The sequence below is a fragment of the Oryctolagus cuniculus genome, chromosome 11 (assembly GCF_051225735.1).
Source record: "Oryctolagus cuniculus isolate XC-2025 breed Fujian yellow rabbit chromosome 11, ASM5122573v1, whole genome shotgun sequence".
NCBI classification, from domain to species: Eukaryota; Metazoa; Chordata; class Mammalia; order Lagomorpha; family Leporidae; genus Oryctolagus; species Oryctolagus cuniculus.
Window position 1 is genome coordinate 21,203,981 of NC_142877.1, and position 68,776 is coordinate 21,272,756.

General features: G+C 62.0%; 1 protein-coding gene across 4 annotated transcripts; it reads right to left on the bottom strand.

Moving 5' to 3' along the window:
* Positions 1-4,212: 4,212 nt before the first annotated feature.
* On the bottom strand, positions 4,213-49,486 carry SRC (SRC proto-oncogene, non-receptor tyrosine kinase). 4 transcript variants are annotated; one of them, XM_070051855.2, is made up of 16 exons: positions 49,105-49,486; positions 38,857-38,968; positions 21,695-21,790; positions 20,822-21,075; positions 19,127-19,226; positions 18,941-18,958; positions 13,732-13,764; positions 12,970-13,068; positions 12,753-12,856; positions 11,237-11,386; positions 10,126-10,281; positions 8,369-8,548; positions 7,453-7,529; positions 6,681-6,834; positions 6,449-6,580; positions 4,213-6,186 (listed from the first exon to the last, which is right to left on the bottom strand). In XM_070051855.2, exons 4-16 carry the CDS (start codon positions 21,069-21,071, stop codon positions 5,978-5,980), a joined length of 1,662 nt encoding a protein of 553 aa, XP_069907956.1. In that variant the 5' UTR covers positions 21,072-21,075; positions 21,695-21,790; positions 38,857-38,968; positions 49,105-49,486; the 3' UTR covers positions 4,213-5,977. The 4 variants fall into 4 exon arrangements, with proteins under 4 accessions (XP_069907956.1, XP_069907955.1, XP_051701024.1 ...); XM_070051854.2 differs by lacking the exon at positions 38,857-38,968 and having other exon boundaries at positions 49,105-49,485; XM_051845064.3 differs by lacking the exons at positions 13,732-13,764; positions 38,857-38,968 and having other exon boundaries at positions 49,105-49,483.
* Between the last annotated feature and the right edge of the window lie 19,290 nt (positions 49,487-68,776).

Consider the following 68,776-nt stretch of genomic DNA (forward strand, 5'->3'; position numbering starts at 1 on the left):
TCAGGCTGTGCGTGTGCTATGCGGATCGTACTCCAGTTTTTCAAACTGAAAGAAATGCGTAAAAGAGGGGAAGAAAGACGATGGGGCTCGGGGACAGCGGACCCTGGGGAAGTCTGCGGGAAAGGGACGTCAAAGCCACCGGGCCAGGAGAGGACAGCTCCTGGGGTCACTCAGGGAGCGCAGGGGATCTGCTGGAGGGGAGTCGGAGCTGGGTGGGCCCAGCGGGAGTCAGGGGCAGTGGGACTCCAGGAAGAGGACCCAGTGATAACTCTCGGAGCAGATGGATGGGAGGACAGACAGGCTGTGTGCTCACCCTTGGCGTGAGCAGACCCTACAGAGAGCCTCAGAGACAAACGTGGGAAGAGACAGGGAGACACTCTGAGGGAGGCGGGGACAGAGACAGCAGTGGAAAAGAAGAGATCTCTCTCTCACACACGCACACACACACACACACTCGTGTGGTGCACACACCCTTCTAGGAACTTTCCACAGGTGTTGACCAAAAGAAAATATGAAGGCTATGACCCCAGAGGGAAGCCAAGGCCTGGGAGCAGTGGGGGGGGCACCCACAGACATCGGTCACACTCAGCGCTGCACACTCAGGGCCAGGGCAGGCTCAGCAGTGCATGGAGACAGGGCGACACAGGGGGTACCCACAGACAGCGGTCACACTCAGCGCTGCACACTCAGGGCCAGGGCAGGCTCAGCAGTGCATGGAGACAGGGCGACACAGGGGGCACCCACAGACAGCGGTCACACTCAGCGCTGCACACTCAGCGCCAGGGCAGGCTCAGCAGTACCTGGAGACAGGGCAACACAGGGGGCACCCACAGACAGCGGTCACACTCAGCGTTGCACACTCAGCGCCAGGGCAGGTTCAGCAGTGCATGGAGACAGGGCGACACAGGGGGCACCCACAGACAGCGGTCACACTCAGCGCTGCACACTCAGGGCCAGGGCAGGCTCAGCAGTGCTACAGACAGAAAAGAGGACAAGCACGCACACACACTGGCACGCACATGCATGAACACAGGGAGCTGACTGAATGGAAGGACAAACGCAAGGGACTCAGAATGAGCACAAAAGCAGGGGCCCGCGGCGGGCTACTCTGCCTGGCCTCTGTCTCCCCGCCACACACACACACACACGCCGGGCGGGAGCAGGCCTGGCAGGAGCAGCTGCTCCATGGTGAGTGTTTTAGGATGAGGCGTGGGAGGGAAAGCAAACAGTCCCTGCAGCCAACGGCAATGACCCTGAAAGTTGGAGTCTGCGGCAGGCGCTGCCCACCCCCTGCATTCAGCAAGCCCTGAGTGGGAGGGCAGGGCCAAGCACACGCCCCCCAGGACCCCACAAGCACGGAGCAGGGCGGGAGTGAGAGGATCAATGGGAGGTGGGGTCTTGGCAAAGCCTGCTGGAAGAGCGAGAACCACATGGGATGCACACATGCACACACACACGCACATACACACGCCTGTGCAGCCTGCTAAACTCCCGGGCAGAGGAACACACAGTTAGGCTACAACGGGGAGACACCGATGGAGAGGGAACGAACGAGAGAATGAGAAACACAGATGCAGAAACGGAGACAAAGACAGGCCGGGAAACAGAGAAACACAGAGAGCCGCCCGAGCCGGCCTGGGCGGCCGCAACAGAATAATCCACTCAGGTCTTACGAAAGGACAAGAGAATGAATGAATGAATGAATGAATGGAGATGTCCCGTGGGAGGGACCGGCAGCACAGCCCGCAGCAGGGACCCCAGGCTGCACACACAGCACCCAGCATCTCTCTCACGTACACGCGCACACACACACACGCACCCTAGGGCGGCAGAAGAGGAGGAAGGGGCAGGGTCTTTCTCCATCTTTCTCTGTCACTCTGCCTTTCAAATAAAAAAGAAAACTAAAAGATTTTTTTAAAAAAGAACAGGAGACAGGGAGGCAGAAAGAGAGATGAGGAGGGAGGCAGAGACTCACTCGCCAGTGCAGGAATCCAGCCACATGTGCACGGGGTCACAGACACACACACTCCACCCTGGGGGTGGGACAACCCGACAAACAGACCACAGCGGAAGAGAGGCACGCATAGGAAGACAGACAGATGGACACAGCCCCAGAACCCGTGAGACACCTTCCAAGGACTGGCAGGAGGAAGAGCCCCAGAGAGGGGAGAGCAAGAACTGGGATGGACCTGGCCAGCACACGGACAGACAGAGCTCGGCTCCTGCCCCTCCCTGCCCCGCCTCCACACCTGGCCTATCTCTGACTGTTTCAACTGTCCTCTCCATCTCATTTCTCTTGGCAAACCACAGCTCTTTGGAGCCTTGGAGAAGAAAATAGGCAAAGACACAGAGATTAGAGAAAATGAGGCAAGGGGGCTGCAGAATTTTACAAGGAAGGGGCAGGAAGAACGGACTTTCAACCGGTCCCTGGGCAGTGAGACAGCCACAGTGTGGGAGGCTCTGGGACGTATGTGTGGGGCAGAGGGCACACACAGCACACACGGGAAGTGCACAGCTGGAGAGGGGGTGAGAGGTCAGTGAGACCGTGGGGAAGGGGAGGCAGGGGAGTGGGGGCTCTCGCCTCAGATGCAGGCGTCGGACGGCACACGCGTGGGCCTGGCAGGGAACCTGTGAAGGAATGCACAGAGGCACGGCGCACGGCGACAGCCAACCAATGAGGTGCAGGGGTGCAGGTGCAGTCAGGCAGACGGGGGGGGGCGGGGGCACCTGTTATGGTTCTTGTTTGTTTTCTTATTTGTGTTCTTTATTTGTGCAGAATAAACGGAAAACCAGTGAAACCAGAAAGGGCAGGTTGCAGGCGGGGGTCCCAGGCGCTCTGTCCTCTGCCCTCCGTGCCAGTCTCCCGCACACGAAGCTGCGCGCAAGAGCAAAGCGGCCACAGGCCCAGGGTGGGCAAGTGGAAACGGGCCAAGGAGCCAGAGACCCAAGGAGGGGGAAAGGCAGTTGTCCCGCCCGCCTTCCCCGGCCAGACAGCACCACGTGGGCGCGGGCGGGCCAGTCCCTTGACCACGAGGGCCAGTGCCGCGCCCCACAGCCCCAGGGGTCCGCCAGGCTGCAGGGAGGGGAGGCGAGGCGCGGGCCTGGCGCAGTGGAGAGGGGGCAGGCGCCCAGTGAGACCCGCAGAAGCGGAGATTCACAGGCAGGGCTTAGGGCGGGAGACAGAAATTGTAGGGGCACCGACACACGACGGAGAGGACAAAGCGTCAGGTGAGCCACAGCCGGAACGCGGAGCGAAGCCCGCGCCGCGCAGGCGCACTGTCGATGGCTGAGGCGGCCACGCGGCGGAGCACTTTGTCCCCGCCAGTCACACTCACGGGCACGTGGGCTCGCCCCTGCCCGGGTGCGCGCCCAAGCTCGCGCAGGCCTGCGCGGGCACACACGCCACCCCTGTGTGCGTGGGTTGGTGTGCAGGCAGCACCCACAGCCGCAGCAGAGAGCCCTGTCCCCGCTGAGACCCAGGTCCGCACGTGCGGGACGCTCGCACGAACGCAGGCACACACAAGCAGGCTGCAGTTTTGATTGCACGCACAAACACGCGCGCCTGCCGACGCTGCTCCTGCGTGTCCACGCTGCTGGGGGCTCAGGGCATGGCCCTGACTGGACGCCGGGGCACGTGGCCTGCAGCAGCTTTTGAAGTACCTGTTTAATGAAGCTGTGCTCTGGCGGCCAGAGTGGGTGCGCAGCGCAGGTGTGCCGCACCAGGAAATGGGTACCTGCGCGTGGACGGCTGCAGATCTACAGCCCAGGCTCTGCTTCCTCCCTGGGGGAGGGGTGGGGAGGGTCTTTGGGTTTTTCTTGAATGCCCGGGCCTGCCTTGGCCTGCTCCTCCACTTCTCACCCTGCCCAGCATGCCGAGGAAACGCACAAACAGCTCACACACAACCCTATCTTGGGATCTCCGGCTGCTCGCCGCTAACCACGGGGGCCACTACACACGCGCTGGATGGGCTCCAGCCCCACTCCTGCGCAGTCCGCGCTGTGTCTCCAGTATCCCCAGGCACCTGAATCCTGGACTCACACTTTGGGAGTCCTGGGTCCCACCCGGAGGTGCCGACGGCATTCCACTGGGGTATCTCCAATCTGCTGGGGTCGCGCCCCCACCAGAAGCCCAGCTGCTACCAGGGACCCGGGACTGCAGTGTGTCGCCTCCTCCCGCCACAGCAAATGTTCAAGAAAGCTTGGGACAAACTCTGAGGTCTGTTTGTGTTTAATCAATCAGACAATATGCAAAGTATTTACAACCAATTCTGGGTTGCCCCCCAAGCCTGGGCTGTGGGATGCAGGACCCCCCAGGCCCTGCCCAGAGCTAGGGGTGGTCCCCCAGGCCCCTGCATAGTCTTCTGAAATCTACAAAACACTGGTTTAAAAAAAAAAAAAAAAAGGACAGTATTAGGACACCTTATACACAGGGCTTTGAGTGGGTGGGCGGGGTGGGTGGGTGTGTGAGACCGGGCGGGCGAGCAAGCCCAGATCTAACTGGGACGGACGGTAAAAACGAGAGGGAAAATGGAGACTTCGTGGGCAGGCACCGCGCGGCCGCCTCCTGCGCTGCGGGGCCGAGCTGGCTGGAGGTGACCCGCAGCGGAATGTTATTGCTATGACGGGGCCGCAGGTGAGGTGCAGGACGGGTCTGGGGGACGGAGCAGGGGCGTTTTTACATGTTAAATACGACACACACGGAGACACACACATACACACACACGCGGGCACATGGGCACACACACACACACACAGAGGGGCCCTCGGCTAGATGCCACAAACTGCCTGCCGCCTCTTTTACACATGGGCCCTGGGGAAGCCACCACGCACCCTAAGGCCGGACGGCAGCGCCGGGGCCAAAGCGTGGTCTCCTGCTGTCCCAGGGCTGGGCTCACCGTGGCTGCCCCGTCACAAGGCCACGGTAACCTGTGGGGCAGACTGCAGCCCAGAGAGGAAGCCGTCACACAGCCCAGGCAGGAGGCACCCAGGGCCACCCAGCAGGGTGCCAACCTGGGGGAGGGAACAGAGGCCGGACCCTGAAATGCCACAGGACAAGTAAGGGAAGGGGGCCTGGGAGTCCCTCGAGGCCGGAGGCTGCCAGCCTCTTGGCTCTGGTGTCGATTGCCTGCAGAGCCTGGGAGCTCACTCCCGTCCACAGCCGCAGGCTCCAAAGGTCAAAACCAGCCTCACTCAGACGGAAGCTGCCTCGCCACACCTGCGCCGTCCACGTTCCCCCCGCCCTGCCCCGACTCCCGTCTCCAGCGGCTTCGGGCCGCACCCTCGGCCCCTGGGCTGCCCTGCTGTGGTCATGTTGCCTGTCGGTTCCTGAGGAAGACAGAGGAGCACCAGGCGCCGATCCCACCTCAGCACAAACTGCTGCGGCCTTGGGCAAGTCCCAGCCCCGCTGGGGATGTGGTTTCCCCGTGGACAACACGGGGGGCAAGGAACTGCTGCTCTCCACGGGTCCCTGGGGTCTCAGAAGGGCGGGTCTCAGAGGGGAGGGCTCGGGCTGCCCAGCCTGGGAGAGCTGGCGGGCACAGACATGGCAGCCTCCACCCACAGCTGAACCAGAAACAGATGGCGACGGGCAGGGTGGCAGGTGGGCTCAGCCAGGGCCCTCGCTCCTCTTTGGAAAGGTTCTTTGGCCAGCTCTGGAGACAGACCTGGGGCTGCATGGGCCGTGGACAAGAAGCCAGACGCAAGGAGGAGGCTGCGGCCGAAAGGGGCACCTTGGGCCCCAGCCCTGCTGCTCGGCTCCTCTCGCAGAGGCCGGAAGAGTCAAGGGGTGAGTGCAGGCGGGAGGCCGGCGGCCTGGGCAGGTGCCAGGCAGCGCTGCCCGGCCCCGTGGGCTGCCTCAGGCCAGCAAAGAGCGAGCGAGGGGCCTCGTCCCGGGCAAGCCAGCCCCACAGAGAGGCTCAAGGGCGGGCAGGCGCAGCCCAGGAGCCAAGCTGAGCAGCCAGTCCGGTCCTGCCCGCTCCTATAGGTTCTCTCCAGGCTGGTACTGGGGCTCGGTGGACGTGAAGTAGTCCTCCAGGAAGGCCTGCAGGTACTCGAAGGTGGGCCGCTCCTCCGGCTCCTTCCGCCAGCACTGGCACATGAGGTCATGCAGGGACTCGGGGCACTCGGGCGGGCAGGGCATCCGGTAGCCCCGCTCCACCTGGTCCAGCACCTCGCGGTTCACCATCCCTGTGGGCAGGGCGGGCATGAGGGGCCGGGCTCCTGGGAGGGGAGCGGGAAGCGGGGAGGGGCGGAGGTGGGGGCAAGAGGGCTTCCTGCCTGGGACATGGGCGGGACCGTGGCCAAGTCCTGCCCTGAGGCTGACAGTCCTGACCATGGAGTCTAAGTAGAGATCTCAACCCCTTTGGCCTCCAGGTGGGGAAACTGAAGCCCAGGAAAGGATGTGGCTTGCCCAAGGCCACCAGGGCAGAGGGGTCCAGGGGCTTCTCACCGGGGTAGGGCACCCGTCCCTTTGTGGTGAGCTCCGTCAGCAGGATGCCAAAGGACCACACGTCTGACTTGATGGTGAACCGGCCATAGAGTGCAGCCTCCGGAGCTGTCCACTTGATGGGGAACTTGGCACCTGCAGGGCAGGGAGGAAGCTCAGGGAGGCCCCCTCGGGGTGCCCCGACCGCCCCGCAGGGCCCCCAGAGCAGGGAAGGACCCGGCCGGACCCTGCCCACCTTGCCGGGCCGTGTACTCGTTGTCTTCGATGAGCCGGGCCAGCCCGAAGTCAGCCACCTTGCACACCAGGTTCTCCCCCACCAGGATGTTGGCGGCTCGGAGGTCCCGGTGCACGTAGTTCATCCGCTCCACGTACGCCATGCCTGAGGCGATCTGCGGGCAGGCAGAAGGTCACAGGCACGTGTCCAGGGTGGGGGTCGCCCCCGGGGGGGGGATAGCCAGCCCTGCTCCCTGCCCTGCCTACTGCTTCAGGCAAGGGAAGTCAATTTACAGTAAATGCCCTTGGCACAAAAGGCAGGAGCCCCATTCAGCAGCAGGTGCAAGGGCAAAGGGCAAAGGGGAGGCGCAAGACAAGACACAGGCCAGGGAGCTGGGGTGACCGGGAAAGAGGCCCCCGCTGACCCCGACACAGATGACTGCCAAGTTCTGGTGGTTGAGTGGGTCCCCTCACCAGGGTCCCCCTGGTGGCTGCCGGGTCCCCTCAGCTCAGACTTCTCATCCATTGAATGGGAACAGCCAACCTCTTCCTCTCCCGAGTTTTGTAAGGATTATATGAAACAATGGTTGTTGACTAATGTTTGCTGAGTGACTGAATGACCTTAACAAAGAAGAAAACTGGAGCTTCCAAGTAGGGTCTTCCTATGCCAGTGGTATGGCAAGATCACCGAATGTGGGGGCAATTGAGGCGGGCTTCCCAGAGGGGGCACTCAAGAGGCTGGAACCAGCTGGGTGTTCAAGGGCCAAGGGTTTAGGGGCCAGGGGCCAACTCACCTGCGCAGCCATGTCCACCAGCTGCGGCAGCCGGAGGTACTTGCCCGTCTCTCCCTTGAGGAAGTCCAGCAAGCTCCCTGGTGGAGAGAGACCTGTTCCAGCCCCTGCCCTCTGCGCCCACAGGCGGCACACAGGGACCCCTAGGCCCCTCGCTGGCACGGCAGGCCCAAAGACGGGCAGCTTGGGAAGCAGCAGCGCACGGCTGTGCAAAGGGGACGCTCCAGGCCGGCCGTGGAAAAGGAAGGAGCGCAGGCTCCGCCGACCAGGAAGAATCTCACGTACAAAGTTGATGCAAACAGAATCAGTGTCCGTGACAGACAGACAGCAGGTCGGTGGCTGCTGGGTTTGCGGATGGCGGCATACCCTGACTGCAGCAGAGGCTACACGGAGGACCCCTTGGTTAAAACCCACTGAACTGGGGGCCGGCGCCGTGGCGTAGTGGACTAAGTCTCCGCCTGTGGCACCGGCATCCCACCTGGGCTCTCGTTCGAATCCCGGCTGCTTCTCTTCCAATCCAGCTCTCTGTTAATGGCCTCGGAGGGCAATAGAAGATGGCCCAAGTGCTTGGGCCCCTGCACCCGCATGGGAGACCCGGAAGAAGCTCCTGGCTCCTGCTTTGGCCTGGCCCAGCCCCGGCTGTTGTGGCCATTTCGGGAGTGAATCAGCGGATGGAAGACCTCTCTCTGTACCCTCCTCTCTCCCCTGCCTCTAACTTCCTCAGGAATGTCTGATCAAACCTCCGCCAAAGTGGGAGCTTTGAGAAACAGCTGGTTAACTGCAAAGTGGAGCCAGGAGCAAGCCAGGCATGGGGGCCCCCACGTGGCTCAGCCTGCAGGGCTGGGGGTGCCTCCGCCCTCTGGAAGCCACGCCCATGGGAAGGCCACTGGCTTGCGCTCCCCTCCGGGGTGGGACGCACCCTTGCTCATGTACTCTGTGACGATGTAGATGGGCTCCTCGGACACCACGGCGTACAGCTGCACCAGCTTCTCGTGCCGCAGCTTCTTCATGACCTGTGCCTCCTGCAGGAAGGCCTCCGGGGACATGGTGCCGGGCTTCAGGGTTTTGATGGCCACCCTGGTGGTGCCGTTCCAGGTCCCTGTGGGGGGAGGGGCACAGGCTGCCTCAGTGGAGGGCCCCCATTCCTACAGCACAGGGACCCTAGATCTGTCCGCCTGGGTGTCGATGTCAGCTGTGGCCTCCCTAGTTTTGTGACGAGCCCAGCAAAGGCTTGGGCCCAGAACCTCGGCATCCCCATCTGTAAAATGGGTACAATGATAGCACACTCCACACAGGGCTGTTCCGGGGATTAAATGAGTCTCTGCTTACATGTGCAAGAAACACTGGCTGTTATCAGCGCCTTGGTTATTAGGAACGTCCCTAAGAGCAGCTCCCTCTCCTGGGCGCCCATGCCTTCCGGGCAGGGCATCAACAGGGGGCGTGTCCTGGTGGAGGCCACTGAGGCCACGTGAGCAAGAGGTCCCCACCAGCCTGCCTTCCCCTGAAAGCCAGCCTGGCTGCAGCCGACTCCCAGCTCTGCCTCCCGCCAGCAGGGAGCCAGAGGGGGGCCCTCCGAGGCTCGTTGTCCTCATCTGGGCAACAGGGATCCTAGGGAGCCACAGGGTCGGTCAAGGATAGGGCCGGGCTCGTGTTATCGCCTTGTGGTTGTCTGAGGTTTTCACCGCGGGGACCCTGGGGGAAGCTGTGGTCTCCAGCACTGTGTCTGATCCGGTTCTTGTCCCGGCAGGGCTGGGCCTCTTCCTCCATGTCACAGGGCCTCTGAGGCCCTGGGGACACAGGCGTCCGAGGCTCTGTCTAGTGGCCTCATGCACCTACCAGAGCTGGCGGTGGGACACGAGGGCCAAGAACAAGACCTACAAGCACCAGAAGGCCTGGTGCTGTGGCCCCCACCCCTGTTTTGGGAGCCCCCCTCCCCCCGGGTCTGCCTCTCTAAGCCCACACCTCTCTTCCCAGACCGGACTAGGCCAAGCGCCGGCCTCCAGGTGCTGTCTCTGCGGTGCCTTCCCGGGAGCCCCCTCTGCTGGCCTCGGCCGCCCAGGCCATCTGAACAGGGAGCTAATGCTGTGCCCGCTGCCTGTCTCGCCCAGCGGCCTTGGGGCTCCTGTGCCAGCCGAGGCGGGGAGCTAGGCTGTGTGGGCTGCATGGTGCTCACCAACAGGAATGGCTTTGCCATTGCTCCCGGGCTAAACAGCAAATGGTACCGGGTCAGGCTCCCCAGCACCCCTCGGCGAGTGGGGCCTCCCTTCCTGTGACTCAGAGTTCACGCATCGTGAGGCTGGGCTGGGATCCTCCCACAGCCCTGCTGGGGTCGCCCAGCTTCTACAGCCCCATCTACAGTCAGGAAGACTGAGGCTCAGGGTGAGGCCACCCCGCCCAGACACATGGCAGACCCTGGAGGACCCTGGTGCCCAGCCCTGAGCCTCCCATGGCAAACAGGTGCCACTGCCATCAGCCGAGGCCACGTGCCCACGGGAGCTCCGAGCATGGCACCTGGGGGCTACCCCACTGCCACGTTTACAGCAGGCCGCACGGCTGAGGGAAGGAGGCCCAGGGTGCTGAGCTGCCACACAGGCCAGATGTCAGCCCGGCTCTCAGGGGCGCCCCCAGAGTACCCCCGAGGGCCACAGCTCCCCCGCAGGGCGGCGCGGGCCTTACCCATCCACACCTCGCCGAAGCAGCCCTGGCCCAGTTTGACCTCCAGCCGCAGCGACTCGCGGGGGATCTCCCAGGCGTCCTTGGCCAGGCCCTGAGTCTGCGGCTTGGACGTGGGGCACACGGTGGTGAGGCGGTGGCACAGGCCGTCGGCGTGCTCTGCAGATGGGGAGGGAGGTGGGGCTCAGGCAGGCCCAGGGTGTGTGGCCCTGTGCATCGTGAGACACAGGACGCCCTCGCAGCAGGAGTCGACAACTGTGTGTGTTTATCCCCCGACCCCACGCGGGCCCACGACGCCTGTGCACCTGCTCACTGAGTCATTCGTTCATTCACTCATTCATTCATGACATTGAAGGGGTGCCCGGGATCCAAAGGGAAGAAGCGCGGTGGCCCCTGCCCCCCAGGACCACGAGGGTGACAGGGAAAAGCTGTGCATGTGTTAGCAGTAGATCTGATGGAGTCCCGGAAGGCTTCCCAGGAGTGGTGGCTGGGCTTGGATCTGCAGGAGGGTGAGGGCTGAACTAGGGAACAGCACACCAAGCCGAGGGCACAGCCTGTGCAAAGGCCCTGGGGGAGGAGCAGCTGCGGGCTGGGAGAGCTGCAGAAAGGGCAGAGGGAGGCAGGAAGGCGCCAGGCTCATCCTGGCTTGGAGCGGGGGCCCTGGAGGGCTGAGAGCTATGGGGACAGGGTTCAGATGAGCCCCACAGGGGTGGCCAACCCCACTGGGCGTCAGGAGGCAGAGGAGGACCACAGCCACGTGCAAGCTCCCGATACTGTGGTTCCCCAGGCAGCTTCAGTCCCCCCAGATGTGGGCCCACACCATGGCACCCCCAGCAGCCCCCACCCCCAACACACACAGGAGACCCGTGAGCTCTGCTCCCCCACACACTTTGCTGGAATCCATCTAGCCCCCCTCCGCCTCTCCCAGTAACCAGTTCAGACCGGTCCTGGGGCTGCAGAGACCCAGCCCCTCCATCCCCTCCCCTCCAGGGCAGCCCCTTCCTCAAGGGCAGCCGCAGAAGGACATGGGAGACAGGGAAGAGTGAAGGGCGAAAGGGAGGGACAGAGGACAGCAGCCTCGAGGGCTGCCCGGAGGCGGCGGCTGTGCACTCACTGGAGTAGTAGGCCACGAGCTGCTGCAGGCTGCTGAACTGCGTGCGGGAGGTGATGTAGAAGCCGCCGCTGTCCAGCTTGCGAATCTTGTAGTGCTTCACGTTGAGGCCCTTGGCGTTGTCGAAGTCCGACACTGACAGGCAGTAGGCACCTGCAGGGGGGCGGGCCGAGGGGAGGCAGCACCGTGACCGCCATGCCCGCCGGACCTGCACCCCTCCCGCCCCAGGACCCCAGCACCAAGCACTGTGCTGGGGCCTGCCTGGCACTGGGCCCGGGGAGGCCAGCCCATGGCCCACCGCCGGGAAGACAGCCAGACCTTGACAAGCTGCTGGGCCTCAGTTTCCCTCTCTGCACTATGGGGGCATCCTCGGGGCTGTGGGGAAGTCAGGGAGACCACAGAGCAGAGGGCCTGGCACAGCGGGCACTCCGTGAAGGTTTTCTGGGAGTCTGGGAACAGCCCCCGCGGTTATGCGCCCCTCACTCCCAGGTTTGCCCTTGGGGGCACAGTCCATGCCCGGCCCCTTCTGCAGACAGGTCAGGCCCAGGCAGGAGACCACGTGTGGCCAGACGGTGGCCCTCCTGGTACCCAGCCTGGCTGGTAGCCCGTGCTACCCTTGCCCAGGAGACGCCTGGCCGGTGTCGGGGGCAGCACTGGGTCCTGGGGGCAGAGGCCTTCTCTGGGGCCTGGCAGGCAGTGCCCGGCCACCGAACTCCCAGGAATGCACTCAGGCAGGTAACACCCGCGGTGCCAACACAGCACGCGGCTACCCCCGGTCGCTCGGTGAGTCAGGACCGAGCCGGGCCTTGAACCGCCTCCTGAGTGTCTTGTGACTTTCTGCAGGTGGCCTGGGCCAAGGGCAGGCAGGAGCAGAGGCCTGAGGCTGCAGCTGGCAGTGACTGCCACAGGTGTGTGCACACACACATGCACATACACACAGGTGCACACACCTGCTGGCACACCCACGCCCAGCAGCCACACACTCCCCAGGCCCCCGAGCGTGAGGACGAACCCACAGTCCCAACCTCCACATGTGCACACACACATAGGCACACACCTGCACAGGGGTGCCCACGTGTACAAAGCCGTCTGAGGGCTCAAACGCCTGGATGCTCCGCCTCCCTCCTCCCCTCCCGAGGAGGGGCGGGGCCAGGACTGGCCAGGGAAGGCCAAGGCCGGCTCCCAGCACTCACTGCAGCCCCAGAGGCCCCTGGGGAAGGGGAGGAGAGGGCCCCCTGCATCCGCACCCATTCTGGGAACAAACCTGTGCTGTGACACTCGGACCTCACGACAACCTGGGCCCGTCCTCATCTGACGAAACTGAGGCCACGGAAGTCTCGTCTCTCCTCTTGCTGCACCCCGGCTCCCACCGCTGACTTAGACACGCGCCTGCCTGACTTCTGTCCTGCCGTTTCATCCTCTTCCTTCTCTACCCCCAAACTCCTATTCACTCTGCAACACCCAGCCCCAAGAACCCACAAAAGACTCAGCCTCTGCTGGCCAGCAGGAATGCTGCTACCTTTCGTGGTCTCACTCTCGCGCACCAGGAAGGTCCCCCTTGGGTTTTCTGCATTGAGCAGTAACCGCTCCGACTCCCGCCTGGTAATCTTGCCGAAGTACCACCTGGGGAGGGAGGGACGAGCAGTGAGCAGTCCAGTTTCCGCCAGCCCTGGGCCCCTCAACCTCGCCCAGCAGTCCAGGAGCAGTGGTGAGCAGACGCCCAGGAAGATACTCACTCCTCGGCCTGGATGGAGTCGGAGGGCGCCACGTAGTTGCTGGGGATGTAGCCGGTCTGTCCCGTGCTGAGCGAGTGGGCCAGCCACCAGTCTCCCTCCCTGCACAGGGGAGAGCACGGAGCCAAGGGAGCCGTCAGCAGCCAGCCCAGGGCCGCTGGCTTCCTGCAGTGAGCGAGGCTGGGACCAGGGGAGCTCTCGCATTGCCCCATGGAGCTGGCCTGCAGCCCCCCTCCCAGGCCAGAAGGCAGCCAGGGTCTCCGTGCACGGAGCAGAGGCCAGGCCTTTCAGAAGGGCGCTCCCGGTCCTCGGGGGCAGGCAACACTGGAATGGGAGAGAAGACTCCCGCCCAAGAGGAACGTCAGGTTCCACCCTCCGAGTCTCCCCCAGCCCTGAGGTTCAGAAGCCAGACGCCAGGAGCTGGGGAGACCTGGGTGGAGGCCAAGGGGCGCCCTTAGGGGCAACCCAGGCCCCAGCCTGCAGAGCAGAGCAGCGCTTGCCTGTCACAAACCATGGCTCACGTCTACAGGGTCCTCAGCCGCAAACTACAGGCCCCTCCTGCAGCCTACCCATCTGCCACGGGAAACTGAGGCCAGAGGGGGCAGCGACTTGCCCAAAGTCACACAGCGATCTCGTCAGAGGGGTCGAGGTGGTGCAGCCCACTGCCCAGGCCCCTTCTGTACTAACTGCCCCAGGAGGAGAGGAGGACGGGGACAGGGGCAGGAGGAGCCCTGGGACCTGGGGAGGGGGTAGGGGCGGAAGTACCTTTGCAGCCATCTGAATGTGAACCAGGTCTGGCTGGAGCGGGGGTCCAGAGACACAGAGGAGGGAGGAGAAAGCGAGAGCCCGACGGGAGAGAAGAGGCAGAGATGGGGGTGGTGAGCGGCAACGAGTGGCAGAGAGAGCGAGGGAGGGGGCAGAAGAGCCAGGCGGGGCTGGGGACAGAGACGGGGCAGCCACAGAGGCCTCGCATCCAAAGCAACCCACAGGGCGGGGCAGGGAGGTCGATGGGCAGGGCAGCCCAGGGACTAGGGTTCAGCCCCCATCCTATTCCCACTGTACAGATGGGAAGACTGAGGCCAGGGAAGCAAAGCACTCTGCTCAAGGTCACACAGCCAGCCCCCAAAGGAGGAGGACCCCTCCCTACTGGGTGAGGAAGGACCTGACAGTCTGCTGAGCTCTCATCAGTACAAGGCTGTCTTGGACGTCACCTTGGCCCTGAATGACGCCGGCAGGATGCGCCCACCGCCGCCGCCACACAGAAATACAGAGGCCCCTCGCCTGCAGTCACACGGTCTCCACTCGAACCAGGACCCTTACTCCCAGCTTCTCTGAGCTGCCCCTGGCCATACTCTTCCGCCCGTGTTAAAGATGCAGAAGTTGTGGCCAATGCAGTGGGGGAGGGATAGGGCATTTGATGCACTAGTAAAGATACCACTTTGGGATGTCCACATCTCGTATCAAAGTGCCCAGGTTCAAGTCCCAGCTCCACTTCCGAGTCCTGCTTCCTGATAATGCACCATTGTGGGTGGCAGCAGCTGATGGCTCAGGTGGCCGGGCCCCTGCTACCCACAGGCGAGACCCAGATGGAGCTCCCGGCCCCCCGCTACCCACAGGCGAGACCTGGATGGAGCTCCCGGCCCCCCGCTACCCACGGGCGAGACCCGGATGGAGCTTCCGGCCCCCCGCTACCCACGGGCGAGACCTGGATGGAGCTCCCGGCCCCCCCGCTACCCACAGGCGAGACCCGGATGGAGCTCCCGGCCCCCCGCTACCCACAGGCGAGACCCGGATGGAGCTCCCGGCCCCCCGCTACCCACGGGCGAGACCCGGATGGAGCTCCCGGCCCCCCGCTACCCACAGGCGAGACCCGGATGGAGCTCCTGGCCCCCCGCTACCCACGGGCGAGACCCGGATGGAGCTCCCAGCCCCTGGCTTCGGCTCAGCCCAGTTCTAGCTGTTGTGGGCATTTGGGGAATGAACTAGCAGATGGAAGATTTCTGTCTCTACCTTTCAAACAAATAAAAATGATAAAATTTTTTAGAAAGACAGTACCAGGCTGGAGGACTCTCTGAGGACTCATGAAGGGGCAGTGAGCACCCCAGGCCCCGGGAAGCCCCGTGTGTGGAGCAGGGTGTAGGGGCCTGGCCTGGCTGGGGCTGGGCAGCCTTGCATAGCTGTGTGACAGCTGCTTGCACACTCAGCTGGGTGTGAAGCTCTGGAGTCTTTGGGGGAGGAGAGGACCCCAGAGGAAGGGGCAAAGCCCCCTCCAGGAAAGGGACCTTTGGGAGCCAGAAATCACCACCCACCTCCCTCTGTGCACCTGGGGGGTGGGGGGCTTGTCCATCTGCCCCAACTGCAAGGAAGGCAGGCAAGGCCCCGCCCCCAGCTGGGGAAACCAGGGCTGACAACTCAGCGCAGAGACACACAGCACACAGCCAGAGGAGACCAGCGCTTTCTCTGTAGAGCTGGGGAAACTGAGGCATGGAGCAGGCAGCGTGACTCGGTGGCAGGGTGGGTGAGGAGCAGGGCCTGAGTGTCTGCAGCCAAACTTGGCTCCCATCCTCCCAGAGGCTGGGGGCAGCAGTAGGGCAGCACCAGGACAGGGCCAGGTCCAAGGTCACAGGCTACAAACAAGACCACTCAACAAGGAGAGTCTGCAGGCTGGCGGCCTCGGGGTGTTAGGCCAGCAGGGGCCAGGGCTCCGGCAATAGGGCAGGTCAGCAGACACCACCAGGACTCCCCGAGGAGAGTTTGGGGCTGCCCAGTCCAGGGTGGGGTTGACAGCTCAGGGATGGGACCTGGCCCCCGGCCCCCAGCTCTCTAGCTGCCTGAGCCCAAGAGCAGGCGGCCCTGGGTGCCACCCTGCCTCAGGCCTCAGTGCCCTCTGCCATACCCCCAAGGTCAGTCAGGCCTCCCGCTGAAGGCACTAGCAGTTCTCAGCCTGCATGAGTTGTCAGTGTCTTGATTTGGCTGAAAAAATTGGCAATACTGAAAAGCACTAAATGTACATCTAAGGTACCCCTCCCTAGTCTCCAAAATCTCTTTAGAAACCAAAGCAGTGGGGGCCGGTGCTCTGGTGCAGTAGGCTGAGCATCTGCCTGCAGTGCCGGCATCTCCTATGGGCGCCGGTTTGAGTCCCAGCTGTTCCACTTCTGATCCAGCTTCCTGCTGAAAGCCTGGGAAAGCAGTAGAAGATGGCCCAAGTCCTTGGGCCCCTGCACCTGTGTGGGAGACCCGCAAGAAGCCCCTGGCTCCTGGGTTCAGATGGGCCCAGCTCCAGCCACTGCAGCCATCTAGGGAGTGAACCAGCGGATGGAAGAGCTCTCTCTCTGTCTCTGCCTCTCTCTCTGTAACTCTACTTCTCAAGTAAATACCTAAGTCTTGAAAAAAGAAAAAAAGAAAGAAGCCAAAGCGGCACAGCGCCACCAAGCATTCGCATGGAGCCCTGGGCAAGTGCCTGTCGGTAAGGAGGAAGTCGTGTCGCGGCGTCTCCCTCACAGGTGAAGTGTGCAAAGACCCAGCCCCACACGAGCCCACGCTGCAGTTATCCACTGAGCCTCGGCTTGCCTCCCTGTGGCGAGGGGGTGTCAGTCCCCATCTTGCCGTGACAGGGGTCTGGCAGGCTCAAACCCGCCTCTGTGTCTGCCAATGGCCGGTGGAGCTGCTCCTGCAGCCCTCACAGGTCCAGTCTGGCGGGGACACCACTCCAAGCCCAGCAGATGCAACAGTGACACTGGCTTATCAGGCTTTGGGTTCTGCACCCAGTGCCTTCCCTGGGGCCTGGGCTGGAGGGGGGACAGAGGAGATGGCCCTGGGTCAGGGGCCTTGAGCCACGATCTTGTCCCCATGGGCCCTCGTTGACCCCAACCCGTGTGTCTAAGCTGTCCAACCAGTGGCAAAGGGGTGGGAGGGGTGGCTCCAGACTCTAGGATATGATGCCAGAGCGCATAAGGACAGTCACTCTCGGGGGCTGCTGGGACTGGTCAGGGAGGCACCCTGGGGACCACAGCCCTGCTGGGCAGCCAGGAATGGCCCAGCCTGAGCTCCACACCCCATGGCCGAGGCTGGCAGAGCCGGAGCTGGGCAGGGCCAGGCAGACCGGTGTGGCCCAGGGCCGCAGGTGTGGGAGGTAAGGGCAGGCTGTGGGGGGTATGAAGTGGGGACCTGGGCGCTCTGTCAGCCTGAGGTGCCCCTGCCCCAGGGACTGTTACCTGCTTCCCAGGGCCTGCTGGGACGCTTCCCCCAAAATGTGCTGGAATTCAGGGGGAGGGACAGCTCAGGGTTGGGGCAGTCAGATTTCAGACCCAGGGGACTCTGTGGCGCCCAGGAGGCAAAGATCTCGGGCCACTGGGCAGCTCATCCTGACAGCAACCCAGACCCTCACAGGGCAGCACGGAGCATCCCTCACTCAGACAGCAAGGGTGGGGCGAGGCGGGGCGGGGGAGGGCTACAGCCATGCAGGGTGGTCCCTGGGCCCACACATCCCTTTCTCTTCTCCCTCCAACGCCAGCCCCAACTCTGCCCGCACCTGACCTCCAAGCCCAGGGGCAGCTGCACACTGAGACAGCAGGAAGGCTCCTGACCCGCCCCACCCACCCCAGGGCCTCCCACTGCTCCCTGGGGCTTCCCATGTAGGAGATGCCACCACTTCCACCCTCGGGAGACCCAGGCAGAGAGGCAGAGGCTGGCTGAGGGGGGAGAGGGGCTGCCGCTGGCGGGGGGGGGGGGGGCTCCCCAGCCTTGCCGGTCTCCTCCCCTTTGTCCCAGCTGTGACCCGAGCCCTACCCACCCACCCGCCCACCATGCATCAAAGCCACAGCCTGGTCTCCTGCCTGCACCCTCACCAAGGCTTCCCTGGCCCAGGCCCCTCCCAGCCCTGCCTCCGCTCACTGTGTGACCTTGGGCCTCAGTTTGCTCCTCTGTAAAGTGGAAGAAATGAGCGCTCTGTTCTCAGGGCTGTGGAGGCCCCAGAGAAAGTCGTGCAGCTTCGAGCGCTGCGGGCAGCCCTGCACGAGGAAGCGGCCACTTCTGCGGGCTGACACCGGCCGGTGCCCCGCATGCCAGGTGGCAGGTGAGGCAGGGGCCCAGAAGGAGGTGGCCAGCAGCAGCCCCTGGGAGCTCCCGGTTTGGGGGTGGGGGACAAGCAAACAGCTAGTCAGAGAGTGGAGCCCACCCCAGCCCTCCAGACTGAGGGAGGGTAGGAAAGCCCCTCCCCTCAGGAGGCAGTGGGCGCCCGATTCCAGTCCTGGCTCTGCTGACTGGTAGCTGTGTGACCTTGGACAAGGGCCTTCACCTCTCTGAGCCCCAATGTCCTCGTTCGCAAAACGGAGCCGCCGCCCCCCCTCCTGCTGCAGCCCAGCGCCTGGCACCATGTTCCCCCCGCCCTTCTGCACGGGCAGTCCTGCTCGGGACCTCACAGGGTGGAGAGGAGCTCAGCAGGCAGGGAGGGGATGGCGTGCTTCCAGCACAGGGGTCAGCACGCAGCACGCACAACCCAGCGGGACCCTCTGGGACCAATGGGCACCAAGCCTCAGCCAGGCCTCTAGGACGCCGCGGGCTCCACTTCCCTCTCCCCTCCACAGCCCGACCTTCTGCAGCCACGAAGCCCTGCCCGTCCCACCTTGCACCTGCACCTGGCAGCCTGCTTCCATGGCTCGGGGACCTGGCACCCTGGTTGGGGCTGGCTCAAGGCCACACTCTGGCTCCAGGGGTGCGGGGACCAGGCCTCATTGGCCCAGTGCCCTGCATGCCACTGGCACTCAGCGTGGCCTGGGAGCCACGGTGGGGAGGGGAGTGAGCAGGAAGGGGGGGGGAGGTGTGTGATGGGCAGGCTAAGGGGAGGAGGGCCCACTGGGACCAATGGGGCGGAAGACAGGCGGGGGAAGCCGAGGTGGGCCAGCAGGGAGGGGAGCCTGGGCCCAAGCACATGCAGGCAGCAGCCACGTCCACCCACTGCCAAGCAAATACACACCTGACATCCACCTTCCTCCTAAGGCCAGCGAGAGAGAAGCAGAGAGAGAGGGAGAGACTGAGAGTGCGCCGGGGACAGGAGGGCAGCGGGGACGCCCAGGCAGCAATGCGGCAGCCCCTGAGGGGGACCCTCCCCAGCCCCACTGGGAGGCTCCCCAGGGTCCTCCGGAGGGGAAGGGGCACCCACGTGTTGTTGACGATCTGCAGCCGCTCCCCCTTCTTGAAGGACAGGTCGGTCTCCGTCCGGGACTCATAGTCGTAGAGGGCCACGAAGGTGGTCACCCCGCCTGCAGAGAGGGCCAGCCCAGGGATGCTGTGTCCATGCTCACTGCGCCCCCTGGTGGCACCGGCTCACAGAGCAAGCAGCCCCAAGGACAGGCCCCAGGGCCTGGCACACAGTAGGTGCTCAAAGAAAAGCTGTGGGCTGCAGGAGCCGGGGTACAAGGGAGCCCACCTTGGGTCACTCTGTTCCTCCATGGAGTGACTCAGGGTGCTGCGAGGGGCCTGGGGAGGTCCTGGCTGCAGGATCTGTCCCCTTTGAGAGGCCCCTCAGCCCTCCATGTCACTGACAACCCCCACATCCCCCTGGGGTCTCTCCAACCCCCAGCAGCTCATACACTGCCCATGGGGTTCTGTCCTCTGCACTGCTTGGACCCTAGTGTCTCAAGAGCCCTTGGCACATCCTAGGGCTCCACCAGTTATTTCTTGCACAGACTGGTGTGTTTGTGTCAGAGGCTTCAAGCCTGCCTGCCGCCCTGGTGCTGATGAACACAGCACCTGCAAACCAGGGCACTGGGGCCCGAGTCTCCAGCTGGGTGTGTCTGTCCTGGGTGTGCCCTCGGTTGGGCTCCCACCTGCACATGGGTGAGTCTGCATCCCAGTGTGCAGCTGCTGTGTCTGCCCTGGCTGACAACCTCTCCGTTGGGCAGGTGTACAAGTCCCAGCTGAGGATGGGTGTGACTCCAACTGAATGCTTTGGCTAAGAGTGCACATGTTTATGTACCTAGTGGGTACTTCAAAAAGTTCATGGAAAATGAACTAGAAATTAACACTAAGAAGCAGGTGTTTAGACTGGCAGTTAACATAACCGCACTCTGCATCACAGTGCCTGGGTTCAACTCCTGGCTCTGGTTCCTGAGTCCAAGTTCCCGCTAATGTGCACCCTGGGAAGCAGTCGGGATGGTTCAGATAGTCGGGTCCCCGCCACCCACGTGGGAGACCCTGGCTAACATCCTGGATTCTGCCTCTCCCAGCTTCAGCCCAGCTTTGGCCATTGTGGTCATTTGGGGGAGTGAACCAGCAGATGGGACATGTCTGTCTCCCTCTGCCTCTTAAGTATACAAATAAAAAAAATTCTTTAAAATATTTGTTGCAAAAATGTTTGAAATCTATAAATACAATATGTTTTTAAAACCGTATGGGAGGTGCAAATTACAAAAAAACAACACGCAAATTTCAAAACTCCTGGAATTCTAGTTTTCCATGAACCTTTTGAAGTTGTCTCCTGCTGAGGCTGCCGTACCCGCAAGGCGCCAGCAGAGGGCGCAGGGGCTCATCTGGGAGCTGGGCCTGGCGTCCCGGACTCGCTGCTCCCTGGCAACCCGTCCGCCCCACCTGGCCAACACCCCACCCTCCCACGCCCGGTCCTGCCCAGCTCCCTGCCTCCTGGACCCCTGGGATTCAGGTCCCTGTGCTGCCCCACACGAGCCTCTCTGCAGAGAACCCAGCCGGGGGCGGTGGAGAGCGAAGCAGTGCCCCTCCCACCCCACCCCCCACGCCCGGCAGCCCTGGGACAGTAAGGCCAGACCCTCCCCCTTCGGGGAGGGGGCGGGCGCAGCGAGGAGGGGCAAGGGCAGCCCGGCCCCTAGCCCCGCGCACTGACCAGCCAGCGGCCCGGCCCTCTGCGGGGAGGTGACGGTGTCCGAAGAGTTGAAGCCCCCGAAGAGTTTGGGCTCGGCGGCAGCAGGGGCGAAGGCGGCGCTGGGGCCGCGGTGGCCGTCGGCGGAGGCCGGCTTGTTGGGGGTCTGCGTGCTGGGGAAGGCGCCGCCGGCCCCTCCGTGGGCGCTCTCGGCCGGCTCCAGGCTGCGGCGCCGCTGGCTCGCGTCCCTGGGCTTGCTCTTGCTGCTGCCCATGGTCCTGGCGGGGATGAGAGGGGACCCTGGGTGGAGCAGCGAGAGGGACCCCCCCGCTCGGTCTGCGGGGGAAAACTGAGGCCAGAGAGAGGACCAGCCTCCTGGGCGCATGCGCCTCAGCCTCAGGTTCCTCATCTGTGAAGGGCACTAAGGGTGGCTTCCTGGGGGCAGGGCCCCGTGCAGAAGCCCTGGCCTGCCCCACCTCCCCGGGGTCCCTGGCCCAGCCCTCCTGAGCAGGCAGTTGGCACGCAGGTTTGCTGAATGAATATTTGACTGACGGAGAGTCTAACCCGGAAGAAAGGTGCTAAGAGGAGGTGTGAAGAGGGGCCGGCTGGGAGCCCACGGCAGCCAGGGGCCTTTGCACTCGCCTGCACCACGCTGACCGCTTCACCAGGCTCCTCAGCCCGAAGGGGGCCCCCGGGGAAGCATCTCCCGGACCCACTCCCTGGGCCTGAGTTCTCACTGAACGGCGCACAGCCGTGCTCAGCAGACACTGGACGGCTGCAGGAGCCGTGGGAGGAGGAGCTAAGAGCTCGGAAGTCCTGGCGGGCCGTGCAGAGACCAGGAAGGACAGCCCGGACCCAGCTGGAACCCCCTCCCTGCCTCCCGCCTCCCGCCCTCACCTGTCCCAGAGGCTCTGGGGTCTTGGCCTTGGACTGGAGGCCCAGCTCCGCCTCTCCCACTCTGTGTCTCCAGGCGGGTCACTTCCCCGTTCTCATCTGCAAATCAGAGAGAAAGGCTGGGTTAGGGGGGAGACGCTACCGGCTGCCACCCCCAGGGCCACTCCTCATCAGGCCGGAGCCGCCAGGACCAGCGACCTCACCATCACCCTCCCGAAGCATTCGTGGGCGACAGCGAGGCTCTCGGGCCAGGCTCCCCCGGTTCCGGTACCAGCTATGCCCCAGCCAGCTGTGTGACCCCGCGCACCTGAGCTAGCTGCTCAGTGCCCCGTTGCCTCATCTGTAAATGATGGGGACCGAGGCACTGTCGCAGGCCGCCTGTCACGTCAGCGTTACTGACATGGTGATCCCAGACACCCCAGCGAGGGGACGTCCCATTATGCCACAAGGGCGCCTACCGGCCCAGGATGGGTCTAGATGGTCCTCCAAGACCCCTTGAATAAGAAAAAGTCCCCCTGATTGGATGGGGCAGCCATCTGTGGGCCATGGGCTGCTGGGCTGCACAGTGGGGGTGCAGCCCGCATGCCCCCCGGAAGCCACTGGCTCAGAGAACATGGGGCTGAGGAGGCCCTGGGTGGACGGCAGACCTGCTCCACAGCCCAAGGGGGTCACTGGGCCCCCAGTTTCTATGGCAACCCATTTCACTGAGGCCACAGCACCCATCAGAAGTCTTTGGTTACCCACAGCCCCAGGCCCAGCCAGCCCACTGCACCCCTGCTAATCACCACGGGGCACACAGAGATGAACCGGCCAGGACCTCGTTGGACTTCGAGAGGAAATAAAACTTCCAAAAATATCTTTGAAAACAAACAAAAAAAAGTTGTCAAATATAAGAGGAACTATCCAAGAGCCCAAACTTTCTTTAGAACAAACTACGGTGGGGGAAGAGTGAGCTCCCCGTCATGGGAGGGAATCAAGGACAGAAGAACGGGGGAGGGAGCCCGGGCAGGGCCGTGAGGGTACTTCAGCACCAAGAGCTCGGTGTGTGCCCTCCTGGAGTCGAGGAGAGAGACACGGCCCCCAGCCCCTATGCTCTTACACTCACCAAGAACACAGCTCCCCACTGCCCCCCACCCCACCGCAGGCCTTTAAGACACCGCTGAGTGCAGCGTGCGTTGGCTTGGGGCTGTTGCTGTTTCCTGGCTGACTGAGGCGCACCTGCGGACCGCTGGGGGCCGCGGCAGGCTTCCTGGGTCCAAGTCCCTGCCCAGCCAGTCCAGTGATGGGCCCCGAGCCTCAGCTGCCTCCTCTATCATGCCCCCCCCCCCCATCGGGGGTCCTGCTGGGAGTCTGTGAGGGAGGCCCCAGGCCCGCTCCGGGCAGCACGGCATCTGCCAGGCCTCGGGTCAGGGGTGACTTTCCTCACCGACTGCAGCAGACGCCCAGGAAACCCAGGAAACAAAACGCCCCCTGGTCGCCCCCCAGGACCTGCGGGGGCGGGGCTGGCGGTCTGCTCCCAGCCTGCTGCGGACCCTGCGCACCCTGGGGGCAGGGCTGGGGCAGGGTCTGGCACCCACCTGAGGCTCTAGAAACACGCTAAGGACAGGCAGCCGACTAGGAGGGCACATGCACATAAGTCACTCCGTGTCCTGTTCCACGGAGCGGAGACCACACCTGGCTCCTGCCCGCCTCCCGCTCCGGGCCCAGACCTGGCACTGGTGCTCCAAGCTCTCTGCAAACTGCCTGCCGGCTCACCCAGGAGGCAGACACTGGCTGTGTCCTTTTTTCCAATTGATGAGTTCCAGAGAGGTAGAGGAACCTGCCTTAAGTCACACAGCTTGGGTGAGAGTGAAACGGAGTGGCGGCAGGGAGAACCACACCCACCGGGCGGGTGAGGTGTTCCGTGAGGTCCAGGGGAAATTCATGGGCCCACCTCCCGCTCTCGGCCTCTCCCTGCAGAGCAGCCAGCGGCCCCTGGCAGGGGGCCCAGCCCTGCTCCGAGGTGTCATTAAAGCAGAATGTGGGAGAGGAAGGGTGGTCCCATCTAGGGTGGGGCCCGGTCTCAGCGGTTCTGCTGGCAGAAAACCTCCCAGTCCGGGCCGAACGCCTAGTCACCGTGAGTTGCCCATCTGACAAGGGCCAACCCCCCGCATCTCTTCCGCCACTTGCACGCTCCGAGGTAAAGATAGATCCTCCGGGAAGCAGTAGGGCGCTGGCCCGGACACGCCCCTTTCCTCCGGGAGCCGCTCCTGACCACAGGCTCCCCGACCTCTGCCCCGCAGGAGGGTTGTGTGGGATAATGCAAGCCAGGGTGTGGGGCGGTGCCTGGCACATGACAAACATGCGCTACTAAGCTCTCTACAAAGAAAACTGGTGCTTTTTTTTTTTTTTTATCATTAATTTAACTGAGAGAGAGATCTTGCACCCACTGGTTCACTTCTCAAAGCCAGGAACTCCATCCGGGTCTCCCACATGGGTGGCAGGGACCCAAGCACGTGGGCCATCCCCGGCTACCTCCCAGGATGCATCAGCAGGAAGCTGGGTCGGAAGCAGAGCCAGACTCGAACCCAGGCACTCAGATGTGGGGTGCAGGCATCCCCCGCCACATCCTAGCCGCTGCACCAAACGCCCGCCCGAGAAAACCGGTTCATATGTGAATGTGTACGTGTGCACACGCACGCACACGCATGCGTGCTTGGGAAGCTTAGAGAAAGTTCTGGAAGCATTCCCAATTCTCCGTGTCTCTTCCAAAAGGCGTGGGACGGAGAAAGGAAGATCCCTTTTTCACTTTCTATTCTGTGTCAACTGACATTTAGAAATTACTTTGTCATGACTTTTTTAAAAATGAGACTTAAAAAATAAATTTTTTTTGAGAACTTCCCGTCATCCCCTGTGCCTGAGGCCTAACCCCCTGCTCTGCCGTCCAGCCGGCCTTGGCCTTCACTCGCTCCCCGCCGGAGCAGCACAGCCCTATCTCCCACCTCCTGCACACAGACGCCCACAGCCCAGTGCAGCCCACTGCGCAGCCTCCCGGCTCCTCTCCCAGGGGCGGCGGGCGGGACAGGACTTTGGGAGCCGGAAGCAGGGACCCCAGTGACCCCAGGGACTCCACTGCTCCCGAGCAAAAACCTCCCTGGGTAAGTCACTCCGCCCCTCGGTTTCCCTGTCTTTGAAATGGGAGTACCGGGCGGGCGCCGGTGCAGACACCCTCGTCCAGTGTGGGACTGCTGGGCTCCACACCCGGCTCCGCCTCCTGATCCCGCCTCCTGCTGACACAGACCCTGGGAGGCAGCGGGGAGGACTCAAGTCACTGGGCTCCTGCCACCCCCGTAGGAGACCCGGATTGTGTTCCGGCCCGGCCCGGCCCGGCCCGGCCCCGGCTGCTGGAGAGTGAACCAGCGGCCAGGAGCTCCGTCTGTCTGCCTGCCACTGTCTCCGTCTCTTTGCCTTTCAAATAGACACAGTTAAGATGGGGAAACAAGGAACCTAACGTCTGAGCCTTGAGAGCCCACGCCCAGGAAGCGGGCAGCAGTGGGAGGCAGGGCCCCGGGGGCCATGCCCGGAGCTGCGCGCTCCACGCGCGAGGCGGCGCGGCGCCGTGTCCCCCGCGTCTGGGAGCCGGCCACAGGAGGCAGTGCCTGGCCCACAGGGAGCGCCCACCAACACAGGAGCTGGGGTCCTCGCGGGGCGTGGAACCCCAGTCGCTCCAGTCCCAAAGTCTAAACTGTCGCCAGACCTGCGCCGGGGGCTGGCCACAGTGACGCCGACAAAGGCCACCCCTCCGGGGAGGAAGCCCACCAAGACCCGGCGCGTGTCCCGCCACGTTCCCGCGCCGGGGCCCTCGTCCCCACGCTGGCGCTGGAGGCCAGGCCCTGGGAGGGCGCCGTGAGGGAGCGCCCATGTGACAGGACCAGCGTCTGGCGGGGGACGCGCCACCGGGCGGGGAGCTGGGCTCTGTCTCCGAGGGCACGGCCGGGAGGCGGCCACCTGCGGCACCAGGCGCACGTCACACATCACACGCCACGCGCCGCACGCCACACACCGCACGTCGCCCGCCACACGTCACAGGTCACGCGCCACACACCACGCACCATGCACTACGTCACATGCCACACGTAGCCCGCCACACGCCGTACGCCACGTCACACGCCACACGTAGCCCACCACACGCCGCACGCCACATACCACACGTCGCCCACCACACGTCACAGGTCACGCGCCACACACCGCACGTCGCCCGCCACACGTCACAGGTCACGCACCACGCCACACGCCACGTCACACGCCACGCATAGCCCGCCACACGCCGTACGCCACGTCACACACCACACACAGCCCGCCACAGTCGCCCACCACACACCACAAGTCACATACCACACGCCGCCCGCCCCACGCCGCACGCTGAGCCTACCAGCGCCTTGTTAGCCCAAGCCCAGGAATGCGGCCCGGGTCGCCGCCCCGCGCTCAGTCCCCACAGGGACTGCGCATGCGCCTGCCATCTGCCCGCCCCAGAAGTCACGTGCCCGTGCTAGCCGCCAGGAAACAGAAATGGAGGGAACAGAAGGGAGTCAGACAAGACAGAGTTGGCGTGGATGTGGACTGGGAGAGCCACGCGACGCCACGGAAAACCATTAAATAGCAAAGGAATAAAGTCAAGAGGCAGGGGATTTTTGAAAATCCATAATGTATCTATTTACCATATGGGCACCAGTTCGAGTCCCGGCTGCGCCACTGCCGATCCAGCTCTCTGCTATGGCCTGGGAAAGCAGTGGAAGATGGCCCAAGTCCTCAGGCCCCTGCACCTGCGTGGGAGGCCTGGAAGAAGCTCCTGGCTCCTGGCCTCTGGCCACTGGCTGCGGCCTGGCTCAGCCCTGCCAGTTGCAGCTGGGGAGTGAACCAGCGAATGGAAGACCTTTCTCTCCCCGCCCCTTCCCTCCCTCTGTAGCTTTGACTTTTAAATTAGTAAGTCTTATAAAAATAAACAAATACATAAAAACAGCAGTTATTCCTAAATCAGTCTAGAAACCCTCAGCAGGTTCCCTTTGCACCAGGCGAGTTAACGTGTAAACTCAGAAGTAAGGGTGCATGGTTGAGACTGACCAGCACAGTCCCAGAGAGAAGAGCACCAAGGGGGAAGCGGGCCCAGCAGACGGCTCAAAGTCACGGCCACTGAGGCCGCGTGATACCGGCTCGGAAACACGGTAACGGAACGGAAGAGCGGCCAGTCGTCCGGGAGTCCAGTGTGTAACGAAGGGGCCATTTCAGACCAGGCAGGAAAAGGTGGAGACTTTTAAGACGCAGTTGGGGCCGCTGATCTGCCCCCCGAAGACAAAATAGGCTGAGTGTAGGTCTCACTCCCTCGCGAACACATCCACGCCAGTCAGATAAAATCACAGCGACAGAAACCGCAGCGTTCTACGAGGGAAGGAGGCCACGCATCTTCCACCCTCAGAACGGGGAAAGGCTTCCTGAATGTTGTTATCGTTATCGTAAGATGCTCGAACAATCTACAGAAAGCTCTGTCTGCACAGCTCAATACACACCGAACCCCAGTTCAAAGCAGACAAGCCATGCGTAACTCTTCAGCCAGACAGGAGCTGGCTTCTCCCTAATAGATAGTGCGCTCCCACCAAGGAAGCCAAATGCCCCCGGATAGTTCCCGGGGCGGGGTGCTCAGCCTCGCGCACAGGGTAAACGCAGAGAAAGCTCCGAGGGCCCCCAGCAGCAGCACACAGGTACATTCCTCTCTAGTGCGTGTGGACCACGGGCTACCCTGCGAACAAGCAGGAAACCACACGGAGCACGGCTCCGACCGCCATGGGATGCAGTAAGACATCAGTAACGGCGAAATCAATAAGTGAAAACCCGGCCGCCCACTCCTCAATAACCGGTGAGTCCACGACCACCTCACCGACAGGATCAGAGACGTCGGAAGGGCCGTCGGAACGCATCCTAAACGCGGTGCAGAAGCCACCGGGAACGCGCTGTGCCCGCAGTGAGGAAGAGGAAGGGCGCGGAGCGCGGTCCCGGGGCCACGCTGCTGCTCGGGACGCCCACACCACAGAGCCTGCGTGAGTGCCGCCTCTGCTTCCCACCCGGCTCCCCCGCTCATGCGCCTGGCAAGTACTGGGGACCCTGCCACCCGTGCAGGAAGCCCCGATGGAGCTCCTGGCTCCTGGCTTCAGCCTGGCCCAGCCCCAGCTGTTGCGGGCATTGGGGGAGTGAACCCAAGGATGAAAGGTGTCTGCCCTCCCCTCCCCCTTTCTCTCTGCCACTCTGCCGTCCAATAAGCAAAAATAAATACATAAAGAACTTTAAAAAATTAAGAAGATCCATAACTTAACCTTCGATTTAATTCACATTAGCAAAATCAGAGCACATCAAACCTAAGGCAAGTGAAAGAAAGGGAATAACAAAGATTAAAGCAAGAATTAATGAACAGGAAAACAGTAAAGAAAATCGGCAGAAGCAATAGTTGGTTCTTTGAAAAGAGCAACAACAGCGGCAAGCCTTTAACTAGACTAACCACAAAGAGAAAAAAAGAGGAAGCTTCAGGTGGCTAAAACTGGGAACGACAGCAGAGACGTTAAAGAATCCAGGCAATTAGGGGCCGGCGCCATGGCATAGTAGGTTAAGCCTCCACCTGCTGTGCCAGCATCCCATATGGGCACCAGTTCCAGTCCCGGCTGCTCCACTTCCAATCCAGCTCTCTGCTGTGGCGTGGGAAAGCAGTGGAAGATGGCCCAAGTGCTTGGGCCGCTGCACACGCATGGGAGACCCGGAAGAAGCTCCTGGCTTCAGATCGGCGCAGCTCCAGCCGTTGCCGCCATCTGGAGAGTGAACCAGCAGATGGAAGACCTCTCTCTCTCTCTCTGCTTCTCCTTCTCTCCTTGTGTAACTTTCAAATAAATAAATAATCTTAAAAAAAAAAGAAGAAGAAGATGGCCCAAGTCCCTGGGCCCCTGTACCCAGTGGAAGACCTGGAGGAAGCTCCTGGCTCCTGGCCTCAGATCTGCCCAGCCCCGGCCGCTATGGCCATTTGGGAAGTGTATCAGCAGATGGAAGACCTCTCTCTCTCTAACTCTCAAATAAATAAACCTTAAAAATAATAAAGGTAATTAAAATGGAATACTACAATAGTGCCGCACCAACAAATCAGATACCGCAGAAGAAATGGCTGAATTCCTACACAAACCGCCACAACCGGGAGCAGGCTGTGTGGATGACCCTACAAGGAAAGAGACCCCATCACCTGCGAGGGCCCCCAAACACCCGGGGGAGAGGGAAGCCCTCTCACCCCATTCCACAATGGCCGCGTCACCCGACACTGCACAATCAGACCAAGATGTTGCAAGAAATCTACATCGGCAGCCAAAACCCTCTATGGAAACCGGAACACTGGAGCCAGCGGCATATGCAAAGGACCACATGGCATGGCCCCCCACAGCTGCACAGCTGTGGGTGCAAACACCTGAGGTTCAAAGTCATTGGAAACAAACTGCAGGGAGCTTTTGTCCTCGCCCTTATCCCCTAAACAACCCAGCGTAACTGCTCTGAACGGAGCATTTACGTGACCTAGAGACACAGCCTCGTGGTGCGAACATTGCACCAGGAATCCTAGTTGGTTTAACTTCTGAATCAGCTCATGTAACGTCCGTCCCCATCAACAGGCTAAAGACAAAAACCACATCCTGATCTCAATACAGGCGAAAAAGGCATCTGGCCAAACCTAACCCCCTTCCTGATAAAAACTCTCAACAGGCGGGAACCTCCTCAGCCAGGTAAGGGGCGTGGATGAGAAACTCCAGGCTGACGGCACGGGCGCGGGGGAAAGGCTGCACCCGGTCCCACTCCCGCCCCGGTCCCACTCCCACCGCTTCCAGTCAGAGCTGTGCTGGAGGCTCTCGCCAGCCCAAGCAGGGAGAAGAGACAGAAGCATCCAGACGGGCCAGGAAGAAGGCAAAGCACCTGTTTTCAGGGAACATGATTTTGTATGTAGAAAATCCCAAGGATCCCACTGAAACCATCAGAATGAATAAACAAGTTCCACAAGGCTGCAAAGTACAAAATAGACAAACAAAAAAAAGAAACACAAAACCAAAAATTGGGTCGGGGGATCCCGTGCCAATGCACCCACACGGGACACCCAGACTGAGTTCCAGGTTCAGCTATTGGGGGCATCTGGGGAGTGAACCAGTGGGTGAAAGATCTCTCTCTCTCTTTCTCTCTCTCTCTCTCTGTCACTCTGCCTTTCAAATAAAAAAAACTTAAAAAACACATTTCCATATACAAGCAATGAACAATACAAAAGTGAAGGAAATAATTAATACTTTAGAGGCCAGCATTGTGGCATGGTGATCTAAGCTGCTGGCTGCAACACCAGCATCCCAGTTAAAGACCTGGCTGCTCCACTTTCAAACCAGCTTCCTGCTAAGGCACCGGGGAAGGCAGTGGAGGATGGCGCCAGTGCCTGGGCCTCTGACATCCATGTGGGAGACCCAGATGTAGCTCTGGGCTCTTGGCTTCAGCCTGGACGGGCCATTGCAGCCATTTGGGGAGTGACCCAGCAAAACAGAGATTTCTCTCTTTTTCTCCCCCCCCCCCCGCTCCATCCCTCCCTCTGTCACTCTACTTTTCAAATAAATAAATCTTCAAAAAAAAAAAAAAAGAAATGATAACAGCACCAAAAGAAGAGTTTGGAATAAGATTAACAAAAAAAATATAAACCTCACACTTTCAAAACTAAAAATTGCTGAAAGAAATAAATGGAAAGACTCCCATGTTCACAAATATAAAGACGACAGTGATCCCACATTCCCATAGCGATGTGTACCCTGTGCGGAATCCCTAGCGAAATCCCAGCCAGATGCTTTACAAACATTGACAACCAGAACTTAAAGCTCAAATGGCAAGTCAAGGGCTCAGAGCAGTCAAAACAATCTTGAAAAAGAAAAAACTTGAAGATTCACACTTCGCAATTTCAAAACTTGCTGCAAAACCACAGTTATCAAGACAGTATGGCACTAGGACGAGGCTCAAGTTATAACCCAGTGGAACAGGATTCAGCAGAGCCCAGAGAGACCAGCGTCATGGCACAGAGGGTTAGGCCGCCACCTGCAGTGCTGGCATCCCTCATGGGCACCGGTTTGAGTCCCAGCTGCTCCACTTCCAATCTAGCTCCCTGCTGTGGCCTGGGAAAGCAGTAGAAGATGGCCCAAGTGCTTGGGCCCCTGCACCCGCGTGGGAGACCTGGAAGAAGCTCCTGGCTCCTGGCTTAGGATCAAGCCAACTCTGGCTGGTGTGGCCACTTGGAGAGTAATCAGTGGATGGAAGATCACTCTCCCCACCCTCCCCTCTCTCCCCCCGCCTCTATCCCTGACTCTCTCTTGGTAATTCTGCCTCTCAAAGTAGATAAATAAATATTAAGAGTCAGAGAGAGAGAGTCCAGAAACAAAGCCTCACACAGACAGTGAGCGGCCAACAAGGGTGCCGAGGCAACACAATGCAGAAGGAAGCACCTCTCCACCCATGCGTGGGAGCCACTGGCTGTCCACCTGCAGCAGAAGGAGGCCAGTCCATGCCCTGCGCAGAGATGCCCCCCCTGCCCCACCCAGGGCAGCTCATACCCCACAAGGCAAGGCAAGAACAAAAGAAAAACTCCAAAGAAAATACAGGCGTAAATTCCTGACCCCAGATCACAATGATTTTTTAGATACGACACCAGGGCACAAAGGAAGCAAACGTGGAGACTGCACTTCACCAGAATTAAGAGCGTTTTTATTCCAAAAGACGCCACCCACAAAGATGGCACACTGACATCCTGGACCAGAGCGCCCCCTAGCTGTGAGGGGCACGCCGTGTGTGTGTGTGTGTGTGTGTGTGTGTGTGTGTGTGTGTCTGTGTATGTGTCTGTGTGTATATCTGTGTGTCTGTGTATGTGTGTGTCTGTGTGTGTATCTGTGTGTGTCTGAGTGTGTATCTGTGTGTGTGTGTGTGTGTGTGTGTGTGTGTGAATGCCTTTTTCTCTCCTGTTCAAGAAAAAAAGCACAGGCTCACCTGGTTTCAAGGCCTGGCTCTGCCTCTCATTGCTGGGTGAGTGAGTGCACCTCTCCAAGCCCTCAGGACCTGCTCTGCACAGAAGAGCTGGCGACAGTCACACCTGGGGCCGGCGCTGCGGTGCAGCAGTTAGGACACCGCCCAGGACGCCGGCATCCCGGCCGCTCCACTTCCCATCCAGCCCCCTGCCAACGCGCCTGAGAAAGCAGCTGAGGATGGCCCAAGGGCCTGCCCCTGCCGCACATTTGGGAGACCCAGCTGGAGCTCCTGGCTTCTGCTTGGCCCAGCCCTGGCTGTGCAGCCATTTGGGGAGTGGACCAGCAGATGGGAGACAGTCCAAGTGATTGGGCCCCTGCACCCACGTGGGAAACCCAAAAGTAGCTCCTGGCTCCTGGCTTCGGATAGGTCCAGCTCCAGCCGTTGTAGCCATTTGGGGAGTGAACCAATGGATGGAAGACCTCTCTCTCTCTCTCTCTCTCTCTCTTTCCCTCTCTGTATATGTGTGTGTGTGTGTGTGTCCCTGCCTTGTTTTCTCTGTAACTCTGCCTTTCAAATAAATTAACAAATCTTTTAAAAAAATTATTAGGCCGGCGCCGCGGCTCACTAGGCTAATCCTCCGCCTTGCGGCGCTGGCACACCAGGTTCTAGTCCCAGTCAGGGCGCCAGATTCTGTCCCGGTTGCTCCTCTTCCTGGCCAGCTCTCTGCTGTGGCCAGGGAGTGCAGTGGAGGATGGCCCAAGTGCTTGGGCCCTGCACCCCATGGGAGACCAGGAGAAGCACCTGGCTCCTGCCTTCGATCAGCGCAGTGCGCCGGCCACAGCGTGCCGGCCACAACGGCCATTGGAGGGTGAGCCAACAGCTAAGGAAGACCTTTCTCTCTGTCTCTCTCTCTCACTGTCCACTCTGCCTGTCAAAAAATAAATAAATAATAAATAAAAAAATTATTGTCATCGTACATCGTGTGCACAGCTGTGGGGGAGCGAGTGAGAGAACGGGGGCACAGGACTACCCCTGCACCCAGTTTCTGCTGATGCATTTGTGTGATGGACGCCAAGGTGGGCTGTGGCAGGGACCACCAGAGAGCATCCAACAAAGTGTGCAGAGGACCAGCAATCTTCTCCGGCTGGGAGAAACCAGGGAAGGCTCCCTGAGAGAGGCAGCGTGTGAAAAGGGTTCCACCAACAAGGATTTCCACAAGCAGGGATGGGCAGGGATGGTGACCCTGTGCCAGGAGCCAGGGAGACAAAGACTCACCTGCCACAAAGCCCTGGGCAGCCACTGGGTCAGTGCACACTTGCTGGCTTCTTCCACAAAGGTTAGCTGAGCACCTACTATGCCCCAGGCAGCCAGATGGCTGCACCAGGCAAGGCAGGAATTACACAAAATACAGTGACAGGGACCACCAGCAGCTGGGACACAGCACCACCCGCATCCGGGACACAGCGCCACCCACATCCACATGCTCACAGAGCAGACCGGGAAATGGAGGCCCCCTGAGAGGTGGAGGGGCTGCCCAAGGCCACACAGCATGTTCTCAACTTCCGAAAATAGCCTCTCTCAGCTCTACCCTCCTGCCTGCCCCATCACAAGGGGGACACAGGTGCTGTGCACGCTGGGGGCCCCACAGAGCGAGACTCCTGTGTGGCTGCACATACACGCCTGGGTGACCCCTCCCTGCCACCCCATCCCTGGGTGGTCAGACGAGGCACAGAGACAGTTAGCTGCTCTCCTAAGGTCACACAGCTCACTAGGAGGCAAACCTAGATGATCTGGTCGCCTCGCAGCCCAGGGCCCAGCCCCAAAGCAGGGGCCCCACAGCAAGACTCACAGCCCAGGCAGCAATGTCTCCTGATAACCGCGGCCCAACCAGGGGCGGAGACAGTGGCCGTGCTGCGTGGACTCTGTCTGGAATGTGGGGAGGGTGGAGCAGGGAGAGGGCGAGGTAGGGCCCTGCCCATGGGCACAGAGCCCCTACCCCCCGCAGGCACCTCCACAGCCAGGCAGGAGTGAGGGGGTTGCTGCGGCTGCCCACGGGCCAGGCCCCGAAGCTTCCTTCGCTGCTATGGAGGCGCCCAGTATTGCCCAGGTGGCAGCAGAGCCCAGCCCTCGGGCCTCGCCTGCCACGTGGGGCCTCTTGCTCACCTGCTCTGCGGTTGCTCAGCTCCCCCCAACCCCGCCCTGCCAGTGTCAGCAGGACCCTGACACAGGGAGGAAGGCCAGAGAGAGACGCAGAGAAGCCGAGTCAGGAGCCTGGGCCACCGTCCAGGGCAGCAGAGGCCCTGCCGAGGCCCAGGCTACCACCAGCCCCCTCCTGTCGTCCCAATTGCACTCCCAGGAAGACCTCGCGTGGGAGGCTCAGCAGGGCAGAGCGGCTGGCCCAAGGCCACTCGGGGCCACGGGGACAGGGTGCAGCAGACCCAGGCTTCCGGCGCCCAGCCTCTGAGCGGAGGCTGTGATGCCATCGCCTCCAACGGGGCTGGGTCCCCAGTTGCCATCCTGCGCTCCTCGCCACAGCCCTGCTTCTCGGCAGGGCAGGGGTCTGCAGAGTCACTGCTCAGGGGAGGACTTCTCAACTCCCTGGTTTGGGAAGGTAGATAGGGAATGAGAAAGAGGACGTTGCCATAGCTACCTGGGACTTAGCACCTTCTCTGCGTCACCCTTATTACTCCATTTTATGGTTGCTGGCTCTCAGCCCCACCCCCACTGAGGCCCTCCCTCCAGGCCACTGCCCCCTGGGCGGTCAGGAAAGGCCCAAGGCCAGCTCAGCCCCCTCATCAGAACCCAGCCACAGGCTGCTCTAGTGCCCTGGGGATGGAGGGGGCTGTGCCAACAGGGTGGGGAGACCCACACTCCCACTCACCCCCTCCCATCTGCTGCCCACGGTCCTGGAGCCCACTGTGGCCACCCTGAGAGCACAGGGGGCAGGCGGCTGCCCCAGTACACAAACGGGCAGCTCGGACACCAACCCAGACCTGAGTGACAGCGAGGCCAGCCCCTCTCCACTGCACCTGGGGGCATGGAGTGGGGGGTGTGGCTTGCCTAGGCCACTGCTGGCCCCCAGCCCAGGCACAGAGGCCCAGGGGAGACCCAAGAGGCATGGACTCCTCAGTTCAGGTCTGGGAGGCCAGGAAGAGACATCTAAACTATGGTGGGCTTCCCGGAGGAGGGGACATTGGGCAGTTTGTGGAAAGAGGGTGGGGGCATGGTCCAGGCAGACGGGCCTGCAGGCAGGCCGTTTAGAGAAAGGCAAGGAAGCCTCTAAGGGAGCTGGAGTCCCGTGGCCTCAGGGTCATCAGCAGCTAAGCAGGGGAAAGGCAAACGCAGGGCGTGGGGGCTCCACCTCCCCATACTCCCTCCTCCCAGGCCCTGTCCAGGGCCCAGGTCACTGAGAAGGTGGCTGCTGGGAGCAGCCGGGGCCAGGGAGGCGGCAGCACTGGGCAGCCGCACTGTCTGCTCTCGCCCGGCCCGGCACACCCAGCCCCGGCCGGGTTCACTGCGCGGCACCCTCTCGGTGGGCTGGGCAGGGCGGCCCGCATGGCCAGGAGGCTCCAGCTCCAACAGAGGAGAGGCCGCCCCAGGTGGGGGGGGCCACCCTGGCATGCGGTGTGGGCGGAGGGCCGGGCTGAAGGTAAGGCTCTCCTCTGTGCCCCTCGCTCCCTCTCCTCTCACGTTTGTAAAGGTGCAGGCGTTCAGCCTAGTGGTCGGATGCCAGCTAAGATGCCAGCATCGCACACTGCTGGGTCTTTGCCTGGCTCCTGCCTCCCGCCCCCCGATCATGCAAACCCTGGCGGGCAGCAGGTGACGGCTCAGATGACCTGGCCCCTGCTCTTACGGGCATTCTGGGAGTGAACCCGTGGAGGAGCCATCTCTCCCTGTCTATCTCTACCTCTCGGCCACTCCAATTTCTAAAAACTTAAAAATTAAGAGAAGATTCTCTGGGGACCAAGACAGACAGACAGCGCTGGGCTGAGGAGTCAGAGGAGGAGATGCTGGCCCCGAGGGACCCACAGCCCCGGGCAGGGCTCAGGGCTCAGGGCTCAGGACTCAGGGAGGAGGGGCCACAGAAAACCTTGTGCAGAATCACCGGCCATGCCTCGCGTGCCCGGGGGCCCTCGGCAGGCCCAGCCTCGGGTCTGAGACACCAAGCTCTGCTCTCTCCCCGAGCTCCACAGGCTGACAGCTGATGGGCCTGGGGGTGCAGCTGCCAGGCGGCCCCTGCCCACGGCGCCGGCTGTTCCCTGCCAGCAGCTCGGGCTGCTTCCCGGCTCTGGGAACACACAGTGCCCCCTCCTGCCCGCCCACACCCAGGCAGCCTCTCCCTCCGGGGACACTGGTACGCAGGAGTGCCGAAGGGCCAGACTTAAAGCCCACCCCACCCCCAGCCAAAGCCCACAGAGGGCCTCCCCCACCACACTGTGGGACAACCCTTTATCCATAAAACAGGTCTCTCTAGCCAATCCGAGGGACAGTGGCCAGCAAGACGGTCACGACCCTGTCCCCTCCTCCCTGTACCTCCATGCCTCTGCAATGCCCCCCACGAGCCCCAGCACCTCCCTCAGGGCAGACCCCGCCAGGCTCAGAGTGGCACCTGCTGTTCTGGGCTCCGGAGCTCCCACCACCCCAGGGACTGAGGGCTGCACAGACTGTGTTCAAAAGCAGGCTCTGGGGGCCAGCGCTGAGGCTCACTAGGCTAATCCTCCGCCTGCGGCGCCGGCACACCGGGTTCTAGTCCCAGTTGGGGCGCCGGATTCTGTCCCGGTTGCCCCTCTTCCAGGCCAGCTCTCTGCTGTGGCCAGGGAGTGCAGTGGAGGATGGCCCAAGTGCTTGGGCCCTGCACCCCATGGGAACCAGGAGAAGCACCTGGCTCCTGCCTTCAGATTAGCATGGTGCACTGGCCGCAACGCGCCAGCCATGGCGGCCATTGGAGGGTGACCCAACGGCAAAAAGGAAGACCTTTCTCTCTGTCTCTCTCACTATCCACTCTGCCTGTCAAAAAAAAAAAAAAAAAAAAAAAAAAAAAAAAAAAAGCAGGCTCTGGGGACAGGCATCTGGCCTAGCAGTTAAGGTGCCAAGCAGGTTGCCCACAAGCCACATCGGAGTAGCTGGCTCCTGACCCCAGCTTCCTGCTAAGGCACAGCCTGGGAGGCAGACGCGACAGCCCAGGTGGCTGGGTCTCCGCCATCCGTGTGAGGGACCTGGTTCCTGGCTCCTGGGTTCTGCCCCAGGACCGCTGCTGGCATTTAGGGAGTGAACCAGTACACGGGAGCTTACTCTCTGCCTCTCAAATTAAATAAAGAAAAAAATTTAAAAACTAGCTCCAGCCCTTCCTCCACCTGTCTGTGACACTGACCCCTCCCCTATGAAACAGGATGAACACAAAGAACCGTTCTGAGGGTGAAATGGATCATGCTCGTGGGTTCAGAACAGGGCCCAGACCCCAGCAAGGGTGCGCGAAGCGTTTGCTACCATCAAAGCCTCACCGCGGCCGCTATTTGCTGAAGACCTACTGTGTGCCGGGCCTGCGGCTGGGCAGCTTACCTGAACCCCCCGCCCCCCGACAGCCCAGACCCCTCCTGCGGCTCCACCTCACCCCACATTTCATTCCAGAAGGGTCCGGAAGCTCCCGGTCCAGCCTCTCACTCGCCGCCCTCCTCTCCCTCTGTTCTCCCCTGCCTCAGAGCCTTTGCACAGGTTGTTCCCAACCCAGACGCTCCCCTCCCAGGAAGTGACGTGACTCCCGCCTCCCCACTGTCCACGTGGGCTTCTGTGACATGACAGGTCTTCCCTGGCCCCCAGCCTAACTCCATGTCATCCCCACGACCCTGCCGGGGGGCTTATCTCCTCCTCATAGGCTTCCCCCTGCTGTCTTGTTCTCGTCTCTCCCAGGAGTCGTGAGCCTGATGAACGCAGGGGTTTGTGTCTGAGCGGCTACTGGCCGTATGTCCAGCCTTTAGAACACTGCTTGGCACACAGTATAGGGTCAGTAAACACTGGAAGGATGACAGACGGACGGACCCACAGGAGAGATCGGCTCAGCCCCAGGGCCCCACAAGATGGAGAGGCAGCCGGCACCAGCCCCAGGTCTGCCTAGCCCACCGCCCACGGCCCACGCCCTGCCCACTGTGCTCTCCTGCACTTGCCTCTGACCACTGCTGACTCACACAGGGCAGGGGGCACTCTGAGACCATGCTAAGCCCCAAGTGGCGCCCAGCATGGGCCTGACCCAGACCTCAGGGCCGGGAATGTTGGTTGAGGGGGTTGGGGGCCGTCCATGGGCCAGGTTGGCCGGGCGTGTCTGGTCCCGCGTTTATGGGGCCGGCAGGCCTGAAACCGGCTCTGCCAGTGCAGCCAGGGTGGGGCGGCAGCAGGCTGGGGCTGGCTCCATCCGGGAGACTGGGGGTGCTCCCAGAAGCAGATCTGCAGACCGAGCAGGCAAGTGCCCAGCAAGTGGACGGCGGGGCCCACCTCCAGCCTGCCTGCTCCAGAGTGGCCTCTGGCCCGCACTGCAGTGTACAGGACCCCGCCCACCAGGACTGGTCCTGAACCCGGACTTCCTAGAGGCAGGGCTGAGGCCACGGGAGCTGAGCCCGGGCTGGGACAGAAACACTGACCTGTCTCCAGGTGCTGGGCTGCCCTGTGTGGACCCAGGTGCCCTGCCTGACTCAGTTTCCTCATGCAGAAAGGGACGCTGGTCCTGGATTCTGGGAGCCTCAAACCTGCAGTGCCGGGTTATCTGGTAGAGACCACTGGGCCACCCCCACCGGTGCACATGGCCAGAGCCCAGGCTCGCACACACGCCCTGATTCCCGCCAGTATGACGGCATGTGCCGGGCACCGGCGGCCCTTGATGCTCACTATCTCTATCTGGTAAGGACCATGACTGCACCCATTTCATAGCAAGGCAAACTGAGGCCCAAACACGTGGCAAGTTGGAGTCCAGGCCCCCTGACCTCACCCCAGGTCACACTGAGCAGCCACTGTCTCCCTAGGACAACAGGGAGATCTCAGGCACACTTCAGGGCTGTTGACTGGAACTGGGGTGGGGGGGAGTCCATAGGACCCCCTAGGCAGCAGAGGATGATTCAAGTACTTGGGCCCCTGCTACTCACATGGGGGACCTGGGTGGAGTTCCGGGCTCCTGGCTTCAGCCTGGCACTTGGGAAGGGAACCAGTGGATGGAAGATCTCTCTTCAATTCTGTCTTTCCAATACAAGGCAGGGACTAAGCAAATAAAAAGGTAACCAGTCAGTGACCGGCTGGGACACCTGGGGACCCTCGGTCAGAAGGGACAATGTCAAAGGCAGGGGCCCTTGGGCACTGCCGGAGGAATGAATGAGTGACCATGTGAATGGGCAGGGCACCCACCAAGTGCCTGGGACTGGCCAGGATGCCGGGCCTCCCACGACCCCCCAGCTGAGCCCAGCAGCCAGGGCAGCTGCAGCAGGCGCAGCCCCACTTTCGCTCCCCGGGGGGGAACTGAGAGAAGAGGAGGGGCTGGGTCTGCTCCCCCCTGCCCTAGGGCTCCCGGCTCCTGCTGTCCCACCACAAAGGGGCTTTGTCCTCCAAGCTGACAGCCCGGGCAGCCCGGAAACCACCCCTCCGCAGCCCCCCCAGGCCCCAGCACCCCGGCCAGCTGGGGCCACAGCTCCGGAGGCAGAGCCCAGCTTCCTGGCTCTAGAGGAGGGCTCTAGGGGGACTCCTGGCCTTGCAAAGCAGGAATACAAAGCGGATTCACCCCCAGGCCCCTCCGGCCCCAAGATGGTGGAACTTTCAACTCCCTGTGCCTGGAGGACAGAGCCCTGATACCAGGAGGGGGGCGGGGTCTCCACAGGGGCTCTGCATCCCGGGAGCAGGCTCACCCAGCAATGGGATGGCGAGGAGGGGGCCTGGAATGCACCCGTCAGGCCGCAACACGCCTCGGCCACTTCCTGCCAGGCGGCGGCTGCAAGGAAGGCGGGTGCGGGCAGGCGGGCAGGCGGGCAGGCGGGCGGGCGACAGGCAAAGGCCCCCACCCTTCATGCCGTAGCTGCCCCGTCCACGCCAGGCCTGGCCACTCACCTGGCCAGCAACCCCTTCTCTCCAAGGCCACAGGACTGTCTCACGGGCTATCCCCACCTGGGCCAGGCACTGCCCACGACGCTGGACCCATCAGTCTCTCCCAGGGCCTCCTCATTGCCCAAGGGCCCTGGGGACCCTCCCTGATGGCACAGCCAGCCCCCCAGGTCAGACCCCACAGCCCCTGTGAGGCCTCACCCCAGAGACCCCTCCCACCCTCCCAGGTGAGTCACTGATCCTCTGCCTCCAGGAAGGTCTCCCTGACCCACTCCCTCCAAGCCCCTAGACAGCGAGCCCAGGGTGCTGCCCTCTCCATACCTCAGCAGGAGGCCACCCTGAAGCTGTCCTGCTCCCATGGGCCCCAGCCCAAAGCTGGGTTCCAGGTGAGGCTGAAGGCACTGGCAGATCATCCGAGCCACCTTCTAACGACATGCGTGACCCCAGGCTCCCAGCAGGTGCACACATGGACACACATGTGCGCTCATACATCTCCAGGCCTTTGCACATGCCTTCCCTCTTCCTGGCATGCCTTCATCCTTCCTTTCTTCTCATGAGCTCCTGCTCAGCCTTTAAGACCCACAGGCCAGTATCACCTCCAGGAAGCCCTCCTGGCATTGTGCTGGGCTGTCATGGTTTACACAGAACCCAGCCCACGGCAGGGCAATGCCAGGGCTGTACCTGGCTCCCCCAGAGTATCAGCTGCTCCCAGAATGCACCCCTGGAGTCCCCAGCACCCATCAGAAGGCCCAGACATTACGAGTGGAACATCGAGAATCCAGCTGCCAATTCCCTGCCCAGAGAACCCCAAGGCGATGCCTGGGAGCAGTTCCCAGTGGCGGGCCATGTCCTGCTTTGCCCACGATGCCCACAGATCTAAGGGAGCGCCGAGTGGGTGGAGGGGGAGCTCTCTACAAATGGCCAACTGGTAACCAAACCCACATCGTTTCTAAAACTAGGGCACAGGAGAGAAATGGGAACAGCAGAATCGTCCCCAAATAGAATTGTGGCTCGTCTGGTTCCGGGGCCTTCGGGAACACCTGGCGGGGTGGGGGTGGGGCGGGCAAGGGGCCAGACCACCGCACTCGGGGATCAGCCCCTGCACCCTCCATCAGGGGTGGTCAAACCCCAGCGGTTACCCCCCAGCTACAGAGCGCACCCCCTACCTGTTCCCCCTCCAGGTCTCCATTACAGGGGCCTCTGCCTGTAGGCCGCCCCCTTCCCGACCTCGGCACCTCCCCTAGGCCTGGCACAGGACCTGGTCAAGTCTCCCCAAAAGAACAGACCAGACCAGGGAACCAGGGCTCCAAAGCCGAAGCCGTGGGCCCAGGGCACACAGCAGAGGCACCGAGTAGCCCAGGTGTGGGCTCAGGGTGCCCAGGAGGCCTGCGGGGCCAGGTCCAGCCTCCCCCCCAGGCCAGGCTCGGGGGGCCTGCAGAACACAGGACACAGCCCCCACCTGCCCTCGGCAGCCCCCGCCCCACCCCCTCAGCGTGGCTGCTGGGCTCTGGGAGCCGCTGTGGGGGATGCGATGGACGCGTCTCCCCCTCAGGATCACAGATCCACGCTGAGACGGACGGACGGACGGTCCTCGAAGGGGACCTCGCTCCTCGCAGCTGGTGGCCGAGCACTGCCTCTGGGCCGGGCCTTGCGCTGAACGTTCTGTGCGGCCTCCACATGACCCCACCCAGGCGGGCACATCCAGAAAGGAAACTGAGGCTCAGCACGGGGAAACCATCTGCCCAAGACCCGGGCAAGGGAGCGGACGAGGGGGCCTCAACCCTGTCCAAAGCAAGAAAGCTGGGACCTCGGATGAGGCCCTTCCTGGGTTCTAAGCCTCAGGGAAGAGGGATGGACAGCCCCCCGTGGTGGGCACTATTTCCTGACTCTGAACCTCTGTCTTCTCATCTGGAGAATGGGGTTGTCATCCCCTCCTCCCCCAGTCGGCAGAAACTATAATAAAATAATAGCTAAGGGGCCGGTGCTGTGGCACAGTGGGCTAATGCACTGGCCTGAAGCGTCGGCATCCCATATGGGCACCGGGTTCGAGACCCGGCTGCTCCACTTCAGATCCAGCTCTCTGCTGTGGCCTGGGAAAGCAGTGGAGGATGGCCCAAGTTCCCAGATCGATGGGCCCCTAGGCCCAGAATTCCTGCACCCACGTGGGAGACCCAGAAGCAGCTCCTGGCTCCTGGCTTCGCATCATGCAGCTCTGGCTATTGCGGCTAATTGGGGAGTGAACCAGTGGATGGAAGACCTCTCTCTCTCTCTGTATCTCCTCTCTCTGTGTAACTCTGACTTTCAAATAAGTAAATCTTTAAAAAATAAATTAAAGTAAAATAAAATAATAGCTAACACTTATTGAGCACTAACTGTATGCTGGCACTGCAGAGCCTCAGAACAAGCCCATGACAGGGGCACCACCATCGGGTCCATTTCTCAGAGGGGGAAACCAAGGCAGAGGAGGACTCAGGCTGGAGGAGGCAGGCCAGGCCTGCAATGCCCAGGAAGCCCTGGTTCAAATCCAGGCATGGGAGGACCTCAGGCCAGCGCCCGTGCTTCTCGGAGCTTCCTTGGGTGGAGTGGGCGGGAGCGGCCCAGGCCAGGGCTGCTGGGAGCATGAGCCAGCCGCAGGCCTGGCACCCAGCAAGGCCCCGGCCACCTGCTGAAGGCAGCCCAGTGGGGCCCTGCTGGGACCTATGGGGAGGAGGGGGTGTCGCCGCTCTCCTCCAGCTCCGGAAAGGAAGCGGCCACGCTCTTGCCCAAGGGGCTCCTGCCTGGGGAGACTGCAGACAGAGGACGGGGTGGGGGCCTGGCTTGAGACCAATCCCCCCATTGGCACATGAAGGCCGTTAGGGCAGCCCCGGCTCCTCCAGGTGTAAACTGTAAAGTGCCAACCCGGGGAGGGACGACCACCACATGTGCCTTGGCAGCAAAAAGAATTTCAAGACTTCCTGTCCAAGGCAGAATGAGTCGAAGCCGGGGTTGGGGCGAGGCAAAGAAGGGGAAAATGGGGTGCAGAGGAGGAGGGCGGTGTGGATGCAGGGGGCAGAGGAGGAGGGTGGTGTGGGCGCAGGGGGCAGAGGAGGCGGGCGGTGTGGGCACAGGGGGCAGAGGAGGAGGGCGGTGTGGGCGCAGGGGGCAGAGGAGGAAGGCGGTGTGGGCGCAGGGGACAGAGGAGGAAGACGGTGTGGGCGCAGGGGGCAGAGGAGGAAGGAGGTGTGGGTGCAGGGGGCAGAGGAGGAGGGCAGTGTGGGCGCAGGGGGCAGAGGAGGAAGACGGTGTGGGCGCAGGGGGCAGAGGAGGAAGGCGGTGTGGACGCAGGGGGCAGAGGAGGAAGGCGGTGTGGACGCAGGGGGCAGAGGAGGAAGGCGGTGTGGACGCAGGGGGCAGAGGAGGAAGGCGGTGTGGGCGCAGGGGGCAGAGGAGGAGGGCGGTGTGGACGCAGGGGGCAGAGGAGGAAGGCGGTGTGGGCGCAGGGGGCAGAGGAGGAGGGCGGTGTGGACGCAGGGGGCAGAGGAGGAGGGCGGTGTGGACGCAGGGGGCAGAGGAGGAGGGCGGTGTGGACGCAGGGGGCAGAGGAAGAGGGCGGTATGGACGCAGGGGGCAGAGGAGGAAGGCGGTGTGGGCGCAGGGGGCAGAGGAGGCGGGCGGTGTGGGCGCAGGGGGCAGAGGAGGAGGGCGGTGTGGACGCATGGGAGGGCAGTGAGAGCCAGGGTGTCTGAGCCCTAGAAGAGTTTTGAGTGGAGGGCGCACTAGGCACCAGGCCCTGCAGCAGCAAAGGTGTGCAGACGCACTCCCCAGGGCATGCAGGGAGAGAACCAAGGGTTCACGGAGGCAACAGAGTGACCCAAGGGACAGGGCGATGTGAGAGATGACCACGAAGGGGCGGAGGGAGAGGGAGGCCCAGACTGACAGCACCTCCACCTGCTGTGGAGCCTGGGCCCCACCCGTCCGTACCCTCTCGGAGTCAACTGCCTGCCCCCAGACCCAAGGGCCTGCCCCCAGGCCAAGCAGGCCAGGACGCAAAGTGCCCGAGAATCCAGCCACGTTGACACGGGGTTCCAGGAAGCCGGGCTCGGGACACTGGATGCAGCTGGGGGCTCCCGATGGACCCAGCCACCAAGCTGCTCTGTCCCTGGTTAACCCTCCCCCGCTCCTTGTCCCAGAGAACAAGCTGGCCACAGACCAAGGCGCCAGCTCTTGCCCTGGGGATTCCCAGATCGATGGGCCCCTAGGCCCAGAATTCCTGTCTCATCAGGGGATTACCTGGCCCACCACAGGCTCTCATAAACACCCAGCACTCCCCAAGCACTGAGCACATCTCTCAAAGCTGGTACTGCCACTGTTGTCCCCGTTTCACAGATGGGGAGACTGAGGCTCAGAACAGTGTTTTTCCAGCAATCAAGGGGCCAGGCAGGATTTGAACCCAGAACCATCAGGTTTCAAAGGTCTTGCTCCTCTCACTCCCTTTTCCTACCCTTCCCAGGACCCCAGCAGTCCAAGTGTCATGGGCTTCCATCAGCCAGAGCTCAAGCCCAGAGCCAGGGTCTGTGTCCCCAGCCCTGCACTGCCCTCCACCTGGGAAAGACATCACTCAAGGCTGGGCACACACCCGGCAGGAGTCACCCCCAAGCCAGAAGTCGGCCTCACATCTCACTCTGCCTCGCCTCAGCTGCTCTTCTGTGCAGTGGGAGTGAACCTCTGCCCATCGTCGGGGGAGGCCAGGCGACACGACCGTGACCCAGCTCGGGAGGACACCGTTTGAGGCTATGACCGTCACACAGGAGCCAAGGCCCTAGGGACACAGCCACGGGAGAAGCCAGCCAGAGCCCCACGGCGCCCAGGCTTCCCGGCACACCCTGACCGACAACCCCAGCACCCAGATTCTGCGGGCCCCACAGCCCAGCAGGTCCACTGCCTCCCACCCGCCACCCTGTCCCCGTGGGACCCACGGAAAAGCCCAGGAGACCGGGGCAGAGCAGGAGGGGCCGGACAACATTATCCGACTTCTCCCTTCTTGCGCCTCTTTCTCCTGGAGATTCGTGGAGGGCTTGGGGGAGGAAGGAAGAGGGGACCACGGTCAGGAGGCGAGGGGCAGGGAGACAGAGGTCTGGCTGCCCACCCTGGGACCCCACCCCAAGTCCCCAGCCTGGACTGAGCCCCGAAACGCGCAGGCTGACCAGGGGTGGGGCACCCAGGCCAACACACAGAGGTCTGCGCTTCTCTCCCAGCCTCGGTGAGGTACACTGGCCTCTCTGGCCTCATTTCCCCCACCCGTGAGAAAAGAAGGTCAGAATGGATGAGGAACGCCAGCTCACGCACACACGCGGCACTTCCTCATGCTTGGCCCGCGGCAGACATTACTAATCTATCCCCGCATCCTGGCCCTGGAGGTCAAGGCTGGGCCTCACAGTGTTTCTCAACACAGGGCCCCAGGCCTGGGGTATTTGAGGCCCAGGCCATCCCCAGTCTGTGCGGGTCTGAGCCCTAGAGAGGGCAGAGAAGGAAGGAAACAGACACCATCTCTCCTGAGTGACTGGGGGAGTACAGGAGCAGTCTGCATCCTCACGAGGCGGGGTGCACAGGGCGACCTGTGGGGGCCACCCCACTGGAGATGGCACCCTGCACATGGGCCATCCCATCTCTACTCCATCTCCTTCCCCAGCCACACAGAGCCAGCCACCAGGCGACAGCCCGCGCTGCAGCCTCAAGCCACTGTCTCCTCGGCCTGGCCAGGGAGCCACCCGGCCAGTGACAGCTCCAGAGCGTCAGTCCCAGGTCCGGGAGCGGCTGCCCTGCTGAGCTCTCCCCACCCCTAGTGACAAAGCACCTGACGGGAGCAAAGCGCTTTATTTCTGTCCCCTTGGGCCACCCTGGGAACCATGAGTCACTGTCCCATTTCGCAGAGGAGGAAACTGAGGCCTCCGGAGGACGCACCCCGCCCCCGCAGAGCTCAGGGAAGCCAGGGCAGTTTCCCATGGAGACAGGGGCTGAGGCCATGGAGAGGAAGCAAAGGCAGCCCCGAGGGAGACAGAGGGGCAGGCAGGGGCCACCAAGAGGCAGCAGTGAGGCAGCCGTGGCGACAGGCCTGCGGGGACAGGGGCCGCCGGCAGTGCAAAGGCCCTGCACAGCCACTTGGCAGCTGGGAGAGACCGGGCCAGTGGCTCCTCCTCTCTGGGTGTTCGTATTTACAGCTGGAAAGTGGAACCAACCTCACTTACAGCAGGCTTTCAAGAAGCAGAGCAGGACAAGACCCCTGGCTCGCTCCCCACTGCAGCCTCCTGGTACCCAGAGATGGCACAGAGAGGGCGGAACGGGGCTCAGGGCCACCCAGCACACCAGTGCCCTTAGCTGCCAACATCCACTCCAGGGTCAACCCTGCCCATATCAGCACCTTCAGACTCGTGGGCTCATCCACTTAAGACCCGGACGGCAGCGAGGCGGGCCCCACAGACACCTGCCAGCCTCCCCGAGGCATCACAGGGCAAGGCGCGCCCCCCTGAGAACCCCCAGGTGCCAGGCACTGGGCACACAGCCCTCCTCCACCCCTAACCCGGGAGATATTCATTGTTTGATTTTTCAATGAAACTAACTCTCAGAAAGTTGCAACCGGTAAGACAGACAGAGAGCACGGACAGTCGGAAGCTGAGCCAGGCCTGTGGGACCCACGAGCCTCTGCCGTACCTTTGGCCTCCACCTCTGGCTGACCCCTCGCTGCTCCCCACCTGGCTCTCAGCTTCCAGCCACCCTCATCACCAGTTCCCAAAGCCCTGGCCCTCACGACGGCGGCCTTCCTGCTGGCGAACTCCGACGCTGCCGTCGAAAGCCCAGCCACACCTGCCTCTTCCTCGCAAGACCCGAGTCGGTGCCGTAGGAGACCTACTTCCGTCAGGTGCCCTGGTCAGTTCTGTACCGTCTGGCATGGGATGGCCAACCTCCACCTGAAGGCTCAGACCCGCACGCCAGTCCTACAGGCCACACCTCCTGGTCTCACCTCTTACCTGCTCACCTCCTCTCTGTGCCCACAACAGCACACCCTCCCCCACCCCAGGGCCTTTGCACATGCACTTCCGCTGCCTGGCAAGCCCTTACCCTGGCTTCACGCCTGGCCAACTCCTACATGCTTTTCTCAAGACTCCTTTGTACGCCAGGCCTCTCTCTCCAGGCCTTATCACAATCTCCGATTATATATTAATTTATCTGGCAACTTGTTTGCAACTTGGTTCACCTTCCAGATTCAAGTTTCTGGAAGGCCAAGGACCTGGTCATAACTCCCCCACCAGGCTGGCCACGCCCACGGCCCCAAGGTCCCTGAGAAGTGTGTGAGCAGGAGGCGGGGTGGGGGGGCGCCCTCTTCCTTCTTTGTCGGGGAACCCCTGCTCCCTGCTCAGCTCAGGCACACCACCTCCTGGAAGCCTTCCAGTGCCTCCCACCACTCCCACTGTCAACCCCAACACAGTCCTGCTCAGCCTGGGTTCAGAGCTCCTAGTACACAGTAGGTGCTCAATACGGGGTGCCAGAACTTGCACTAGGCAGGTCTGGGGACACGCGGTCAGTGAGAACCAGGGAGATCCCCCAGGTCACAGTCAGGGAAGGAGCCCGAGCAGGAGCCAAGCTGAGCCCTGGGGAAAACTCGGGCTCCACGCAGGGCAGCGGGACAGGCAAGAGCGGGCTGGGGCCTCGCTTCCCGGGAGGATGGGCCCAAGCCCAGGAGCAGATAAGCCGCTCAGAGGAGAGAGGGTGCTCCTGGCAGACGGGGCAGGCAGTCAGCTGAGGGAGGCGACACGCTGTGGAAAGACCACATCACCAGAAGGGCCTCGTGGCTCCCAGCCCAGGGCTCGGCAGCGGCGTCTCTTCTGCCACTGTCGCGTGCCTGGCCCCACACGGGGCAGCGGCTGGAGAGGTTCAAGGGCAACTGCCAATGGTGTGGCCCTGACCAAGTCACGTCCCCCCTCTGAGCCTCAGTTTCCCCGTCGGCACACTGAGGATCAACGAGAGGCGTTCACGCATCAGCCCATTTTCCATTTGCTAAGACTGAGGCCAGAGGGAGCCGTGGGTTGCCTGGGGTCACGCAGCTGCTGGGTGGCAGGGCGGCACGGGGCTGCTGCTCTCTCTAGGGGTCAGGAGGAGCCTTTCTGGGCCCCGGTCCATGCTCTTCTGAAGCCAGGAGCCCGCTCGGGTCAGCAGCCCAACTCCAAGTTCACCGAGCACCTACTGTGCGCCAAGCCCTGGATGCAGAAGCGCACAGGCCGGCCACCCTAGGAACCCGCTGCCCACGCAGGGATCAAGGGTCAGCCCCTTGGCCAGGCTCACCCAGCGAGTCAAGGCTAGGTGTCTGGACCCCAGCCTTGGGCAACAGCCCACCCTCCCAGCCTTAAAACCAAGTCCCCTCTCAGTCACAGGCAGGCAGGGCCTGGCCTCAGCCCAGGGGCCCCTGGGGGCCCAGGGCCCACGCTCCCCAAGGTGCAGAACCCAGTGAGGCACCGGAAACCCTGCCCAGGCCACACAGGTGAGCCCCTTCTATTCACCCCAATCTCCCCCCAGGCTGGGCAGCCCCAGCCAGACCCACCTGCCACTGATGAGGGCCCCAGCTCAGAGAGGGCTGGCAGCTGGGGGAGAACACACAGAAGAGCAAACAGTGGCCCCCATGGGCACTCACACCCACCCCCAGCCCCTGCCCAGGCAGCCCACTGGAACAGGCCGGGTGGCGAAACCCCAAAACTTTTGTCAACTTCAAAGCCCACAGAGACTGGGCCTGCTCAGGGGTGAGGCTGGGGGCATCCAGCGCTGTCTGGCCCAGTCCCCTCCAGGCCAGCAGCACCAGGGCCTACCTGAGGCCCCAAAAGGGCAGCGGGGTCCCGATGGCCCAGACCACAGCCCCCGGCTGGCTCTGCCGGCCCCCATCTCCCACCGGGGCGCTGGGAGCCAGGCCGGCCAGCGGGGGCCAGAGGGACGCCGACGCGCTGATTTCAGATGTGGCCTAGACCTGGCCCCGGGGCCGGCCCGGCTCGCCCGCGTCTCGGGGATCCACAGGGAGAATGGAGCCCCCCGGGTCCCCGCGCAGACAGGACCCCGGCACCCCCGCCCGGCCCCCTCCCCGCGCCGCATCGCAACAAAAGGCCGCGCTGGGCACGGCCTCGCGCGTCCGCCCAGCTCTCGGGGGCCGCGGCTCGGCTGGGGGTGCGGACCTGGGGGGAGGCACAGGGGCCCCGGGCGGGAGATCGGACACCGGGGGAGGGGTCTCGAGGGGGGCTCCCCCGCCACGCCGCCGGACCGGGCCTGCGGAGGGCGGGTGCGCTCACCTGGGCCGCGGGCGGGCGCGCGGGCGCGCGGGCGGACGGACGGACGGACGTGCGAGGGCGGACCGCGGGGCCGGAGCGAGCGGGCGGGCTGACGGCGGCCTGGCCGCGCCGGCTCCCAGGCCGGAATGGAGTCCGGGCCCGGAGCGACCGAGAGAGAAAGGGAGGAGGCGGCGGCGGCCGGGAGGGGAAGGGGAGGGAGGGCGCGCGAGCGGGAGGAGGGGCCGGCGGGAGCCGGCAGGAGGAAGGAGGAAGCTTGCGGGGATGGCTTCCCCGCTGGTGACCCGGGAGGGACCCAGGCGCGGCCTGGCCAGGGTCCGGGCGGGGGCGGGGCCCGGGCCACAAGCCCCGCCCCGCCCTGAGAGCGCCCCCTCCCGCAGCCCCCGCACCCCGGCCCTCCGGTGGCCCCGATCCGCCTCTCCGGCTGTTGGCAATGTCTGCACTGACGCTGCGCTCGCAGCTCGCCCGGCACCCAGCTGAGTGGCTCAGTGCACCCTGGTGACCGATGGTTACCCCATTGCACAGATGAGAACACTGAGGCACTGGCAAGAACCCTGCCTTGACCTGCCAAGAGGGTGCTGGGGCGGGAGGGACAGTGCCGGGAGGAGCGGCGTCCACTTTTGCAGGTCCACTGCGTTCCTCTGAGAGGGGAAGCAGAGGCAAAGCCCAGTGGCCGACGTGCAGAGTTTGGCAAAACCTGGAGGCAGGTTCACCTCCCAGCGCCTGAAGAAGCCAAGACTTCTGGACCCAGCGGGGCAGCGGCAGAAAGTCGGGACTTGGAGGAAAAGGCTGGTTGAGGCCACAGAGACCCCCTGGCCACGGCTGCCTGCTAGGTGCTGGGGGGGAGGGGGGGTGCCCTTGGCTGCTCCTTGACCTCCTGCAGTCAGGGCAGGGGTCTGAGAACCCGGCCTGAACCAAGCTTGAAACACAGCACCTGCCTCTGCTTTCCTTCCTGGGAAGTTTTCTGGTTGCACGCACGAGTAGGAAAGCAAGGCCCGGCCCGGCCAGAGCAGCACCAGAAAGCTGGGAGAAGCTCCCTAGAATGTGGCGGGCAGCGGCCTCGGGGTACCATGAGCCGGGAGCCAGGAGCCGCAGCTGATCTGGGTTCACAGCTGAGCAGGTTCAAGTTCATCAGCTACCCCAGCCTGTGGTGTGAGGTGGCCGGGGTTGCGCCTTACAAATGATAAACAGTGCAGAGGAGAAAGAGGCCGCCCGGGTCCCTGCGGAAGTCGTCGGCAGGGCTGGCAGCAGAAGCCCTCCCGGGCTGGTGAAATGGTTGCGCCTGTTTGCAAGGCTGGCTTAAAGATTAACCGCGGCTGCCCCGGACTCAGCCGGCTGGAGGAGCAGGTCCCTCGGCCCTCTGCACTCCTCAGACACGGATGTGTGTCTAAAGGCCATCGCTGGCCGCCCAGGAGGTGGGCTGTTCACCCGGGCTGGCCCCTCCTACCTCCGAGCGCTGTGATGTCACTGATGCCAGCCACACCGGGAGTGTTTACACCTGGGCCATCGGCAGACGCACAGACTGTGTTGTTCGATGTTTCCCAGCACAGCACTGCGTTCAGCCTCCGGAGTTCAACAGAAGGTTCTGGGCTTTTCGAGAGCTGAGATCCCAGCTTTAAAACACAGACTTTGGACCCAGAGACCTAGGTTCAAGTCTCAACTCTGTCGCTTCCTGGATGTGTGATGTTGATCATACCATTTATCTCTTAGCTTCCATATGCCAGCCTGAAAACTGGGTTCTCTCTGGGGCTGGCACTGTGGCGCAGTGTGTTAATGCCCTGGCCTGAAGCGCCGGCATCCCAAATGGGCACCGGTTTGAGACCCAGCTGCTCCATTTCTGATCCAGCTCTCCTATGGCCTGGGAAAGCAGTAGAAGATGGCCCAAGTCCTTGGGCCCCTGCACCCGTGTGGGAGACCTGGAAGAAGCTCCTGGTTCCTGGCCATGGATCGGCTCAGCCAATTGGGAGTAAACCATCGGATGGAAGACACACCCCCCCCGCCCGCCTCTCCTCTGTCTGTGTAACTCTAACTTAAAAAAAAAAAAATGGATTCTCTCAGCAGGTTCACGTGGATGCAATGCGGTGACGTCCATTCAGTGCATGGAGTGCCCATCTTCTGTCTCCTGCAGGAGGGGCGACCTAGGTGAGTCCTGGCCTGGCCAGCCGGAGCCGCAGCTGCCGCCGAGGGCCTGGCTCAGCTGCTGACTCCCAGCAGGATGTGACCAACGCCATGGTTTCAATGGCTTCATTATCAAGTCGCTGAAATGCGCTTTTCCTTTTAACCACCTCCTGGGCCTCTGCTGGGCTGTGCACACCTCATCTCCAGCTCTCCCCCCGCCGGCCTGTACGTCTGGGGCCGATGCCACTCCCCTAGAAGGGGAGGCTCGTCCCGAGTTCACTGTGGGTGTGTGAGCAGGGACGTGGCTTGGCCCGTGTCCAGGGCAGAGCAGGCCCTGCCCACTTGGCTGGAGACTGACTCTACTGGGACCCGCAGACAAGACTGCGTGTTCTTTTTTTTTTTTTTTTAAGATTTATGTATTTATTTGCGAGGTAGAGTTGCAGAGAAACAGAGAGAAAGGTCTTGCATCTGCTGGTTCACTCTCCAAATGGCTGTAACAGCCAGAGCTGGGCCTATCTGAAGCCAGGAGCCAGGAGCTTCTTCCAGGTCTCCCACATGGGTGCAGGGGCCCAAGGACTTGGGCCATCTTCTGCTGCTTTCCCAGGCCATAGCAGAGAGCTGGCTCAGAAGAGGAACAGCCAGAACTCAAACCGGCCCCCAGATGGGTTGCTGGCGCCTCAGGCAGAGGCCCAGCCCACTACGCCACAGCACCGGCCCCAAGACTGTGGGTTCTAACTCTCCTCTTCTGCGACGACAGGACCCTGCCCTGTCTGGGCCTCAGCTCAGTCATCAGTGAGACAGGGTGACAAACCCTACTGATGGCAAGGACTGTGCGGATGGGAGAGTGGTTGCCCTGACCTGATGCTTGAATGCTGTTAGCAAAACAGCAGCTCGTCGCTTTATACCTGCGAATTGTTCATCATCAACGGACACAGCAATTCTTTGTTTTTTAAACACTGACTGTATACATGGCCGAGGCCGGGCCTGGGCCGCCAACAGGGACCGCTTCCCTACCCAGAGTGCCCAGCAGGCGACAGATGCTATGGATGTCAACACTGCAGGGATGGGCACACTGGTTTACACAGTTCTCTGTTTCCAGAAGCTTCCTCTGCTCTCCTTCCCTCCACCTGGGTCAAAGCCACAGGTCAGGGGCCAGCGTTATGGTGCCGTAAGTTAATCCTCTGCCTGCGGCACTGGCATCCCATATGGGCGCCGGTTCGAGTCCCGGCTGCTCTTTGTCTGATCCCATTCTCTGCTATGGCCTGGGAAAGCAGCAGAAGATGGCCCAAGTCCTTGGGCCCCTGCACCCACATGGGAGACACAGAAGAGGCTCCTGGCTTCGGATCGGCTCAGCTCTGGCCATTGTGGCCATTTGGGGAGTGAACCAGTGGATGGAAGACCTCTCTGTTTCTCCCTCTCACTGTCTGTAACTCTACCTCTCAAATAAATAAATAAAATCTTTTTTAAAAAAGAGAGAGCTATTAAGGGATTTTTAAAAACGCCACAGGTCAGGGTAAGATGGGGAGTTTGGGACAAGGCCCAGCCTCCCGCGGCCGGCAGGGGCACTGCAGGCCAGAGCCGCCCTGTGCCCTGGGGTCAGGGCTGCTGCCCACACCCTGCTCGGGGCCCTGGTGGCCCCGGCGGCCCTGGCTGCATGATGGCAGATCCACCCTGCCTGGCCCTAGCCCAGCTCACACTTGACGCCCTAGCCCAGCGTCGGAAGTTCAAGCCCTGCCAGTCCCACGTGGTTAGCTGTGATGCCACCGGGCTCGAGGCTACAGGATGGGCTGGAGAGACGGGTAGGTTCCAGCTGGAGGCTGCAGAATGGGCTTGGCACCTCCCCGGCACTGCACTTTACAGTTTACACAGACACATCACACTGCGGCCCTGCCAGCCGCCGGGCCAGCAGCCCATCCTTGGCCCGTGGCCTTGCACTGCTGGTCCCTCCCCGCAGCTGCTCCCACCTGCTAACCCTTGCTTGTCCTGCCCCATGCAGCCAGTACTGACTGAGCACCTACTAGGTGCCCAGGACTCACCGTGAACAAACCAGCTCTCCGACTTAGGGGCGCTCACAGTCAGGGACAAGGCCAGCACTGGACTGTGTGGGTATTGGAAGCCCAAGGAGAGAAGGGGGCAGGCAGAGGGATGGCGGGAGCTAAGGCGGGGGCCGGAAGGACCCCGATGCATTCACAACTGGGGGCAGGGCGCCACTTGGGCTCAGCGCGGGGAAGAGAGGCGGGAAGGGTGGCTGGGGTGAGGACCTTGAGTACCAAGAGTGGCTTCTGCCTGGGAGGCATTGGGAGCCATGGGGGCCTTGGAGAGGTGCGGGGTGGGGAGTCGATGGGGGTGCAGGGAAGCAGCAGTCGGGAGGCTCTGTGCGGACGGAGGGGACCAGCAGAGGCCGAGAGCCTGGCTCACACGGGCGCGTGTGCGTGGGCACCTGCAAGGATCCACGTCCCGGGGAGCGAGGCCCACCTGGCCTGGAGGCCTCAAACCCAACACTCCTGAGGGACACCTGCAGCCCCACGGGTGCCAGAAAGGACCGGGAGCAGGTTCACACTCTCTCCCCACACTGGGAGGAGGCCCCTCCAGCACCTGCACCTGCCGGGGAGCAGATGGAGACCTAAGCACCGAGCAGGCGGAGCCTGAGTGATGCCACAGGTGGTGCTAACCACCCAACAGCCCTGCAGTCACAGGCCTCATGGCCTCACCTTCCGGCTGTAAGGCCATTTCACAGACGGGAAGACTGAGGCTCACGTGCGTCTCTACCCAGTCCAGAGTCTGAAGACAAAACATGGATGTCATGGACGTGAACATGGGGGAGAAGCCAGTACCACCGGGCCAAGTGCCCCGAAACTCGGCCGCTCATCCCAGCTCTGCCCTTAGGCTACAGGAGAGGCCAGCGAGGGCCAGGCGGCCTCCCAGGGTCTCATGGAGGATCCCGGCAGGCAGAGTGGCCCCGCCCGGCCTGGCCCCCTGCCATTCCAGCCCAGAAAAGATGGAAGGGATCAAGGTCCTTGACCCTCTGGCCTGAGGGGAGGGTGGCTGGGACCCCACAGACCTGAGCCGGCTGACACTTGCTGAGCGGAGAGGAGACGTCTGAGAGCAGGGGCTGGAAAGACCAACTGTAAAAACAGCAGTCCTCGGGGCAGCCCTGTGGCACCCGGCTGCGCCACTTCCCATCCAGCTCCCTGCTATGGCCTGGGAAAGCAGCGGAGGACGGCCCACGTGCTTGGGCCCCTGCCCCCTCGAGAGACCTGGAGGAAGTTCCTGGCTCCTGGCTTCAAACTGGCCCGGCCCTGGCCATTGCTGCCATCTGGGGAATGAACCAGAGGATGGAAGACCTCTCTCTCTCTCTCTCTCTCTCTCTCTCTGAGCATCAAAATAAATAAATAAACCTTTTTTTTAAAAAATCATAGCAATCCTCATCAGCAGCTCACGGTCGCTGCACGCGGTGCTTCCCGAGCTGTGCCCTGGTCTGGGGCTCCGGGTGTAACACGGCGTTTACACAAGGTGGGATCTGTGCCCACTGTGCAGATGCGAGCACTGAGGCCCGGGAGGACCACGAAGTCGTGCCCTCCTGAATCTGGAACACGGGCGCCGTGGTTCTGTCCCACCCAGACCTCCTGCGATTTCACACCTGCCAGAGAAGCCAGACCTCCGGGGGCCAGCAGGCGCCCCGGAACCACTCTGAGCTGGGCCATCCACCTCAGCTCCAAGGCTCCAGGGCCTTCGAGAAGCGGGGATGCAGCAGAGTCTTGTGGGGGTCCTGTGAGAGTAGATGCGCAAGGCTGCTCCGCTCAGTCCCCCAGGAGGCTGTGGAAGAGCGGGCGGTGGAGGGCCTGCACAGTGACCGCAGGCACCTCGGCCCCTGAGCGAGGCCAGTGCTGCCAGTGGCCACGAGCAAGACGTCACGATCACCAGCACAGAGAGACGGAGAGACCACCGCAGCCGCGGGGCACTGTGGGAGCTGCTCCCTGCACAGACACGGGCGCCAGCGGGGCTGGAGCAAGTCCGAGCAGACGCACAGCCTGTGGTTCCTAATGGTGCACACAGCTGGTGCGCGCTGTCCATTGTCACGGATGGGCCACACAGACACGGATGTCAGTAAAAGGAAACAGGAGAGGGCGGGTGGTGTGGTGCAGCCGCTCGAGTCACGGCTTCGGGACGCCCACATCACCTCAGGGTGCCTGGGGTGCGGCCCCGCCTCTGCCTGCCATCCAGCACCCCGGGCGACAGCAGGTGATGGCTCAAGTACTTGGGTTCCTGCCGCTCGTGCTGGGGACTCAGACGGAGCTCCTGGCTCCCAGTTTCAGCCTGGCCCAGCCCCTTCTGTTGTAGGCATTTGGGAAGTGGCCGAGTGGATGGAAGACCTCTTCCTCTCTCTCTCTCTCTCTCTCTCTCTCTCTCTCTGCTGCTGCTGCTCTACTTTTCAAGTAAATAAATAAACTTTAAAAAGGGAAATCGGGGGCAGGCATTTGGCCTAGGAGTTATGCCGCTGGTTGGAACACCTGCAGCCCTTGCCAGTGCCGGTTTAAGCCCTGGCTCTGCTCTGACTGCGGCTTCCTCCTTATGCACACCCTGGGAAGCAGCAGGTGATGGCCCAAGTGCTTGGGGCCCTGCCACTCATGTGGGAGACCCGGACGGAGGTCCCAGCTTCGGCCCAGCCCAACCTCAGCCGTCCTGGGCATTTGAGGAATTACCCGGTGGGTAGGAGAGTTTCTTTCTCTCTCTCTCTCTCTTTCTCTCTCTCCCCCCCCTTCCCTTCCTCCCTCCCAATAAATAAATAAGGATTTTTAGAGGAGAGAATTAAATCAGGAGTGGGGTATATTCCGTGTCATGTTCTAGGGCAGAGAACGGATTTCAGGATGGGAAGCAAAGAGAACAATCTACACATTTCCTCCCGGAGCTGGGGAGACTGAGGACCGTGAAAGGACCCGCCCAGGGTCACACTGCAAGTTTATGACAGAGCCTGGACCAGGATCAAACTTCTCCTTGTTGCAAGGATTTGTTAGCTGCCTACTGTATACAAGGCACCAGCTGAAGTCCTGGTCTTCACAAAGGCAGGTGGGGAGGCTGGAGATTTGCCCACCTGCAGCACCTCCTGGGGTCAGGTGTCCAGGGACACAGACCCCGCCCTTTGTGGGCTCCTGAGCCAGAAGGGGGAGGGGCAGCAGGCTCGAAGCCCTGGGAGCTGGAGGGCCCAGGCGCCGCAGCCCCATCGTGCACGTGGGCGCCAGGACCTCGCTCTCTGGGAAGGAAGGTGAAGCTGGCCGCGGTGCCTGCTCCTAGGGAGGCTGTGCGCCTGCCCGATGAGACGCCGGGGCCGCAGGGCCTGTGTGCCGTGCACGCTCCACCGACAGCGTGGATGCGGGTGATCCGAGACCTGCAGGGGCTCAGGGAGCCTCTGTCCGTCTGCTCTGCCTTTGAGAGTTTCTGGGGGGTCTTGACGGTCGGGGAGGAGTCTCCGAGGCAGGGAGGGGTGGGAGCTCAGTGTGGCCCCGCAGAGGAGGAGATGCCGGCGGCTCCCCCAGGGCACCCCGCGTGGCCATGGCTGTGGAACTTCCCCGTTTCCTGGCCCCCCTGGGCTGCACCAGCTCCTGAGTCCAGAGCAGAAGCAGCTGGGGACCGGCCGGGGTGGGGGCAGGCGCCAGGGCTGGCTGGGAAAGGAAGCCAAGCCCTGCCTCCCACTCACCAGCTGAGTGTCACTGGGACAGCTTCCTTCTTCTGTCCCTGCTCTGAATCACCCAGGCAGGGCGGGGGTGGGGGGGCCCCAGAGCTCGGCCCGGCCACTCCCAGACCCTCGGCCTGGCCTGGGAGCCTTCTCGCAGCCCCATCCAGGGCCACCCTCCCACGGGCCCGTCCTTCCTGCCCCCACACATCTGCCCCTGCAGAATCGCGGGCTCCTCTCTGTGCATCCCAACCCCACGCACCCTGCCCAGCCCAGCCCAAGGGCCCCTCAAGTCTTCCACAGAGGCCGCACCCTGGCCTGGCCAATCACAAGTCCTGCAGGTCAGGCCCTGAGCCGGGGGTGGGGACCCTTGTCCTCAGGAGCTGGCGTCTCCACCCGTATGCCCTGTGTCTTGAACACCTTGCCCACGCCGTGGTGAGGGATTGGAGACAGGAGCCCAGTCCTGGGCCGCCGCTGCCCGGAGTGGCCTTGGGCAAGTCCCTGCTCTCTGCGGCCACCAGCCACCGTTGTCTCTGCAGCTGCTGAGGGGAGAGGCGCCCTGGCCAGGAGGGCTAAGGAAAAACCAACGCAACTTCCTCCGCGTGCAACTGGAAAACACCCGCCCTGGGGCTCGTCAGAATTCCCGCGCGGAAAGAAACAGGGGGCCTGCCCCAAGTGCTTGGGCCCCTGCACCCACGTGGGAGACCCGGATGGAGTTCTAGGCCCCTGGCTTCTGCCTTGGCCCAGCCCCTGCCGTTGCGGTCATTTGGGGAGTGAACCAGAGAATGGAAGGTCTCTTTCTCTCTCCCTCTCTCTCTGTCACTCTGCCTTTCAAAAAAATCAAATAAATCTTTAATTAAACAAAAGAAAAGGAATTGGAGGGCCCTAGAAGGGGACCCACCGGCTGGTTGAACATCATTAATAAGAGCAGCCACAGAGACCCGGGTTCGAATCTGACCCCACTGTGTGGCTTCGCGACTCCAGGCAAGTCATGTCACCTTTGACCCTCGCTTCCCTCATTTGTGACCTGGGGACAATTGCACGCGCCACGTACGGCTATTGAACAACAAGCGAGACACACACGCTGCGTGTTCAGTAAATGGATGGTGTCATTTCTGGTTCAACTGACAGAAGATTCCACGAACGAAGGGGAGAACTAGGACAGCCTTGAAGTTAAGGAGCTGGAACCAGATAGTTTACGTGGCCTGATGCATATTTACAGATTTATTTATGTATTTGAGATTCAGAGTTACATAGAGAGGGAGAGACAGAAACAGAGAGAGAGAAAGAGAGAGAGAGATCTTCCATCCAGTGGTTCACTTCCCAAATGGCCACAACAGCCAGGGCTGGGCTGGGTCGTAGCTCCTGCTTCATCCAGGTCTCCTAAGTGGGCGGCAGGGGCCCAGGGACTGTGCAATAGCAGTGAACCGGGTCAGAGCAGAGCGAAAATATCACAGTATTGATATAACTGACTATTTGAAGATTTCTTATTTATGCGAAAGGTAAAGCAACAGAGAGGAGAAGGGGGTTGGAGAGAGATCGTCCATCCTCTGGTTCACTCCCCAAATGGCCGCAATGATTGGAGCTGGGCCAGGCCGAAGCCAGGAGCCTGGAACTCCACCTGGGTCTCCCACGTGGGTGCAGGGTTCCAAGCACTTGGGCTGTCTGCTACTGCTTTCCTAGGCCACAGCAGCAGGGAGCTGGATTGGAAGAGGAGCAGCCAGGACTCAAACTGACATCGCAAGTAGTAATTCAACCTCTGCCCACAGCATTGCGACCTCTGCCCCCCTGCCCCAGGTTTGGTTTGGTTTGAAAATTGGCATATGGAAAACAGGGGGGGTCACTGCTGGCACATTCCTAGCATTTGTCCCAGGGGTAGGGGGTGGGGAATCACAGATGAGCTCAATACTTGTTTTCCTTGCACTTGTCTTTATTTATTTATTTAAGTCTTCTACAGTGAGCTCTGATCCCTCAGGCTATAGAAAATAAATTATTTTTAAAGTGCTCTGTAGCTGTCTCTAGTCACAGCAGGCCTTTGCTCTCTCCAACTGGTCTGGATGCTGAAACGCAAGGCCTGGGTACAGAGCTGCACCGCCCCAGGCTCCGGGTCCCGTGCTCCAAGGCGGCTGCTCCTGCACCGGGCCTTTCCCTACCCCTCTGGACAGCAGAGGTGCACCTGCTGGGGACGCTCCATTTTGGTTCCTCTCCTCATTGGCTCCTGTCCTGTCCCTACCTGATGAGGAAGAGAGACTCCCAGGGGAAGTGCCTAGTTCTCTTCAAACCCAAGCTTCCCCTTGGCCTTGGCCTTGGCCTTGGCTCACCCTGTCTACATCCAGGGCAGGCCTGGGTTGGGGCCCCGGGGTGCAGCCTGCATAGCCAGGGCATGCCTCTGTCTGCGGGTCCCGGCTGGCCTGTGTCTTAGTTCCGGTGCTCCCGGAGCAGTGCCTGAGACTCTCCCTGTCTGGGGAAGTGATCCCAGGAGGCCTGAGTGAGGAAGCAGGGAAGACACATGGAGAAGGAGCAGGCCGCAGACAGACATGTGAAGTCTGGGCTTCCCCCGGCTCCTCCTCCAGAGCCCAGACCTCTCCCTAAGGCAGCCCCGCCTGACCCAGGTCAGCAGATACCGCTCTGGGTCCCACAAAACTCATCTCCTCCTGGGCCCCTGGCGAGGACTAGCTGCTGCATCCTTACAGCAAGTTCAGCCAGAACCCCGCCCCCCGCACACCCAAGACTCACACCCGGTCTCAGCCAGAGCTGTCCCCCGTTCATTCGCCCCCCGCAGTGTGGGCCTCGGCAGCCCAGGGCCCAGCCTCCCCCGCCAGCTCTATCTCCCCACATGCCTTTTGCCTCTGCTTCCCCTCTTGGTGGCCGTGGATATGGGGGGGGGGGGGTCCCTGCCTCTGTTCCCTGGTTTGCTCGGGTTCCTTCTTTGGTCCCTCCCCCGCCCCTCAGCCTGGGGCAAAGCTGGCTACCTCCTCAGAGTGAACGCTTCCTGGAAGCAGGCGGTGAGTAGGCAGGAGTCCGGGGTCGTCCTGCACCCCAGCACTGCCCAGCCCAGAGCTGACACTGACCAGGCCCCAGCCTGTTGGGACAGGAATCCAGGACCTAGATTCCCCAGGTCGGCTGGAGTTGCGCCAGGCAAGCCTGGCCCTCGCCTAAGGCCAGCACATTAGCAGGATCGCAGCCAGACACTCACCCAGCCCTAGGTCGCGCCCTGAGTCTGGCCCCACCTTCTCCCAAGCCCTCGCCAGCTCAGAGAAAGGCTTAAGGGGTGGGGATCCCCAAAAAAGCCAGGAAAGAGCCCAGCCCGGCACTGGTCCGGGCCTCAGCCCCTGGCCACACAGGGCCTGGCTGCAGCACCGCCCATTGGATGGTGGGAGTCGGGGGGGGGGGGTGTACCAGAGCTGGCAGGGAGGCTTCGTCCCATCACCTGAATCTACTTCAGGCCTCCTGCTAGGTGCAGCTGCACCCAGCTCTGCTCCTCAGCGACTTCCTGAAAATTAGACACCCGCAGTCCCCCTGTGGTTAAGTTAGCTCCCCTGGGCCGGCTCATCTCCGGAGGGAGGGGCCCCTGGGGCAGGGCTGCTTGACTCAGCAGACACGCGCACAGCCCTGGGTGTCCATGGGAGGAAAGCAGCCTCCCGCCCCCACCACATCTCGAGTCAATGCGAAGAAGAGGAGGAGGCCCTCACCATCCAGGCCCCGCTACTCCTGGGTGCCAGAAACTCAAGGCCCAGAGAGGGTGAGCATCTTCCCCAAAGCCACAGAACCCAGGTCTGGTGACCCGGAGGCCTTGGGAGTGCAGGTGCACTCTGGAGGTGGCGTCTGCCTCGGCAGAGCCCACGGGCTGGTGTGAGAGGCGATGAAGCAGAACACAGAGCCGCGGGGGCGCCCACGCTCCGTGGGAGTGGACAGCAGAGGGGGCAGGCTGGGGAGGCGGGTGGGGCACTGAGGACAGTGGAACTGGAGCTGAAGCATGAAGGGTGGGCCACAGTGCCAGCAGGGAGACTGGGGGCTCGCCCCGCAGCGGCCCCGGCCTGCACGGATTCGCAGGTGCTGTGGGTGGAGCAAGGCTGCGGGGGATGGGAAGGCCTCTGGGGGCAGGCGTCTGGCAGCCGTCAAGTCGCGGCTTGGGACACCCACGCCCCACGACCGAGTGCCTGGTTCCAGCTCCTCCACTTCCGGAGCAGCAGAGAGGCAGCAGGTGACGGCCAAGTGCCTGGGTCCCCGCCGACCGTGTGGGAGACACAGATGGAGTTCTGGGCTCTTGGTTTTGGCCTGGCTCAGCCCTGGCTGTGGAGAGTATTTGGAGAGTGAACCAACAAATGGGACATCTCTCTCTCTGCCTGTCTCTCTGTTTCTCTCTGCCTTTCAAATAAAATAAAAGATAAAATTAAAAATATTAAAAAAAAATCACCAGCCCTGGGCGGTGACCCGAGCTAACGTGTTTCTGAAATATCCCTCTGGCCGTGGGGTGGGGACAGACGGAGGCCAGAAGTGGCTGATGGTTCAAATCCATTCGCCGGAAGCACCCACAGTCCTGCAGCTGCAGCCGGAGGCTGGGTGCAGAGTGGGCCGCCGGAGAGCAAGTCCCATTGCCCTGGGTGAGTGAGGGGGCGGGGCAGCTACTCCCCGAGAGGAGGAGCCTGGCCGGAGTCCACTGAGGGGCAAAGTCCAGACTTCAGCTGTGGCCGAATCACGCAGGTCAGACCAGTGCGCTACCACGGAGACGCTGAAGAAATGAGCGATTTAACCTCTACTTTCTGAACACACTGCTGCAGACGCTGAGTGCCTGATGTGTACTGACTCACTTCAGCCCTTGCAGAAGGGACTTTTATTATCGCCATTTCACTGAGGAGGAGACTGAGGCTTGGCACAGGCTGCCGTGGGTGGGACGAGAACGCCAGGCAGAGCCCCAAGGTGCTCCCAAGTCCAACAGGCTGCAGGACGAGGCCTGCAATGGGGGTGCCGGGCCCCCCTGGAAGGGGGTTCTGCCTGGCGGGGTGCTGCTGGAGGCCAGGTGTGTTAGACCGGCCTGACAAGGGTTCAGGGACCCCAGAGCCTCAGGGAAAGGGGAGCAGGGCAGTGGGGGTTCTGGAGGGGGAGGGGGAGAATCCAGGGGCCTCAGCCTTCCCAGGAGCTGCTCCTGGCTGGCGAGGTGGGGGAGAGCTGGGGTAGCCCACAGGGACTGAGGAGCCCGGCCATGCCCCGCCCTTCTGGGGTGGGGGATGGGCACATCGGAGCCCTGGGTGCTACACCTGCAGCAGAGGTCTGGTGCCCTGAGCGAGGGCCTGGGGTCAGAGGAGGAAGACTGCCACCCTCTCGGGGTGTCCCCACGTGGGTGGGGACTTGGTCAGGGCTGGGAGGGCTGCAGGGCTGTGCCCTGATCCTCGCTGAGGACTGGGGTGGAGGAAGGCCAAGGCCTCGGCTGCCAGAATGAGGGGGTCTCCCGGCCCCTGCACAGGCGCCCTCCCAGCCCAGCACCCAGCAGCCACACTTCCCCGGCCTCCAGTCCACGGGCTGGAGATCACAGCCACAGGTGACACCATGCGTGATGCCGCAGCCCAGGAGAGGGGCCTGCCTGCCTGTATTCCAGGGGGCTTAGGCCTGGGCTGGGGAAGGGGCCCACCCAAGGTCCCATTCTACTTGGGCCTCACTTCCTACCCTCAGGGCCAGCAGATGCCAGCCCTTGGGCATGGTCACTTCCTCCCAGAAGCCTTCTTGTACTAGAGCCTCCCCTGCATCCCCACACCCATGCCCACAGGGCAGCTCACCAGCTGGGCACTCTGTAGCCGCCACCCATCCGTGTGTCCACCCATCCCACGGAGGGAAGCAGGGACCATGCGCGATCAACTGGGCGTCCCCAGTGCCCGGCCCTGGACCTGGGCGTGTCTGCAGGCACAGTAGTCCCTCCTGGGCTGGCGCCCCGAGGCCCCAATCTTTCTCCACTTGGGAGGCCGAGGGCCACAGTTCCAGGTGGCCGTTTGTACCAGGCCACCATGTAGGCACAAAGTCTCAGCGTCCCCGGAAAGACAGAAAACCAAACGGACGCCAGGCCTCCTGGTCTCGTTTTCCCAAAGGAGGAAGCCGAAGCGTGGGGCCCGGGGCCAGGGGATGAGTCACATCAGAGCCGGGGCCCTGCTGCCCGGCGCCCTTTCCATAAATGCTAAAGCCCAGGTCTCCTCATGGGCGAGGCTGCGGGCCACCCCGCAGGGTCTGGAAGCTCCGCCTATGGGCGCTGGCCCCTGCAGGGGTGGGGGCGGGGCGGGGCGGGGAGAAGGCTGGGAAGTGGCCCACAGCATCTGGCTGCGCCCCCTGCAGCCTCAGCCGAGCCTTCCCAAGAGGCAGGGTGATTCATCCGCAGCGCCCTTGGCCAGCTCCAGGGCCAAGGTCGAGCCTGAAACCCACTCTCAAGATGGCCTTGCTCCTGGGGGGACAGAGGGCCAGGGAGGCCCGCATGGGGCTCTTTTCCTGGGTGGAGAAGCAGGCTCTGGATCAGGGGTAGCTGACGATCTGAGTTCAGGGCTCAAAACACAGGGCAGTGCCCTCCCAGCACGGCACACACAAAGGGCTGGGCCGGGCAGCAGCCACTGTCCAGGCGACCACTGCAAGTGGCCACAATCAGATGCGAGGGCGGTGCCCGCTGCACCCGGCACACATGTGTGTACAGCTGGGACTGTGCAGCCAAGGAGGAGGAGGAGTCAGGCCCACCCCTCGGTCCGTGGGCAGGGGGAGGCCTGCTGAGATGAGGCGAGGCGGTGGGTAAGGCTGGGAGGGCCTGGGGGACAACGTGGGGTGACTGCGGGCTGCAAAGCCGCCTACTCACAGCACACCAGCCGAGAACCAGTCCAGCGACACAGACGGGAGGCGCAGTGGCTCACTCTGAAACCACAGATGTCTGTGCCCCGTGTCTGGGCCTCCCATAGAGTGAATGCTGGACTTACCTCTTGCAAGCCCCAGCCTTCCAGCTGCCAGCCACCAGCTGGGCGCAGTGGAAGCGAACTTGCCCGCCCCGCCAGGCTGTGACGCAGCAAGAAAGCTCCAGGGGCGGGCATTGGGCACAGCGGCCAGGACACAGCTTGGGACGCCCGCATCCCACATCGGAGCACCTGGTTCAAGTCCTGGCTTCTCCACTTCCCATCCAGCTTCCTGTTAATGTGCCTGGAAGACAGTGGTCATGGCTCAAGTAGGTGGGTCTCTGCCACCTACATGGGAGACCTGGATTGAATTCCTGGCTCTTGGCTTCCACCTGGCCCAGCCCTGGATACTGTGGGCATTTGGGGAGAGAACCAGTAGGTGGAAGATATTATCTCTCTCTCTCTTTCTTTCCCCCTTGCGGGGAAAAAAACCCTGCAGCTACGTGGGTTCTAGCTCAGCTCTGATTCCAAAGAGCTGAGTGACACTGAGTGGCTGTCCAGCCTTCCATGGGACCCGGTCTCCCCATCTGTGAGATCTTGGGTAAGAGCAGGTTGGAAGAGAGTGGGGCGACCCCGGAGCCACACCTCTGAAGTCCTACTGCCTGGGTTCTGACGTCTCTCTCCTACCCGTGTGTTCCGGGGCAAGTCGCTTCATCTTTCTGCGTGTCAGTTTTCGTGCCTACAAACCAGACGCGGCGCTGTGCACCTCGGGCACCTCGCTGATGGGTCAAGGCCATGTGCACGGAGCACACGGCTTCACGGGTGGGCTGCACAGGTTCCGGAGTGGAACGGTGAGATCGTCAGCATCCCGGCCGGCCGTCGCCCCTCTGTGTCCCCAACACGTAGAACATTTAAACCACCCCGAACATCGTCTCCGCCCGGTCCCGCTCAGCCCTCCTGCAAGAAGCAACGCTGGGCTCACCTGGGGTGGTTTCGTGTGTTTTCGAATCCGCTCGAACAGAGGCAAGCAGTGTACACGGTGCTGCTTCGCCATTTGCTCCTGTCGCAGATCCCGCGGTGTGCAGCTCCTCACTGCACATGCGCGCTCCACTCCCACCCGCCGCCCATCCCCTATCTGTTGTCGATGAGCGTCTGGGCTATTTCTCCTTTTTTTTTTTTTTTTTTAACAATTTCAAATAAAACTGCTGTGAACACTCTGGCTAGAATTCAGGGCACAAAAGCCCATAAGACTTCCGGACGGCACCCAGAAGGGGGATGCGAAGTGACAGGGCAGGTGTATGTGGGACTTTCTAGTTAGTACACCTCCTCCAGCAGCATGCGAGCCCCGCGGCCCCACACCGCCCGGACACGCCGTGTGGTCCGTCTCCGGGTGCAGCCACGCGGACGGGCGGGACTGAGGACGCAGGCCTCCAGCGTGCCTGTCGGGGGTCGCTGCATGGCGGGGCCGCCTTCTCCCTCCGCAGTCGGAAGGAGCTGATGGCAGAATCCACGGCAAATGCGAGGACTTCTCAGACAGTCTGGACTCTGGGGACCGGACACGCCCGCCTTCGCCGGAAGCCGAGAGTATTTCCGTACTTGTCTCTAATTGAATAATCACGCACTGCCACCATTTATAAACTACCTACTACGCGCCGGCACACACCGTGTGTCCAGGCCCCCCACAGCCCGCACGGTGGTCGCTTGCTCTCCACGGGGTGGGCTCTGAAATTCGGAGGCGCTGAGCCCACCGCCCAGCCCCACACAGCTGTCTCCATGGCATCCAGGCCAAACCTTGGAGCCCGAGCTACCTTCAGGAAAACCCTCCTGCCTGCCCGTGGGCACTGGGTGACCTGGCGCCGAAGGACCCAAGCGCCGAGGGGCGGCAGGCTGAGCGCAAGCAGCCGCGGTCGGAGCCGGTGCGTGCTGTCGGAGTGCGTGGATTCACACTGCGGGGTAGCAGCGTGGTGGGGGCCGGGGTGGGGGAGGGTAACTTTTCTTTTCGGGGAAACAGAAATATCCTGGAAGCAGGCAGAGGCGGTGGCTGCACTACCCCGACTGCACCAAAGGCCGCTGAGCGGTTCAATTTCAAAAGTTACCCTTATGTATGTGAATTCCACCTCAATAAATTAAAAAAAAAAAAAAAAAAACTGCTTCCCCCAGGCTCTTCCTCATTGATGAGTTTTTTAAAATATTTATTTATTTATTTACTTATTTGAGAGGCAGAGTTACAGACAGGGAGAGACAGAGAGGGAAAGAGATCTTCAATCTGCTGGTTCACTCCCCAAATGGCCACAATGGCCAGAGCTGAGCCATCAAAACCCAGGAGCCAGGAGCTTCTTCCGGGTCGCTCACCGGGGTGCTGGGGCCCAAGCACTCGGGCCATCTTCTGCTTTCCCAGGCCATAAGCTGAGAGCTGGATTGGAGGTGGAGCAGCTGGGACTCCAACCAGTGACCTTAAGGGATGCCGGTGCTGCAGCTTAATCTACTACACCACAGCCCCTGTCCCTAATAGTAAAACTGTGATCATCAGGCCAGCGTGGTGGTGTAGTGGGTAAAGCCACCTCCTGCAGTGCCCTTACCCCATATGGGTGCTGGTTCGAGTCCCAGCTGCTCCACATCCGATCCAGCTCTCTGCTATGGCCTGGGACAGCAGTATAAGATGGCCCAAGTCCTTGGGCCCCTGCACCCATGTGGGAGATCTGGAAGAAGCTCCTGGCTCCTGGCTTTGGATCAGCACAGCTCCAGCTGTTGTGGCCATCTGGGGAGTGAACCAGCGGATGGAAGACCTCTCTCTCTGTCTCTCCCTCTCTGTAACTCTGCCTTTTTTTTTTTTTTTTAAGATTTATTTCTTTATTTGAAAGAATTACACAGAGAGAGGAAAGGCAGAGAGACAGAGTCAGAGAGGGAGGTCTCCCATCCACTGGTTCACTCCCCAAGTGGCCGCAATGGCCGGAGCTGTTCCGATCCAAAGTCAGGGGCCAGGAGCTTCTTCCAGGTCTCCTATGTGGGTGCAGGGACCCAAGTCTTGGGCCATCTTCCACTGCTGTCCCAGGCCATAGCAGAGAGCTGGATTGGAAGAGGAGCAGCCAGGACTAGAACTGGCACCCATGTGGAATGCTGGCACTGCAGGTGCCAGCCCTTCTGCCTTTCAAATAAATAAATAAATTTAAAAAAAAAAATTGTAGTAAGGGCTGGCACATTAAAGCCCTAGCCTGCAGTGCCGGCATCACATATGGGCGCCGGTTCTAGTCCCAGCTGCTCCACTTCCCATCCAGCTCTCTGCTATGGCCTGGGATAGCAGAAGATGGCCCAAGTCTTTTGGCCCCTGCACCTACATGGGAGACCCAGAAGAAGCTCCTGGCTCCTGGCTTCAGATCGGTGTAGCTCTGGCCATTGCAGCCTTCTGGGGAGTGAACCATCGGATGGAAGACCTCTCTCTCTGTCTCTACCTCTCTCTGTAACTCTGTCTTTCAAATAAATAAAATAAATCTTTAAAAATAATTGTACTATTGGTGATTGAGTCCTTTGGGTAGCAAAGGCCTGATCATCTGTCCTCCTCCCACACAGTCCCCTTTGAAAGTTCCAGGACAGAAGGAGGCAGCAGCCGCAGCACGAGTCAGAGAGCGAGCGCCGGCGTCCGGCTGCCCGAGTCCAGTGCCCGGCGCCTCCGTGTCCTCATCTCAGACGGGAGGTGCCTGTGTGCACACAATGCTTAGTCACCGTGTGCTTGGTCAGGCCAGGCCACCTTCTGCTCCGTCACTACCACCACAAACGCGCACTGAGCACCTGCTGTGTGCCAGGCACTGCTGTCAGCCCTGGAATTCACCCGGAAGCAACAAGAGCAAAGCCCCTTTCCTCGTGGAGCTCATTCCAGCCGGGGTAGACGGCAGTGGGCAAAAGCAGGCCAAACACGTGGCGGCTCGGAGCTGGCATCTGCTAAGGAGGCAAGAAAGAACTTAGGGTGGGGGCAAAAGCTTTGGAGAAAGTTTGGAATTTTAAATGGGGGGGGGGGGTAGGGCAGGCGCCATGGCAAGGATAAGCCACCGCTGGGACACCTGTGTTCCACATAAGAGTGCCGGTTCAAGTCCCAGCTCCTCTGCTTCCGGTCCAGCTTCCTGCTCCACACCTCCTGGAAGGCAGCAGCAAATGACTCAAGGGCTCAGGTCCCTGCCACCCACGTGGAAGACCCGGATGGAGCTGCCAGCTCCTGGCTTTGGCCTGGCCCAGCCCTGGCTGGCGATGGCATTTGGGGAGTGGAGCAGAGGATGGGAGATTTCCGCCTCTATGGGTATGTGTCTCTATGTGTGTCACTCTGCTTTTCAAGTAAAACAAACATTTAAACTTTTTTTCTAGTTGGGTGGCCGAGAGCGCCTGCCTGCTCTCCCTGAGGGCAGTGCGGTGCGGGCGTCCCATGGCTCCGTCACACACGACCACAAAAACAGAAACGCGGCACCTTCCAGTGTTTGAGGTCAGAAGTCTACACGGTCCTGCCGGCTGACGCCAAGGTGTGTGCAGAGCCGTGGCCTCGCTGGCAGCTCCGGGGGTCTCACCTCTGCCGCATCTAGCTTGAAGCCGCCCCCGCACACCGGCTCGCGCCCCCACCCCGCGACGTCTGCGCCCATCCTCCCGTCTTTTCTGACTGCGCTGGGCCTACCGGCATCATGCGGAATCATCTCCCTGCTCCAGACCCTTAGCCCGATCACATCCTCCAAGTGCTTCGGCCACGGAGGGTCACAGGGTCACAGGCTCAGGGACCAGGGCGTGGACATCTCTGCACAGTATCTGAAGATGTGGGAACAGCATGTTCAAAGGCCCGGAGGCAGCAGCTGCCTGGCGTGTCAGAGGCAGGCAAGGTCAGAGAAGTGAGGGAGGGGGGGTGGCCCTCACAGGCCCTCATGGGGGAGGGGGAGCGGACAAAGGCTCCCAGGTCCTAAGGATCCCCTTGACTGCTGGGCTGAGAACAGGGCGCCCACGAGGAGGCTGCTGGAATACTCAGGGCCGCGGCAGTGCAGGGGAGTGGCGAGATGGG

What these genes read in the sequence shown, in the direction of transcription:
- SRC (XM_070051855.2), bottom strand. Translation starts at nt 21,071, where the DNA reads ATGGGCAGCAGCAAGAGCAAGCCCAGGGACGCGAGCCAGCGGCGCCGC. An exon ending in CACAGAGTACATGAGCAAGG is followed by an intron (nt 7,530 to 8,368) that starts GTGCGTCCCACC and finishes TCTCTCCACCAG; the next exon opens with GGAGCTTGCTGGACTTCCTC. An exon ending in GGGACGGGTGCCCTACCCCG is followed by an intron (nt 6,187 to 6,448) that starts GTGAGAAGCCCC and finishes CCCTGCCCACAG; the next exon opens with GGATGGTGAACCGCGAGGTG.